At 47.9% G+C, this 72,089-nt stretch overlaps 1 protein-coding gene across 1 annotated transcript; it reads right to left on the bottom strand.

Annotated features, from left to right (window-relative positions):
• Positions 1 to 1,912: 1,912 nt before the first annotated feature.
• Positions 1,913 to 37,722, bottom strand: LOC119393087 (cholinesterase 1). The gene is made up of 7 exons (XM_049415851.1): positions 37,675 to 37,722; positions 36,750 to 36,997; positions 34,260 to 34,488; positions 23,814 to 24,053; positions 18,620 to 18,672; positions 13,410 to 13,934; positions 1,913 to 2,268 (listed from the first exon to the last, which is right to left on the bottom strand). Exons 1-7 carry the CDS (start codon positions 37,720 to 37,722, stop codon positions 2,130 to 2,132), a joined length of 1,482 nt encoding a protein of 493 aa, XP_049271808.1. The 3' UTR covers positions 1,913 to 2,129.
• Between the last annotated feature and the right edge of the window lie 34,367 nt (positions 37,723 to 72,089).

Genomic DNA, 72,089 nt, shown 5'->3' on the forward strand with positions numbered 1-72,089 from the left:
CGCCTGCCTCACCTGGCTGTCACGTATCTCGGGAGCGCTTGCAATGTGTGATGGAGTTGGGAGAGAGAGGACTCGGGAGAGACCGTGGTGGCACTGCAAACAAAACTTTATCTAACACCACGGCAAACAACACTAACACGCACTCAAAATTTACAACAAAAATTCAACAAGTGCAAATGCTGAGTTAGTGCGCAATCACTAACACTACAAAACATTCAAGTTATGTCTAGCTCCTCTCTACTCGAGCGCGTGGCCACTATGGCCTCTCAGTTAGTCGCGCTACACATGGAACGTTCTTACTCCGTTCGAGGAGTCCGCAGACTCAATCCAAGTCCAAAGTCGACGCCCAGTCCTGTCGTCGCAGCTCCTGCCGACGTCTCCGGGCCGCCGTCGTTGATCAGACGCCTCGCTGATCGTCTTCCTCGCCGATGCCTCGTTCTCTGTCGAGTACACCGGTCTCTCCCATTTAGGCCTACTCTCGGCCTCTCCTCAGTGCCACGGGATCCCACTGCCGACGTGGCTCTCCGGTGATTGTCGGTGGGTCGCCGTCGTCTTTCCGAGCTGTGGTAGTGCCGCAGGTGCCACTAGAACTGCGTGATGAGGCTGCCGCAAGCCCGGGACGCCTCGCTCGGTAGACTCCCGAGGTCGACGGCTACCCTCCCGGGGCATGCACAACGCCTGCCTCCACAACTCAGCCCTGCTGTTCCAGTCGCGGACGCGACGCTGGCCTGCACCACCTTGCTCCTCGACGACTCCACCGAACAATGCCTGCTTGTTCCTCTGGGGTTTCGCACCTCAGTTCGGGTCGCGTGGCACGCGCCTTTCGCCGGCCAATGGCTTGCGTCGACGTGGCGGGGGTGCACACCATCGGGTACTTTTCCATTCCCCGCACACCATCGACGCCTTGCACTGTCCGGCACGCGCCCCGCGCCCCTTTACTCATGACACTGGCTGTAACATCGCGTTCCCCGCATACGCGCTCGCCCCGAGAAAAATTGCGGCCAGTCTACCGAGGTGGCACGACGCGCTTTGCGTTTCCCTCTAGTGCGGCCGTGGTGTTCAATCACATTTTAACATGCCGCAGGATGGCGACCAAGTTCTGCGTCTAATATGCGACGCTTTTCTGGCTATGACACCTGGTCCTCTGATTACGCTTTCACCGTTAATTACCATAACTACCACAAGGGTTTGTTTAATCATTTAACATGGACGTTAGTCGTCGGGATAGAGATGTACCACCAATCATCAATGTGGGTGCATCCACGTTAAACGGTGCTATAGCTGCCAGACATCAATATACATTGTGCAAACTCTTTTATATCAATGTACAGTAAACATTCAGTTACTTCTATAAGGGCACGTTTTACTTTCGTGTTATTCCGATTCCTATGACGGAGGGATCAACCATGTTTATTCATAATGACGGTATTTATTCACCATTGTTAGAATTATAAGACATCCACTGCGTGTTGCTCTCTGCCGACCTTTAGATCCCGTCAAGCTGTCTTTGATAGCTTTTTGCTAGGGGAAGCCCAACTCATGTGTTGGAAATTATATGCATTCTGATTCTGATATTTTGATGCTTGCAAAGCCTTCGGCCATCTTGACGACGTGACCGATAATGTAATCGACGTTGGCCAACCTTGTGTGACACATTCGCTCAAAATGAGAACTTCGTGAGACATCCAGCTCTTAAAAAAACGAAAAAAAAAGAAACGCGAGAACAAGCATTTTTGACGTTCTTGAACGTTTATCTTCACATAACCAGCTTCGCGTAAAAAGAAACCACGCTTGCGCTCCTTAGACAGCCTAGGTAGCAGCTGTCACTGGACGCACACGTACAGCAGTGCCTTGCCATGTACCAGTTATACTATACGACGGGCGCTGATAGTTCATAACAAAGGAAGAAAGTCCGCTAGCATATACCTATAGAATACAAATAAAGAGACCCCTGTAAGCGTGAGTGAGTGCAAGAGCTTACTTTGCGCATGCAGTTGTCACATAGTAATGAATAGTTTAAAACTGAAATGAACGTCGTGTTTGCGTGGTGACTACAGCCATGCGTCACATGTGCGACGTTATGTGCTTGAAACACCGTCTGTCATCAGAGACACAGCACGAGCGCGTGATTAGTCGGCGTGAGCCTTTCCGGGGTAGCACTTGAAGCGCGCTTTGCACTTTCCGCTCGAACGCCTGGTGATGGTCTGGTTGACGGCGAAGTAGCGCATGATCGGCTCCGACCTTGTGTACGCCGGCCAATCTGCGGAGCTGCGTCCATGGAGACCACACTGTTGACACAACCGAGCCGATAAAAGCGAAAGGCAGACGCTACACAAGCCTAAATGCATAGTATTATACTACAACAACCTATAGAGAAATGCACAAAATATCACAAATAATAATAATAATAATAATAATAATAATAATAATAATAATAATAATAATAATAATAATAATAATAATAATAATAATAATAATAATAATAATTATCCTGGCTACGCCCACAGCATGGCAAAGTCCGACCTCTCCCATGTTTCTCTAACTTGTGCACGCTGAAGCCCTGTTATCTCCTCAAGTTTCTTAATCTTATCTGTCCGCCTAACTTTCTGCCTCCCGCTGACGCGCTTGCCTTCTCTTGGAACCCACTCTGTTACTCTTGATGAGCGGCGGTTATCTTGCCTCCTCACTACATTTATTCTTCTTGATTTAGTCTAAGATGTCCTTAACACGGTCTGTTCCCTGAGCCACTCTGCTCTCTTCTTGTCCCTTACACTCTAAGACAAAAAGGAGTCCGTCGACTCTTCTTTGCTACACGTGACTCGCCCATGTAGAACTCTCTTTAAATAGGCACGCTGACTCCTCTTTTGGAGAGTCGTCCGTCCCACGACTCTCCTAAAGAGAGCCAACGTGATTCTCCAAAGAGAGTTATGCATGGGAGAGTCACATGTGCAGCAAAGAAGAGTCAACGGACACCTTTTTGTAGAGTGTAAGGTTACGCCTGTTATTTTCCTTTCCATTGCTCGCTGCGTCGTCCTCAATTTCAGTTGAACCCTTTTCGTAAGCCTGCAGGTTTCTGCTGCGTATGTAAGTACCGGTAAGATGCAGCGGTTATATACCTTCCTCTTGAAGGATAACCACCATTCATGATTTGGGAATGCCTGCCAAATGCGCTGCACCACATTCTTGTTCTTCCAGTTACTGCGGTCTCATGGTTCGGATCTGCGGTTACTACCTGATCTAAGTGTATAGGCACGGATAAACAACAAACAAACTTGAAGCGAAGACGTCATCTTTTTCTTTTTCCAGCATCCCTTTCGAGAGGACCTTTCAAGCGAGGCCGGCAAGCTAACAGCAAAGTTGAGGAAATTATGATAACTTGTAATGTATGCACGTTTCATATCTTTGTTGAGAAGGAGTCCTTGTGTTATTAGACTCTGCTGAAGCGCAGCCTCTGTTTAAAGGCAGAATCTGCTTAAACTCAGATAAAAAGGCGACGAGGAGACCTACTAAAATTTTGGCGATGGCACCTGGCGAGTGTTCAGTGTGCAGGGTATATCCTTTTTCATACGATACAGATTTTTTTATAAAACTGCAGTGACGTGCAGGAATTTTCGTCGCCACACAGGAATTCTACGTCGGGGCTGAAATTACAGATTTTTTTTTTATAAAACTGCAATGACGTTCAGGCATTTTCGTCGCCGCTCAGGAACTCTACGTCGGGGCTGAAATGCTTTCCCGCACCTATACTGTTATAATCGAATGAATAATTACAAAATGCTTAATAACCTTTCTATTTTAAACTTGAGGCAGTTGTTTAATTGGGGAAGTTGTAGGCCATCACAACTTATGGTATAATCATTTGTCATAAATCACAAGAATTGCATGTAATTTGCTGAGCTATTCATAATGGAATTCAATAGAAATATCGCAATCGAGCTTCTCGGGCGCAGGAAAGGCGGGCACTCTGCAATTTTAGACCTGAACAACCCGCAACGAGGAAGCGACGGTACTAAATGCGAAGCATTTCTTAGCGAACTTCTGCGACTTTGAGCGTATCTATCTATCTATCTATCTATCTATCTATCTATCTATCTATCTATCTATCTATCTATCTATCTATCTATCTATCTATCTATCTATCTATCTATCTATCTATCTATCTATCTATCTATCTATCTATCTATCTATCTAGCCGCCTACGACTTTGTGCTCTCCTGGCTGTTTCGTTAATCGGATGTATACCAAAATTGGTGTGTCATAACACGGCCTTATTACGAACATAAATGACAGGTCATATCATGAAAATCATGACACGCATGTCATGAACAGCATGATTTACATTCCACGGCCTTTGGGCTCCCCGGCCATTCCGTTAATCGGATATATACCAAAATTGGTGTGTCATAGCATGGCCTTATTACGAACATAAATGACAGGTCATATCATGAAAATCATGACACGCATGTCATGAACAGCACGATTTACATTCCATGGCCTTTGGGCTCCCTGGCCGTTCCGTTAATCGGATGAATACCAAAATTGGTGTGTCATAACATGGTCTTATCACGAACATAAATGACAGGTCATATCATGAAAATCATGACACGCATGTCATGAACAGCATGATTTACATTCCACGGCCTTTGGGCTCTTGCGGCCGTTCCGTTAATTTCATATTGTAGTGTGCACGTACTTCACAGGAGTACGGCCACTAGCGTGGGTTCGGACTTAGCGAGCCACAGGGCCGCGTTTGCCGTCGCCTCGCGTGAACTAGCGCGCCGCTGCACACGTACGTTCGAGCGCAAAGGCGCCGAGCGCAACGCGGCAAGTACACAGTACTGCTCTCGAGATCCGCAACAGTTTATTGCCTGCGGCAACACCACAAAACGCCGTACAACGCCCGCTCCCAAAGGCGGCGGGAGAAGCAAACAGGCTTCACCACGCCACGGGCGAAAATACAACACAAACGGTGCCGCTAACACGTCTCCGCGGGCAACGGGCTCACGGCGACACGCCGCTGAGAGAAAACGGGTCTCTCGCGACTATGCTGCGTACTCTTACGATCTGTGACCACAGGGCCCGATCGCTCGAGTGAGGGCAAACTCCGCTCGCGTTGGCTTCGATAAGTACGGTTTCGGCGTAGTACGACCACGCGCGAATGCACCGCACCGCTCTTCAGCCTAGCGTTCGGAAAAGGACAACGTAAGGTAAGCGCTCGCCGCTGGCGCAAGGCACCGTTAGCGAGTTCCGTCCGAGCGAGCCCAAAGAGGAGCCGACGGACGGGAGAGAAAATGCGTGCTTACCCCACGAGGTCCAGAGAGGGTCTCTCTTCCCCCCCGCTGCACGAACGTCTCGCGAGACGCGAAACACGAGCGCAGCGCCCCCCGTCGAGGTCCGGCGCCGGGAGAGAGGAGGTTAACGTCACTCCCCGCTCGCCCAGCGCCGTAAGACGGCGGAGGAGAGGAACGGCATGATCGGACGTGGGGATGGCAGAAATAGGCGAAAACCAGCGCAATGGCGACGGGCAAGCCTCAATCCCCACAATATATACCAAAATTGGTACGGCGTGAAAAGAGTTCATGACGAACATAATGACAGGTCCTAACATGCAAATCATGACGCGCATGTCATGTGCAGCATGATTTACATGACATGGTCTCGGGGCGCTCGCGGCCGTTTAAATGAAGGGATACATACGAAAACTGGTATGACGAGACATTTCTGTTTGACAAACATAACTGACACGTGGTAACATGAAAATCATGATATGCATGTCATGTATGACATGATTTACATGCCACGCTCATGGCGCACTCGCGGCCGTTTCGCTAGATTGATACACACCAAAAGTGGTATTGTGCGATGTGACTTTATGAAGAACACGAATAACAGCTGGTAGCACGAAAACCATGACATCCATGACATGTATGTCATTATTTACATGCCACGCTCATGGTGCATTCGCGTCCGTTTCGCTTGCGTGATATACACCAAAATTGGTGTTACGCGACACGACTGTATGACGAACGTAAGTGAGACGTGGTAACATGAAAATCATGACATGCAAGTCATGTACGGCCTGATTTACATGCCACGCTCATGATGCGCTAGCGGCAGTTTCAGTAGATTGATATACACGAAAATTGGTATTGCGCGATGTGACTGTATGAAGAACATGAATGACAGTTGGTAAGATGAAAACCATGACATGTATGTCATGATTTATTTGCCACGCTCATGACGCATTTGCGGCCGCTTCGCTAGCTCGATTTACACCAAAATTGCTATTGCGCGAAGCGACTGTACGACGACGGTAAATGAGACGTGGTAACATGAAAATCATGCCATGCATGACATGCACGACATGATTTACATGTCATGCTCATGACGCACTCGTGCCGTTTCGCTTGCTTGACACACCAAAATTGGTATTGCGCGACGCGACTGCACGACGAACGTAAATGAGAGGTGGTAACATGGAAATCATGACATGCAGGTTATGTATGTCATGATTTACATGCCGCGCTCATTGTGCATTCCCGGCCGTTTCGCTAGCTTGGTACACGCCACAATTGGTATTGCGCGACGCCACTGTATGACGAACGTAAATGAAAGGTGGTAACATGATAATCATGACATGCATGAAATGTACGACATGATTAACATGCCATGCTCATGGCGCACTCGTGGCCGTTTCGCTAGATTGATATGCACCAAAATTGGTATTGCGCGATGTGACTGTATGAAGAACATGAATAACAGGTGGTAACATGAAAACTATGACATGCAGGCAATGTATGTCATGATTTACATGCCATGCTCATGGTGCATTCGCGGCCGTTTCGATAGCTTGATATACACCAAAACTGGTATTGCGCGATGTGACTGTATGATGAACATTAGTGACAGGTGGAAACATGAAAAACCATAATATTCATGTCATGTATGGCATGACTTACATGCTCTGCTCATGGTGCACTCGCGGCCATTTCGCTCATTTGATATACACCAAAATTGGTATTGCGCTATGTCTGTATGACGAACATAAATGAGAGGTCTTAACATGCGAATCATGTTATGCATGTCATGTACGGTATGATTTACATGCCACTGTCATGGTGCGCTTCCGGCCGTTTTGTTAAAGTGATATATACCAAAATTGGTATGGCATGACACGAGTGCGTGATGAACATGCATTTATATACCAGAATATGCGTTTCATTGGCATAGTGTAGACTAGATTGTGCATGCATGCGTGCATGGCAAACATGCGATATATGGTGGACTAGATGCCATGGCATGAATGATTTCATTTGGCTCAAAGACAAACAAGGCGATGTATGCAGCTCTTTGCTGGCTGCTTCGCATTACATCGATTCCCACAGTGCGTGGGATCTGCCGAATTTTTTTGAGTAAGGGAGTGTCGAAGCAGGACTTAGTCTGCTGTTCTGGACACCGCCAAATTTCACATAAACAACTGCGCTCAAGTTCACAATTGAAAATGTAATTAGGAAGTATTTGTTAATGAGTCATTTCAACGTAACTTTAGCTGCGGCAAAGCGTTTCCACGCCGACGTAGGGTTTTTGTGAGCGTAGATGACAGATGCCCGAGTTTCATAGCATTTTCGTAAAAAAAATCTGTATTGTCTAAGACAGAACACTAGGTACATCTTAGAACAAACAGTGGTAGCAGACATCCTGGTATGTATCAGGAAGAAAAAAATTGGGGAGGGGCGAAGCATGCAGCGTGCGCAGGTGTTTCCCACAGCAAGATTGCTGCTAACGGGCAATGAGAGACACCAGAAAGATTAGACACAGGGACCCGCAGTCCGCTTTTAGTTAATGTGCACGCTGCGAATCGTTATTGTTCAACTACGAACAAGAGAAATCTCCCAGCGGCACTACATTGCAGGTCAAGATCTAGCGTCTATATATACGGGGTGGCCGGTGAACGCTTGTGCAGCGCGAGCCGCTGGTTTTAGGGCCGAAGCACCTTAGGGTCTCGTCGTGTGGGCGTGCATCGTGCATCGTCGTCTGCTGTCGCGGCGTGCATCGTCGTCGCTGTTGGGACGGTCCATTTGCTTGAGCGCAAGAGAGAGCGCCACCACCTCAGCGCTTGCCGTGTGGCGAGAGAGAGCGAACGGCGAGCGTTGACCATGGAAACGCTCTTTCTGTGCTGAACGCTGAAATACCAGCTCGCAAGAAATGAGAACGCGCCCTCGCCCGCGAGAGACAACGCCGACACAGGCAGCGTCTGCTAGCGAGTTTCTTGGTTAAAAAAAAATTCACAGCATATTCACGGAGTGAATGATGATGAGTGGGCGAAGCTGCGGAGGTTCATCCGTAAACCGTGAATCTTCCGTGAATTCTGCCTAGTACATCATCACCGACGTGAGTTCGGGCGCGTTTATACTAAAGGTTCGATGAGTTATGACGACTTGCAGCTCACTTTAATTTTACATGTACGCTGTGAATTTTCATTGTTTAGAAAACCATTGCTTTAGAAAACATCTGGCGTCTTTCGTTAAGCAGCTGGCGTCTTTTCGTTTTGCTTTAGAAACATCTGGCGTTCTTTCGTTTTGCTTTTAGAAAACATCTGGCGTCTTTCGTTGGTTTATTTCATCAATCAACGGCGTTTTGAACAAAATTTTTATTGTTTAATCACGCACAGGACAAATCTCACCAGGCACTACCTTGGAGGTAAACAATGGCTGCTAATGGGAATGAGAGACAGAAGAAGTCGGCTTTTAGCTAACACTTACACTTCTACTTCTACTAACGTTTCCTACTGGAACATGCCAATGGCTGCTAATGGGGAAAGAGAGACAGAAGAATTCGGCTTTTAGTTAACGCGCACGCTGCGAATTTTTTATTGTTCAACAACGCACAGGAAAAATCTCCCACCGGCACCACCTTGGAGGTCAAGATCTGGTACTAGCGTTACGACTGGTTACGCACTACTACGACTACGAGGGACGAACGGGTGCCGCCTTGAGCTTCGCCCCTAAAACAAATTGGCCGCGTATCTGCGTGCTCCGCTGCAAATGCCGTCTAAAGACGATAGAGGAGGCGCTGCGTCTACGCTGCGTTAAAGTCACCGGAATGGTAAAAGTACCGCGACCGTCCTGCCTGCCGCCATATTTCGTCCAGCGCGGCCGAAGCTGCGGCGGCGCGGTGTTGATTTCACGCGGAGTAACGCATGTTTTACGCATTGCGTGCGCTTTTGCAGCCCCCAATGAAGCATACCGTTGTTCTCTAACTGATTAGGAAAGAAACAGCAGCAGTTTTCACTTGCCTACACGCGTACGCACGCGTACTAACGCGATAAAGAAATGCGAACTGCGCGGTATTTACGCGCTCGGCTGTCGGCATTTATTAAGTGCGAAGCATTTCTTAGCGAATTTCTGCGAGTTTGAACGTAGAATCTATCTATCTATCTATCTATCTATCTATCTATCTATCTATCTATCTATCTATCTATCTATCTATCTATCTATCTATCTATCTATCTATCTATCTATCTATCTATCTATCTATCCACCCGCCCACGACTATGTGCTCTCCTGGCGGTTTCGTTAATGGGATTTATACCAAATTTATTGGTATGGCATAACATGACTGTATGACGAATATAAATTATGGGTGGTAACATGAAAATAATTACATGTACGCCATGATTTACATGCCACGCTCATGGTGCGCTCACGGCCGCTTCGCTAGCTTGATACACACCAAAATTGATATGACGCAACAAAAGTGTATGACGAACACAAGTTACTGGTGATAACGTGCAAATCATGGCAGGCATGCCATGTAAAACATGACTTACAACAAGGTCTCGGGGCGCTCGCGGTTGTTTAATGAAATACATATGTACAAAAATCGATATGACAAGATATTTCGGTATGAGGAATGTTAGTGACAGGTGGTAGCATGAGAATCGTGACTTGCATGTCATGTACAGCACCACTTGCCACGCTCATGGTGCGCTCGCGACCGGTTCGCTAGCTTGATATACACCAAAATTGGTATAGCGCGAGCTGACTGTATGACGAACATGAATGACAGGTGGTAACGTGAAAATCATGACATGCATGACATGTACAGCATGGTTTACATTACACTGTCTTTGTGCGCTTCCGGCCGTTTTGTTAACTGGATGTATACCGAATTTGGTATGGCATGACATGAGTGCGTGACGAACATAAATTACAGGTCTGCATCCAGGCATGCATGACAACCGTGCGATATATAGTGAACTAGATGTCATGACAGGCCCGTAGCCAGGAATATTTTTCGGGGGGGAGGTCTACTTGGTGAAAACCTTGACTAGAAAAACGCCCATTTTATTATTTATTTTTGGTAAAACGCCTACTTCACCAAAATTGGGGGGGGCTAGCCCCCCCCCCCCCCCTTAACCCCCTTAACTACGGGCCTGTTTCATGACATGAATGAATTCTTCTGCCTCAAAGACGAACAAGGCGATATATACAGCTCTTTGCTGGCTGCTTCGCATTAGACTGATTCCTAAAATGCGTGGGATCTGCCGGATTGACACAAAGGGCACAATTATAGTCACGTGACGCGCTACCAATCTTGGTGCATATCAAGCCAGCGAACCGGCCGCGAGAGCATCATGAGCATGGCATGTAAATCATGCCTTACATGACATGCGTGCCATTATTTTCACGTCACCACCTGGTATTTATGTTCGCCATTTATGTTCGTAATTTATTTATGTGGTATTTATGTTCGTTAGTCACGCCACGCAATACCGATTTTGGTGCATATTAAGCCAGCGAACCGACCGCGAGTGCACCATGAGCATGGCACGTAAATCATGCTTTCCATGACATGCGCGCCATTATTTTATGGTACCACCTGTTATTTACGTTCGTCATACAGTGACGTCACGCAATACCAATCTGTAGCAGTCAGTTTTCATGGCGCACTGACCGTTATATGTGAGCCCAAGGGCGTCAATTTTACGCCAAACAAAAGAGCTGCCCGGCAATGTTATTGTGCATGAACCTTCTGCGGCAACCACGCGAAACAAGCTGCACTAGTGCACCGGAGACGCAAACATTCCCCGAAACAATATTTGCGAATACTGAATGAAGCGCTTGACTCACAAAGGTGGCTATGAGTCGTGGGAACAAATTATTCCCGCCGTATTCTGTGCAGCCACACAGCCCGTCGCTTGGCATCCTTTTTCCCGCTGGGAATAGCAAAGAGGACTTTGCCCGTTTCCCGCCGGTTGCTGCACCCAAAAGCGCAGCACCCAGGCCTTCTGCGATGCCTCGACAGGCTTGCGATGAAGTGTCAAAACGACACGGAATGTCGTAATGTTCTTGCACGCTTTTTTGGCGCTATAAAAACGATCGCCCTCCAAAGCGCCGTGGGCCGTCGGCCGGGAGACACTAACGAGGCGAGCGAGCTGGACCATTTATGCGACGAAGCCGCCGAAAGGGCGCGGCGGCGAAGAGAAAATGAACGCAGTACTTTTCCCGTTCCAGTGACTTTACGCTGCGTGAGATATGGACGCCATCTGGCAATACATCGGGAAAGATGAGCTTGTGCAGAGGGTTTCCTTCCTCCGTGGCAGAGGGCGTTCGTCGGCGCGCATAGCATGACATTTTCAGCGCAGCCGCAGCTTAAGAAACTAGGGTCTTTATAATTACGCATTTATGTATTTTCTATTAAAGGAACACACCACCTAATACTTACCTAGTGATGTTGCGCCTCAGATATGCGTAATATTTACTCTTTTATTGACAACGTTCACAAGTATGAACAGCCGTACCAGTTCAAGATGGGTGGGCGGTAAGCAAGTGGTTCAACTTTGGCCGGGTGGCTGAATCGGGTGACAGACAGACAGACCAAAATTTCTGCGTTTAAGTTCCCCAAGATACCGTCTTTAAAAAAAAAACGGACTGCTCGCGCTGCACTACAGTTCACCGGCCACCCCGTATATATAGGCACTGGATCTTGACCTGCGATGTAGTGCCGGTGGGAGCGGGAGATTTCTCTTGTGCGTATTTGAACAATAAAGATTCGCAGCGTGCACGTTAACTAAAAGCGGACTGCGGGTCTCTATGTCTAATCTTTCTTCTGTCTCTCATTGCCCATTAGCAGTGATTTTGCTGTGGGAAACACCGGCGCACACAGCATGTTTCGCCCCTCCACAGGTTTCACGTTAGTGGAGCTGAAATAACCTTCCCTATATGCTTCGCCCCTCCCCAAAATCTTTTTCATGTTATAATTAATTTTTAATAGCTCTTAGACTGCTCCACCAGGTCGTATACGGTCAAGATGGCATCCTCCTCCTCGCCCTCCTAGCGCAGTGCGCTTTCTTTACTTTTGTCAGACGTCTTCGTCCCAGTTTACAGTGGCGTGCCGAAGCGTGATCCCGCACACCGCGGCGGTGGCGCGCCCAGGTGCCCCGTTAATTAGTTTAGTCTGGAAAAGCTAAAACTTTTTTCAATCAAGAAACTCGCTAGCAGACGCTGCCTGCGTCGGCGTTGTCTCTCGCGGGCGAGGGCGCATTCTCGTTCCTCGCGAGCTGGTAGTTCAGCGTTCATCGCAGAAAGAGCGTTTCCATAGTCAACGCGCGCCGTTCGATCTCTCTCTCTCGCCACACGGCGAGCGCTGAGGCGGTGGCGGCCTCTCTTGCGCTCAAGCAAATGGGCAGGACATGACGATGCAGGCAAGGAAATGGTCACAACGATGCGCGCCGACAAGCCGAGACCCTAAGGTGCTTCGCCCTTAAAGATGGATCTGGGCAGGTAACGCAACGAGGACACACGACTGATAGCCAGTGCATTGGCATAGATGCCTCGAGATAGTAAACGCGGACGGCGAAGAGTCAGGCGCCGCGATGAAATTAAGAAATTTGGAGGCATAAAAAAAGGGGGAGGGGCGGGTCATTGGGAGGGGCAGCTTCGTCTTGCAGTGGACACACTGCTGCTCTTGACTGATGATGATGATGGTGATATCATGCACCGTGCGCTAGGTGAGACATCCTTACGAGCGCAAGGAAACCAGATAGCAACCTGGCGTCTTACAACACTGATGTGATGAGGCACACTACAGGCGGTGGTGTAGAGCGATGGTGCAGTAAGTAAGACCGACGAGAAAACGTCGGCGTTGATCAGCGCCCAGTGAAGATAACGTTAGCTATGGCAGGGCCCGTAAATAATAAAATCATTGAAGGACCCTGGCCTGACGTGTACCGTCCGTTCTGCTCAGACTAGGGTATAGGCGCCCAGCGCATGAGCAGAAGCGTATAACTGCCAGCAGTTGAATGCTCCTACCCTCCATGGCCGATAGGCTTATATATAGCTCGTCGATAATGGGACGGCGTGGGAATGCGCGTTGAGCGATAAAATTTTAGCATGGAGCGCGCCTACCCTGCGCTGATGAAGGAAACTACGGCGGCGCTGAAGGCTTGCGCGCCCCGAGGACCACCGGCGTCATGAAAGGCAGCGTGGAAGTCGTCACTGTGCGTCGTCGGCGCCTCCGCCAGCGTGCCGTTCTCGTGGTCGACGAGTGCGAACTCGTACACGTGAACCAAGGCCGCGTCCGACAGGTACTCGGCGAACGCAAGCGCCGGACACACGTACAGCGCATCGTCCAGCAAGGCGCCGTAGTGGCAGAACACGCGGCGCGGATTGTTCAACGAGTCGAGGTCCGTGTGCAGGCTCTCGGCTTCCAAGATCTCCTCGCCGAAGGTGAACGTGAACAGGGCAGAGGCGGTGCTGCGGTGCTGGTCCGGCGTGAAATGCGCCCACGAGCCATTCGTCGAGGCATCCAGGAAGCGAGCGAGGAAGTGCTGTCCTTCACCCCGCGTAAAACCCACCAGCACCGACAGCGGTGCGCCAGAAACCTGAAGGGGCCGCCTATTGGACGCCAGTATCTGCAGGCAGTGGTAGGCGCTTTACATTACGTGCGCGGGCATGTAAGAGCACGAACATAGATGAGTGATGTACACCGTAAAGGTCAGCGTTATGCGACGCTTCATTCACCCCGTCAGTGGAAGTCTTGTCCTTAGGGACACCTGGGGAAGAGGCTGTCGAGTTACTCCCTTTAAAGGGGTACTGATACAACAATTTTGGTCTCGCGTTTTTAAATGCGAAGCATTTCTTAGCGAACTTCTGCGACTTTGAGCGTATCTATCTATCTATCTATCTATCTATCTATCTATCTATCTATCTATCTATCTATCTATCTATCTATCTATCTATCTATCTATCTATCTATCTATCTATCTATCTATCTATCTAGCCGCCTACGACTTTGTGCTCTCCTGGCTGTTTCGTTAATCGGATGTATACCAAAATTGGTGTGTCATAACACGGCCTTATTACGAACATAAATGACAGGTCATATCATGAAAATCATGACACGTATGTCATGAACAGCATGATTTACATTCCACGGCCTTTGGGCTCCCTGGCCGTTCCGTTAATCGGATATATACCAAAATTGGTGTGTCATAACATGGCCTTATTACGAACATAAATGACAGGTCATATCATGAAAATCATGACACGCATGTCATGAACAGCACGATTTACATTCAACGGCCTTTGGGCTCCCTGGCCGTTCCGTTAATCGGATGAATACCAAAATTTGTGTGTCATAACATGGTCTTATCACGAACATAAATGACAGGTCATATCATGAAAATCATGACACGCATGTCATGAACAGCATGATTTACATTCCACGGCCTTTGGGCTCTTGCGGCCGTTCCGTTAATTTCATATATACCAAAATTGGTACGGCGTGAAAAGAGTTCATGACGAACATAATGACAGGTCCTAACATGCAAATCATAACGCGCATGTCATGTGCAGCATGATTTACATGACATGGTCTCGGGGCGCTCGCGGCCGTTTAAATGAAGGGATACATACGAAAACTGGTATGACGAGACATTTCTGTTTGACAAACATAACTGACACGTGGTAACATGAAAATCATGATATGCATGTCATGTATGACATGATTTACATGCCACGCTCAATGCGCACTCGCGGCCGTTTCGCTAGATTGATACACACCAAAATTGGTATTGTGCGATGTGACTTTATGAAGAACATGAATAACAGCTGGTAGCACGAAAACCATGACATCCATGACATGTATGCCATGATTTACATGCCACGCTCATGGTGCATTCGCGTCCGTTTCGCTTGCGTGATATACACCAAAATTGGTGTTACGCGACCCGACTGTATGACGAACATAAGTGAGACGTGGTAACATGAAAATCATGACATGCAAGTCATGTACGGCCTGATTTACATGCCAAGCTCATGATGCGCTAGCGGCAGTTTCAGTAGATTGATATACAGGAAAATTGGTATTGCGCGATGTGACTGTATGAAGAACATGAATGACAGTTGGTAAGATGAAAACCATGACATGTATGTCATGATTTATTTGCCACGCTCATGATGCATTCACGGCCGCTTCGCTAGCTCGATGTACACCAAAATTGCTATTGCGCGAAGCGACTGTACGACGACGGTAAATGAGACGTGGTAACATGAAAATCATGCCATGCATGACATGCACGACATGATTTACATGTCATGCTCATGACGCACTCGTGCCGTTTCGCTTGCTTGACACACCAAAATTGGTATTGCGCGACGCGACTGCACGACGAAAGTAAATGAGAGGTGCTAACATGGAAATCATGACATGCAGGTTATGTATGTCATGATTTACATGCCGCGCTCATTGTGCATTCCCGGCCGTTTCGCTAGCTTGGTACACGCCAAAATTGGTATTGCGCGACGCCACTGTATGACGAACGTAAATGAAAGGTGGTAACATGATAATCATGACATGCATGAAATGTACGACATGATTAACATGCCATGCTCATGGCGCACTCGTGGCCGTTTCGCTAGATTGATATGCACCAAAATTGGTATTGCGCGACGTGACTGTATGAAGAACATGAATAAAAGGTGGTAACATGAAAACTATGACATGCAGGCAATGTATGTCATGATTTACATGCCATGCTCATGGTGCATTCGCGGCCGTTTCGATAGCATGATATACACCAAAACTGGTATTGCGCGATGTGACTGTATGATGAACATTAGTGACAGGTGGTAACATGAAAAACCATAATATTCATGTCATGTATGGCATGACTTACATGCTCTGCTCATGGTGCACTCGCGGCCATTTCGCTCATTTGATATACACCAAAGTTGGTATTGCGCTATGTCTGTATGACGAACATAAATGAGAGGTCTTAACATGCGAATCATGTTATGCATGTCATGTACGGTATGATTTACATGCCACTGTCATGGTGCGCTTCCGGCCGTTTTGTTAAAGTGATATATACCAAAATTGGTATGGCATGACACGAGTGCGTGATGAACATGCATTTATATACCAGAATATGCGTTTCATTGGCATGGTGTAGACTAGATTGTGCATGCATGCGTGCATGGCAAACATGCGATATATGGTGGACTAGATGCCATGGCATGAATGATTTCATTTGGCTCAAAGACAAACAAGGCGATGTATGCAGCTCTTTGCTGGCTGCTTCGCATTACATCGATTCCCACAGTGCGTGGGATCTGCCGAATTTTTTCTCTTTTTTCTTTGTTTTTTCTGCAATGTGTCGCTCAGGGAGTGTTAATCATAACACGGCAAATCATTTGCTGCAGCGCGCGACAAATAGTTAATTACAGGCTCCTCATTACCGACCATGTCTCAGTTTCCATTTGAGAGAGCTCCAAAAAACGACAAGCCGCCGGTGCAACGACCCCGTCAGCACACAAAACTTTGGCGCACTTCCGCACGGCCCGCATCAAGAAGTCCTTTCGAACAGGAAATGGGAAAGCAGTGTCGCCAAACACAAAAAAGTCACAGTTTCGCCGCAAGGGCGAAGCAATGAATGCGATAGCAAGGAACTAATGCTATACGAAGTGAGGCTCGCCAATGGATACTCTCAGTTTGAACAGCGCTTCTGTTGCAAAGGCGGCCGAAGCCGCGAAGGAAACTAGCGTGCTTCAAGTGTCGAGCTGTGACACTTGATAGTTCGCGCTCATCTTCTGTTTGTTCGTTTAGCGGCGTCCCTGAGCTCGAGTGACATTCGTACGCGCCGTAACATGAGCGCGGACATCACGGTGAAAGCGTGAAACATTCCTCTACCCCCTCGCCACGAGAAAACCGCGCGAGCAGACAGCGGAAGGGCAAGCTTCTCCCATGCGCAAATATAAGAAGAAGCGAGCGAGCTCGCCGACGACTTTTAAATGCGCCCGTCGGGCTCCTAGCGCCACCTCGCTGGTAATGAAGAAACGCTTATTATCGCCTGCTGTCTCCGAGTCCGTCCAGCGCTAAATGGTGTGTATATAACGCTCGCCGTTAGCTACGTGGAGGATCTGCGTTTCGTGGCGTAGTGGATAGCGCCGCTCGCTGCGGAGCAAGAGGTCCCTGGTTCGATTCCGCGCTTCGGAAGCATTTTTCTGAGTTATTTTTCAGTGGGGCCTTTATATATATATACATACTTATACATATACGGTGCATGACGGCGGCGACGGCGACGGCAAAATCCAGCCGAGACTGTCCATGTAATTGCTATCGCAATAAAAAATTTCAACGCGTGCGCCGCGGCCACGGACTCGTGAGCCGCCGCCGAAAAGTAGTCTGCTGGCGCGAGCGCGGCGAAAGAAAAATGGCGACTATGAGGACATCATAACTTGTTGCTCCGGCCCCAGCGTGTTGACGTCGGGGAAGTAGGGGGGTCACCATCGAGTCGCTTTCAAGGGTGTCAATGCCGTGAGGTGCGCCGTAGAGCGTTGTATCGCTCACGCGAACTTCAACATTCATATACAATATCTCCCAAGTCATATTCGCTGTTGATATATTGCAGATGATATACGCATGTTCACGGGAATCAATCCCACAGGCTATTTCGCCCGCGAAATTTTTGTGTCAGTACCCCTTTAAGGCTGGGACTCGAAGGTTGTGGGTTGGGATCCCACCGACGGAAAGGGTGATTTGTTTTCCACTTTAGCTCATCTCAATTTACGTCCGAATTACTACTATACTGTTAAAGACAACAATTATTGTCCCGTATGCTATCCATGGCCGAATTATCTGTTGGATTCATTTGGTTGTGTCTAACAAAGAAACCAGCGCCTCGAAAAAAATTCCCCTTCTCTCGTCCATTTAAGGCGTGCACTCTATGGCACCCTTCAAGTGCACCACACCAGCGAATATGGCGCGGTAGTGGAAAATGTGCGCGCAGTGTTTCAGACGCGTACGCATAGTAAGTGCAGCCCGTCCTTGTGCTCCTTTATCTCGATAATGTTTCAACCTTTTTCATCCAGATCAATCCAGGCTGGGCTACGTGTAACGCCAGGCGCCGGTGTCCCACTGTACGCCTTCTCAAGCTTTGTTAGCTCCTTGTTTACTAAATGTTAGGTGTGTCCACAGAGAAATATACGTGACAATATTTCCAACAATGTAAACTGGTGTGCCCACTTAAACAACATGATGTCAGTGCCGAGCAAATCTTTCGGAATTGATGATGTCATCAACGAAACGTATCTTGCCACGTGAAACAACAGCATACAAGATACTAATAAGTGCGCCGCCACCATACGGGTTCCCCACCAGGCTCACCTCCTGAACGCATTCAAAGCTAATTCAGGGTTGCGTGATGGGTGTTATTCACTCAGAAATTTCCTGTGACATGAGTACATATTTTTCAGAAAGTAGACACTGCTACGCAGTCTTTTCCGTCGCCATTGCATTTCCAGCGTATCATTATTATAAAACCACCTACCGTCTTGTACTCACTCGTGCACGATACATTGTCTCCGTCGTCAGGATACCTTTCTCAAGCAATAGAGCGCCACAAACGGGCACGCAAGGGCTCACGGGAAAAGTGGTGATAAGTTCGGATGTGTGTATTATTTACGCTGTAAGAATAGTCAAGAAGCCTCGACGTGTTCTTTTCGTGCTCTCACGACGCCAACGGCCAGCGGGCGACCGAAGAGCCGGCTCGTTCGACGCGCACACACTTTTCCCATAGTGCTCCGCGCGCCCGCGGGATGCTTTTGGAGTAGTTGAAAAAGGCCTGCTGATGTACGTCCTTAGGTCGACAAAAAAACTGGAACTCACTCAGACTCGCTCAAGAAATACATTTTGCTCTGAGCGCTCACTCAGACTCAGCTTCACCAAAATTTTCCTCAACCAGACTCACTCGGACTCCAACTCACTAAACGTTTTTTCAACTGGACTCACTCGGACTCACACTCACCAACATATTATTCAACCGGACTTACTCAGACCCACGGCTTCATTTGAATCTGAGTGAGTCTGAGTTAGTCGAATCATGAATTCCTTGGCGTAAAATTAGGTTTATCGATCATGGTGTCAATGCTCTTTAACACCAGTATCTCACATAATCGGGAGTTCTACAATACGCCTTTTGCTCTTGTAGCGTAAAATACGCGTCATCAGTGGTTTCAGTCCAGTAAGGACATTTTTATGAAATACACGACTCGCACAAGATATTTTTATTCAGCACTTCTCACGAAAGAGTTTGCAGGGGAAGCCCATGGCACCTCTTCCCCTAAGTGACGCGTCCGATCGATAAGTACTGAGGTGGCGTATGAACACTAGTGTGCTGAGATTTGTGCGCATAGACTTGAGTATAAACGTAGGCCGATATCAGGCTGATAGTAATGCTGAAGATGAGCAAATGGGAGCATAGTTCGGCAAGAAACGGTGAAGCTCACTCAGACTCACTCAAGAAATATATTTGGCGCTCTGGGCTCACTCGGACTCAGACTGACCAGTATTTTTTACAACCGGACTCACTCGGGCTCAGACTCACGAAAATTTTCTTCGACCGGACTCACGCGGACTCAGACAAACCAAAATATTACTCACCCGGACTCACTCACACTCAGGCGCACGGCCCGATCTAAGTCTGAGTGAGTCGACTCATGAGTGAGTTTGCCGAGTTATGTGTACCTCATCTATAAGTAATTATGATTACTGGGGTTTCGTGTCCTAAAACCACGTTATGATTATGAGAGACGCCGTACAGAAAAGAATATCGACCACACATGCCAAAGCATGTATCTGTTTCTAAGGTAGCAAATCCTTGGGCTGGGAAGTATTGCGTCTAGTCCAGGGCTGGGCAAATATACTTTGAAATTGTATCGCGATACGATACAAGATACTCGAGCAAGAAGTATTTGACATGCAGATACAAGATACCACAACGCCGATTGTATCCGATACGAAACATTCCAATTGTATCTTAAGATACTTCGATACATTCGGATATTTGTTATTATATATCTGTATATACGGTAATGTAGCACTAAACGCCGATGCACGAAAATGTTCGCTTGAAAGTTTATTAATTGCGACCAATTTTGTGTCATTTGAATGAAATGTCTGTTAGTATCTCCAAAGTTTTGTATTTCTTGCGGAAGGTATATTACTTTTGTACCGCAACAACTTATTGCTTTAGCTGCTTACCACGACAGCTCTTTATACACTTTGGTGATAACGGTTTTTGCTTGCAGCTTTTGTAATTGGGTGGAGTCGGTGCTCTGCTTACGGACGAGATAGCGGGCTACCGTCTTCCATAAGAAGCCTCCGCACTATCGTGCAAATACCGTTCTTAAAGGGGGCCTGCAACACTTTTCGAGCATGCTCAGAAAGCGCTGCCGATCGGTAGTCGAGGCTCCCGAGAACACGCGAGCCAAATATTATAGCGATGCGCACGGCCTGGAATTTACAATAAATTCTCAAAGTCAGCTGAAAATCGCTCCCTCTTCTCTCGACAAATGATGTATTAGTCCGCAAAATATGACGCGATTGTCGGCAGTTCCACCATTGGCTGATGTTATAATCACGATAACACCCTCATTATTACTTTCGTTGTTAATTTTGAGTTCAATAAGTAGATAATATGTATGTTTATATTCTGTTATCGCGTTAAAAACACCGAACAAACATTAATATTAGCACTTCCGGTCTCACCGACAGCTCGTCTGCTCGTAGTTGCGTGGTTCCGTTTTCTTCGCCATGCGCAGTGCCGAAAACGTGAATATTTCTGTGCTTTTGACCATCGCCGGTTGCTGTTAAGAGTGGCAGCCGTTCGAGTGTTGCCTCGTCAGCTGGGAACTGCATCGTCGGCACGTTCTCACGACCGACCGAGGCAGCCGTGCAGCATGTCTCCGATAACAATGCTGGCGTCCGGTAATGGCGGCGCTTCGGGGTCGTCGGGGTCGCTACGAGGCGGTGTATCGGAGTATGGGCCGAAACCGATCTCAGCTGTCATTCATTCCAAACGAGCGCGCAGATTTGCTTCCATGGTTGGCAAAGCGATGAAAACACTACGGCGTTCGAGGTGCACACCCAACATTACCAAACCGACGCGCAGTTTTCAAGCACGCGCGATACGGCTCCGCTCGACGAGAACGACGCAAGCCGACCGGAAGTGGCGGCACAGACCACGTGGTTGCGCCCAGACGTCAGAGAGAAAAAAATGAAGAAAAAATTTCCGCCGGCGCTCTTGGGCGGAGCCTCGCTCGTCTGCGCTCCCTCCCTCGACTCGCTGCCTAGCTCTCCGCGCGCTCGCTGCGTTGAGTTGAGGGAGAAAGCTGCGGAACGTGATCTCTATAATTTGGTAACACCACTTAGACTTGACGGATTCGAAAAATTTTTGCGGCATATGACTCGTGAAGAGTCATACGTCAATAATGAGCCTATTCCAATATAACTAAGAAAGGTGTTGCAGGGCCCCTTTAAGTTCTACCTTGCCCGTAAACTTATCACGGTTTTTGCAATACCCGATCACCGGACAGGTGTACATCAGCGAGAACGCTGGTAGTGACATTCTTTGCAACGCATCTTATTTACTTAGAGGACATATAAAACTGCAATTACTTTTATATTCTACTTATTGGCTGACGTACTCAGTGATGCGCGATCTTCTAAAAAATTTTCTTTTATGAGAATACATCTGCAGCCCAGAAAACGTGTCAGACGTGTTCTATAGTTGCACGAAGTGCCGCGGGACACCGCCGCTATTCACACTGTATTGCCACTTAAGCTCCGATTACCTGTTCATTAGTAGTAAAAGCTTTTAGAGAAGACTAGGAAAGAAAAACAAATATAACTAAGTAAAATACAAAAGCGGTTCTGCATCTACCACAGCGAATAAGTATAGGACCACGATACAGGCGGCACTCCCAAGAGCTAAAAATAATTGCTGAGTTTAACGTCCCACAGAACCACGATATGATAATGATAGACGCCATAGTTGAGGGCTCCAGAAATTTCGACCACGTTGTGTTATAAAACTTAAATATAAGCACACGGGCATCGGACTGCGGCCACCGCGACATACGGGTTAGCAGTCAAGCACCATAACCACTAGAACCCCGCGGCGGGTAACACCTAATAGCCATGACAATTAGGCATTTAAGGTGAGACCACAGAAAATTCAGTGCACATGTAAAATAGCGTAAACCGACTCGTTGAGACGCTCATTAGAAAAACAGAGCATTTTGTATAACAGTGTTTCTCCAATCGCTTTGCTAACATCTCTGACATGGCTCCTAATAATTTACGTTATTATCATGAAAACTCAATTTCGCTATTCTACTAAGCAGTAAGCAGAACTTTTGTTACTCTATACTCCAAGCACGCCCAGATAATTATAGATTTGTCCTCAACGTCGCCTTCACCTAACAGTAAAGTTAAACAGAATATAAGTCTGTAAACAGTAGCCGAAATTATGCAGACAGCTAAAAGCAAGAATAAAGCAGAGAGCTTACCTTGACAGCACGTTAGAGAAATATTGCCGCAAGCAGACCCGAAAAACGCAATACAGGGACATAGGTAACGTATGGGATGGAAAATGACAGTTTAGAAAGAACTTGTGCTAACAATCAGGTTATGATATTGAGAACTCATGCAATAAAAGAAAAAGAGACGCACGTCAAGATAGCTTCCGTTAAGTGAATGCTTGTTCTGTTAGATCCAGCATCGATACCGGTGGTGCTATAGCTGTTAGCATCTTATTTGCAGATAAGTCAATCTAATTGCATGTAAGTCAAACTTGCATCGACGAAGTCCTTCAAATCGCCGATGTGTGAAAGCCACGAGACGCAAAGCAACCCCTTTTCTTGCATTCTTCAGACTTCGTAACGGCGCACAACTCAAGAGAAACTACGATAACGACACTATACAGCGGCATCAGAACTTGTGCAAAAGACACCGCACGCATTGGAGTACGCGGCTCAGGATAGTAGCTAAGAGCCAAGTGCCATAGCACTGACACAACTAAAGAGAAGAAAAGGAAACCGTGAAAACAAAATGCCGTCTAGGCGTGGACGTTCGCGCGCTTGTCGAGACGACGCGAGCGCCACCACGTGGCTCTGCTTCCTCAGTAGGGACGCTCCCAGCTCATCACCTGCCCTCGCTGGAAAACTCTGGCGGAAAGAAATGCTAATGTAATTGTCTTTAGTTTTAACCTGGTGGCCTAGTGGGTGCAGTATCAGCTTGAGAAGCGGAGTTCAACCAACGTTTATTGTTTCGCACCGCGGTGTTGCGATCGCAGTATCTTGTATTATAAGATATACGATACTTTCTTGAATGTATCGGAAATAGAGATACTGATACATGTCTTGCGAGACGTATCGCGATACAGATACAAGATGCCCAAAGAGTATTTAAGATCGATAGTATATCGAAGATACATGTATCTTCGATACTGCCCAGCGCCGTCTACCTACCTTGGGGTCTACGGGCACCAGAGGATCGCCGTACGTGGGCAGGAACGGGCTCAGCGTCTGCGCGAAGTAATCGTCCACGGGCAGTGCCACCAGTGCCGATGCGAGCGCCGCCTGTAGGCAGGCCAGGGCGCGATGCTCGTCTTCCGCCGCCTCGTCGGGCGACGCGCACAGCTTGGCAACCGTGAGCCGCACATTCTCGGCGTCTGCGCACTCCCCCAGGCAAGACAGCGGCGAGCCGCCCTGCAGAACATAGAGTTAATATACCGACTCTAGAGGAAATGCTGGGCGGCGAGACCGCTAACCACAAGAACGCTGACATCTTGGAACGTTGTCATTATTGCCATCACATATCAATCCTAAAGAAGCATTGTCACAATTAAAAACGCGCGCATATTGTTTTGTGTTTATTTTAAATACTTTTACGAAAGAATACGACGGCTATTTATGCAATTTACTGTGCGCGGAAAGGAGCGTTTGGAGGCTGGTTTACTAGATGGCGCCACCATATCAACACTCAAGAGTGCGCTTGCGGCCGATTGCGCCGATGTGGGCGTCGTGTTAAAAACTTCGTTTACGTCGTATATCTCGTAGTTGTCATAGTGTCCCGTTGTGTGTGTTTTCTGTTGCCACGTACCACTCGACCTCATGTGACAGCCCTTTTTTCTTTCAAGCTCAAAACTTCAGTGCAAGCCAGGACGGACGGCAAAGAAGAAATGAGACAAGCACTGAAAGTTATGTACCAACCAGGCGCAACCGCAGTTCTTTTTCAGTCTTTTTAACGGTGATAAAATTTCGTGTGCCGTGTCTTTAGTTTTGATTGAAGCTTTCGGGTGACGTCTCACTCACATTAGCCGCTGCATGCTGCAATCGACATTATTCTGCTTTATGGCTCTCTGCGCTGAAATACGGCAGCAATGATCTGAACAAGAACGTGGATACAGGTGTCTCGTCATTGCATGTCGAAGCACCGTGCGACCACGGCCTACGCATTTTGCTTCGAGCTGCGAATCTGTCGAGTGACCCTTGTGCCAGCGAACGGAGTCACTTTATTCGTTATGCCTTATTGGTAAGGCGTGCCTAGTAAAAACCATACCCGAAGAGGTGGAAATGTTAACTGTTATCAATCGGGCCAGCTGTACAGACAACGCTACGCTAACGCACGGCTTCACGCATCAAAACACAGCTGATGTTCCCTGAACAGCGCGTCGCTGGCTTAGGTTGGTAGATTAAAACTGATTACTACCGTCAAATATAGCGAGCGTCTCAGGATCTGGCAACGTTCATTTTGTTCCATCATGGCGGAACCCATGCGGTTATAGGTCATGGACCCTATGGCGAGCTTTTCCTCTAAAGTCAGTATATTAACTCTATGCTGCAGAAGGTCGCTACTGGAACATAACTCATACTATGACGCACTTTTTCATCCACACTCTTAAAAAAAATGGAGTGACCCTCGCTCCTTTAAGGGAGAAACGGCGATGTCCCCAATGTTCCTCTTCAAATGGAGGAACTTTCCTCTCTTTTCAATGGAGAAACCGTCAAAATCAAGACGGCTGACGCCAAGCCAGTGAAGCGAGCAATAGATTTAGGCCTAGCGAGTGCATCGATTCTCGATTGATAAAGAGTATGCGGCACTGGCAATCGCAAAAAACGGTCCCGCTGAGCTTAATATCGAACGATATGACAATAACATCAAACGTTATCCACGCGTTTGTGCCTCCAAAATGTACATTCTGTAGCATCAAAACAATCCCGGCGCAGCAGAGCATAGTTTCGATAGATAGATGTTCAACTTCATATAAGTAGGTGGAGCTGTGAGAGCGCCGCCGCCGTGAAGTAGGTGGTAGCTCGCGCCATCTAGAGGGATTAAACAATACTAAAAAAAGTTGTTTCTGACTGAGGCGGCGTACGTTGATACTGCACACGACATTTCGGGGAGGTAGGCACATTCATGGAATTCTCAAGTACACCGGAAAGTTGATACAGCATTTATTAATACGCACACGTGCACTAGGCATACACATAGTACGCACATTCAATTCAATACATACAGAATTCATTCGCATGTATAAAACCTATAACATGAACAATTCACTACAGACGCATACGTACAGACGTTTACACATACCCTTCTATGAAGCGCTGGCCCTTATATAGTCACTGAATTACAGTGGACCATGGTGGCACAAAGATGCGTCATTTTTCTTCAAATCTTTACGATTTCATGGCTTCGTCACAATATATGCCGACATTATTAAATAGTAGCTATGGCTTAGCCAAGCGCACCAGTTAATCTAAAGCCGCATAATAATGAACAATATATTTACAGAGTTGATTAAGTTAGTGCGAAAACGACCATATTGAGAACCGTTCATACCATTCCGACGACATTTTGAAGTAGCGCCATCTTCCGACAGCGGCCACAGATGAAATTTCTCTCTCTGATTTCTTTATTTTCAATAGTTACTGCGTGAGGGCGCAACATCGGCAACATGCATGTGTTTCCCCGTTGCAAAGGGGCAGGCCACCACTAGATCATCATCATCATCATCAGTTCAGACGGTTCAGATTCTGTCGCCTTCGTCGCGTCGACTTCGTTGAGTGATTTGGCGTTGACATCTGTTCACATTCTATTTATGCGTTGACTACAAGTATGACGATAGGCCATGGATTCGTTCAGCTGCTAGCCCTTCAGTGACAATGCTTCTGATGCGGTACGGCCGTCTCATTTGTGTATACGTACGTTACAACGCGGGTCGTACAAAGAAACAAGACAAGATGGCCTCGCACCGGACGATGGTTTTTCGAGAGCGATGTCAGTGGCTCTTGGCGTCGCGGCAGCTCGATTACTTGAGTAGAGAAACTGACGCTACACCGCGCGAATTATGGAAAAGAACGCTACCCACACTACGTGTTCTGTAATATTCGCAATGCCCATAGACTGTCGCGCCGCCAAGCGGAATTCAGGAGCGTCCTCTCGAGGAGGGTTAGTAGACGACAAAATGGCAGCACTACGCAGTCGCTCCCTTGTTCGGCTGTGTTAGCCTCAGTGTTAACGCGTTGGCAAGAAAGGAACACTACGACTTTGCATGTTCCCTGCATCAGTGAACAAACTGGGCCCTCCGTGACACGATAAATCTGATTCGTTCTTGCGAGACGCGAAGTTTTCGTGTAAATACGTGACAACTCACGCTTTCAATGCTCGCCCACACCGTACACATACTATCAGTTTCGCGAGGCTTTCTGTAGCCACGTAGGTTACTTAAATGTTATCGTCTGACATATTCAGTTGAAGCTCACCCTATTTTACTTGCATATAGCATTGGACAGTGTTTCTTGTAGTGCATGAGTCCCATAACACTACGCGGGAGGTCGCGCGGGCTCGCGATGTGCTCTTGTATAACTAAGCGATCTCAAGTGGGCGATACATTAAAACATTAAAATAGGGCCTCTATGCTTTGTCAGCAAAGCGCTGTTACGAATCGTGCGAGCGACGTTTCAATCATTCGAGGACGCGTCTGCTCGACGCCTTTCGTGGACCGAACGGAGCGAACGCTTTCCACGCCGTCCCGTCCTTCGCCAGTGTGTCGGGTTTCATAGCCACCGCTGCGCCGCTTGTTTTTGTACGTTTGTATAGGTGGCAGCACACTGCAAGCGATTTGCTTGTTGACCGGTCTGTGAACAAGATGCTGATGTTCTCCGCACCCAGACCGCCCAGACGTCTCTCTAATTGTAAACGTGGTGACGCGGAGTGGTCGAAGTCGTTCGGCGGAGGAAATTCTTCAGGTTGCTTTCAGCAGGATGTTGAAAGAAACCATCTTGACGACGAGGATTTTTCACTGGACGTAGAAGACTGTGAAAACACCGAGAGCGACAGCGACGATGAACGATCAGCTGCGAACTCACGAGGAGCGAGTTGCACTTCACGTCCCCTCGTGCGTTAATGTTCTTTCACGCTCGTAAGTCACTTTGATTGTATTTAATGTATAATATCATTCAGCGAGATCAAAATAAAAGCATAGTTCCTCTTGTGCACTGCATGTATCACAATTATTGTGGATATTATGGAGCGCCGCATGCCGCCAACACGCTCGAACTCGACCAGCGAAGCGAAATGGTTAGAGCGATGGAACGTGCAGTCACGGCCACAATCCACGTCTCTCGGCTAACTTCTTCGACGTTGCGAAAAGCATATGTGTGCATTCTTTTCGATATTAATGTTTTGATAGTGCTGATCGAACCTGCAACATGCGAGTGAACTGAATTGCACGCGGCTAGAGTCTCGGCATGGCTGTGACACAAGCGCTGCTGAATGGGATGTTAAGTCGAAGACGTAACTCCGCGTTCCGGACTGCGCAAGTAATGACGACGGCGTATTATGTTCGCAAACCATCACCAAGTTAAACGTGCGGTCCCGTGCAGCAGCGATGGCGCTACTCGCTGGCGGCCTACTACTGCGGCAAATCCGTCAGGCAGACTCGGTACGTACTACCTCGGAGTGCCATTCAACTCATACATCAATTCTAGTTCATGCAGTTTTATGTAGCACGCACAGGATTTCGCAAAGCATCGTTATGCACGGTAACGGAGCTGAAATATAACCTTTCACACCGCAGCAAATAATTAGGTGGCGAGTACTTAGCACTTTCCATGGTTTGGGAAAGTATTTTAGTCTCATATCCATTTCAGCACAGCTCATGACTTCATCCGGTGAAAGTGGAAGGCACCGTACGTCCGCACGCCCTATCTGTTCCTATGCTAACAAACGGGTTTACCCTCCTCCTGGCGCCATCTTGAAAAGCACGGCGCGCCACCTATAGTTCGTGGGCATTGCGAATTTCACTACGCTGTACCACGGCCGGTCTAGAGGCGCGCGCTCGCTCCTTCCCTTACGGCCTGTGCAGCTGCCGGGAGTACAATGGAACTTTTTCTATACAGTCACGACGGCGCGCTCCGCGTGAGGGCGTCGCGAGCCAACCGCCCAAAGCGCGGTTCGCCGCATGCGCTTCGTGTTGTAAACCAGCTGTGCCCGGCCAATTCCTCGTGCTAATTACTTCTATCGGTTGTAGCAAGCGGTGAAGGAAGTACAGGTGCGTGTGGGGACAGTCTACCTTTCTCGGCACTCGGCAATAGAAGACGCACACGCCGCGCTACTAGTAACAACAATATTTTTTAAGACCCGAGCACCTTATATTCGATGGAGGCGAAAATGCCTGAGGCCTGTGTGCTTAGATTGCTGTGGCTGGAAAATGAATTTTCAGGCTAAATTAAGCGCATCCAGGATTCTTCTGTCGCCACTGGCGTTGGAAACTTTACAGACGAGACGTACACTGCCCTGCTTTTCACCACAAAGTCCACAGTGGAGACAGTCCGATTTCTTCTGAGAAAAGGAGTAAACTATATATATATACCTGCTCACGAAGAAATTTAACAGTGATCCTATAGAGGCATTGTTTGGAAAATTGAGGGCAATGTGCGGGGGCAATGACGTGCTAGACGCAAGAGCCGCCACAGCTGCTTTGACCCACATTGTCAAGGAAAAGGCGCTACCTTCAAAAGACATGGGCGTTCGCGACGAAAACATTGAAGAAGCGGCGGTGTCTATTCCGGAAGTTGTTATTGAGGAACTTGAAGCTCTGCGAGAACCTCCTCGCAAACCACCGAACTCTGTTGCCTAGCTATTCAGGCTTGTGTATGTAGGTGGTTACATTGCCAAACTCATCACTGATGTCGGTTGCGAAACATGAGCCATGCTAGTGACGACAAACAAAACGAGCAGTCCTTTGTATCATCATCTCCGTCAGCAAGAAGCCTATGATCTACACTACCCAAAGCCGGAGTTACTATCAATGCTGGACACAATTGTGACGTTCTTCGAGAAAGCAGTCAAATATCTTCCTCGAACGAAAATCCTCGAGACTCTGCAATTGACTGTTGAGCCATACCTTGAAGATTCGCCACTTCTGGACTGTCCGGAAGGTGTGGACAAGAGTCACGCGAGAGTGCTGGCTCATATTATTTCTGAAAAGTTTCTCCGGATTCTTCTTATTGAACTACACAAAAAAGTTAACAGATCAGAATGACAGGCCTTCCGGTTTTATTCACAAGCCCTCGCGGAAGCATATCAGGCTGTGACAGACTTGACTCCTTTAAACTGTGATCGTCACTACAGTGTTTTACCAGCAGTGACTTTTTTTTCAGTTCTCCATGCGCATATTGTAGTACCAAGGAAAACATTCTTTTTCCCATTGAAAGGATTCTCTGAAAGTTTCTTTTATGTTTCCTCTTCGTCTGCAGCGTGGCCGTCCCCACTGTGCAGTGACTTTCACTTTTTTGAAGTATTTGTTTCAATATTAAAGCACGAATTAAGATGCCTCCAACAAAAAATGTGCAATTTTGTTATTTTCAAGTACAGCGACGGCCGGCACGTACATTTGAAATAAACATTTCCCAAACCATGATTAAACCGTTTCCTCAACCAAATGCAATGTTCATCCTCCTACTTATTCTCGAAGTTACAGAAACCTAAAAAAACAAGGCTGTGTTATAACCGCGTCGATGCTTTGCCGAGCAACAGAAGCGGGCTTATGAGCGGCCTGCGCCACCACTTCTGTAAAGCGTAATTTACCAGAGTCATCACATATACTTGCTACCATGTTTCTATCGCATTGGTACCATGAATACCATATAGAGTAACTTCAGAAAGCGCCATGCTAAGTCGGAAGCCGAGCACTCCCTGCGCGCGCTAGCCTCTGCAACGGCCGGGAGTGACAGTTGGCTCGGAGCGCCCCCACAAAATTGCGGCCATAGGTAGCAACAGCCCCCCGTGCGCAGGCCGTAAAGGAAGGAGCGAGCGCGCGCCTCCAGACCGGCCGTGGCTGTACCTACATGCTGATCTGCTACTGTTACGTTACGGTATTCCCCTGGCGTGTGAAATTGTGGTCATTGTGCGACAACTGTGTAGTTGTCGTTGTGGCGGTGGTTAGTCTTGCGTTGGATTTGGAATACTCTTTTCACAAAGGTGAGTGAGAGTGTTAGTGATTACCTACTGTGCACAGCTGTCATTAGAAGCGCATTTTGTGTTGAGGTTCGCACGCCGAAGCAAAATCCTGAGAACGAGAGATACATACTGCACGCGTGCATAAGTCCATCCTAATTCTCAGTGATGGCATGCGTATTCGAAAACTCATCTGATTGAGAATTTTGGCTTAACTGACAGAAGTCATTGACTTATTTTTCAGATATGTGCAATTATGATGCAGGTCAACGTTGAAATGCGGCCACGGCGGTCACATTTCAATGGGGGCGAAAGGCAAAGAACACCCATGTGCTTATGTTCGAGTGCACGTTAAAGAACAGTTGATCGAAATTAATCCGTAGTCCCACACTACGGCGTGCTTCATAATCATACGGTGGTTTCGACACGTCAAACTCCAGCAAATATGTTATCATACTTTCACGCATGCACTGTCCAGTGGTATCACGTTTGGTAAAATGTTGTAAAAATTAACCTTCATGCTTCTTTATATTGCTTGTTGTATTGATAAGTGCTGTGTAAAACTAGAAACGCGTGCTCTAGCCAAGTGTGTTAACGCCGAAAAAAAATTGAATTATTGGTGTACAGTCTAAGGTGTTCATTAAAACAAGACTGTTTTGTGAAGCGGGACTTACTGTATTTATGACATGCAGATCGTGCGAAAACGTAACAAACAACACGAGACACACGGAAGTATGCGGCGCATCGCGCACACGCCGAGCCTATAAAAAAAAGAAAAAAATTCGGCAGATCCCACGTACCGGGGGAGTCGATGTGATGCGAAGCATGCGGTAGGAAGGTGACTGTGGTGTAATTTTTTTTACTGAGCGAAACGTTGCAAAAAGAAGCTAGAGATTTGTATAAATTTTATCCGCACACATATATGTTGAAGAGCCGCATATGTGTTATATAACCAGTTGTTTACAGTTGGGTAACGCTGAAAACGGCAACGTGGGTATTATACCAACACCAGAAGCCGTAAGTTGGTATGCAGTGCTTATACTTGTCCCTTGTGATAGAGAACGCACGCACGTTTCACGAACCCGTGTGCATGTGTGAAAGACGTTCCTGGCAGTTCTTGAACAAGGTCATCATTCTCGTGATCAGTGAGCACCAGCAGCTGGTCATGACTTGTTATCGGATCAGGTCGTGATCGCGGTGACGAGGGGTCAATGTGTAGTGAAGCATGAGGTATAGTACAGCCGTTGGAAATCGTGGATGTCTCGGTCATTTCGTCGACAAATTGTCTATAGATAGAGCCAGCGACATGTTGGAATCTGAAGTCACCCTTCGCGTTGGTGAGGTATGGGCTGTCGAGGCTGGTAGGCCTGGATAGTGCTACGTAGACCTACAACAGTGGATGGCGCTTGTCGTATTCGTAGACTACCTGGGCGTATGTGGCCTATGTAGCCTAGTCTACAAAGCGGCCGTCAATCAATCTGACATCATCCTCGGTCAGCATGAGGCCATCGCCCAGCCTCGTAAGAAATGAAGAGGACACTTCGTCGTTCTGGCGGACTAAGTGCACTTTACGGTGCGATGATGTGAATATCATACGTAACTTTCGTTAATGTATTCCTCCGGAGTCGAGCAATGCTTGAATATAGCTCGCTGAATCATAGGGATACAAATGTAATGTTTATTAGACTGCTATAAAAGCGGAGCTATTACACTGGAACCACAGACGTTAATCTCATATGACGTCTGTATCGTAGGAGTATACGCATCGTAGGAGTATCATGTATAGTGTTTATTGCTTTCTTGTAAAATTAGATGGCAAGCACCACAACCACAACTGACGCTGCACTGCCATTACGCCTGCAGAGGCTGTTTTTCCAAACCAGTTTATAGACCAGGCGTGGCTCTGTGGTAGAATACCTGATTGCCACGCAGAATGCTTGGGTTCGATTCCTGCTGGGATCCTAATTTTCATTCTTTCCATTCGTCGGGTCAACGTTGCCGATGTCGGTGTTTCTTAACGCTCTCGCATTTAATGTCTGTTCTCGCCGTTCCTGGGTAGATATAAAGTGTCAATCACCTGTGGCGCATACCCATGCACCACGGCCGGTGGTAAACAGGTATGTGCCACACGTGTCCGGTGTAAAGGGTTTGACGACGTACGCGACAGGATTTTCACTTTATTCATGTCATGACCCGACAGTCGTATTCGTGAAATCATGTTACCCTCCCATGCAAATTTTGGTCGGCACCAAGTTAAGGAGGCGATCATGAGAGCCCCCAGACGTAGGCGGCTAGATAGATAGATAGATAGATAGATAGATAGATAGATAGATACGTAGATAGAAACGCTCAAAGTGCCAGAGGTTCGCTAAGAAATGCTTCGCATTTAAAAAAAACGCCACACACGTTACTCAACACATAGAACAAAAACAATGAACGTCACTCGTGTGTTGCTCGCATCAATCCTAGGTACAAGTAATTGCACGCGACTGGCCGAGATCGGTAGCACTGGATAGTCTGGTCTGAGGCTGCCGAGTGAGCGCGAAAGGGCGGTCGCTCTCCGCAGCACGGAATCACGATGTAACTCGGCGTGCGCATGCGCGCGCAAGTCACGTGGTTGAGAGAAAAGTTCCTTCCTTGGCGCTTGCCGCAAGAGGGCGCGACGAGTAAATCGTCTGCAAGGGAGAAAGTCGCTGCTCCGAAGGAGGAACGGAGCCCGTAGCCCGTTGCTCCATTCTCGCTCCCTTTTTTTTTAGAGTGCAGCGGCCGTGCCATGACGTATCATCAAAGAGACAGGACGGGATGCAACAAATATGCTGCCAAATGATCACCATAGCACAAATTCTCAGCACAGAAGTGCTTTTTTTTTTGTCTGCAAGGCTCCTGTATAAGCTTCCTTTTTACGGAAAATACGTCATCGCCCAACACACGGCGGCACCCCTCCACGTGCTCTTCAGGCCGACAGGGTGGCCGGTTCTAATCAGTTTGCCCCACTGGAGGCACATGATGTTGAAGACCTCAATGCTCTTTGTGGGAGAGAGTGCGCATCGCATTATCTCAGAAGCGGTCATGCCTCGGATCACGTGACGTTTACGCACGCTGCAAGGTCGATGCAAATAGGTCGCGAACAGGGCTGCAGGGCTAAAACTGAAAAAATTACCAAATTTCACGCACAGACGTTCTTTTCCTCGCGGCATATTTGAGGTGTCCACCGAGAAGCGAAGCCCGGCTAGAGAAGGCGACGCAAGGCGATTACGCGTTGTGCTCTCGAAAGCGAAGCCCAAGGGTGCCGTCGTCTCTTCCCTTAGTCCCTGCGCTGTTTGCGCAGTTCAACACTTTGGCCCAAGGGTCCTCCAAGTTTTTGGTTGGTACCCGGATCCCTTCTTTTCACATCCCGACCAGACGGGCTTCAGTGGTACTCTCTCATGAGCTGCAGAAGCATCCCTTACCTGAAGCACTGCCCTTGAGATCAGTGCACTGCCACTCAACGGTGAGACGATGTGCAGTCCGGCGCTGATGGCGCCAGCGTCGACGCCCCAGAGGACCAGGCTTCGTGGGTCCCCACCGAAGGCAGCGGCATTTCGCTTCAGCCACTGCAGGACAAGGTGCTGGTCCCAGAGACCCTGGTTGCCAGGGAGGCCAGACACGTTGCCGAACAGGAAGCCGAACACACCCAGTCTGTCATTGCAATAGACAATTGGATCACGTAAGAGAGAAGCGCAAAACAATGACATGAGAAATTCGGTGAAACCCTGCGCACGCCTGTGCCGACTACCATTGGCGCTGTATTCGAAAAATACTTCTTAATGACAACAACTGCTCCATTGGGTACGTCTTAGTGGGCAATGGAGACCGCCTTGGTTCTTTTTCGAGCTCGTTTCCAAAGCGGCAGCTGCCGCGGCTCACGCGCATGCAAGGCTGTAATATACTATGTGCCGAAACCACGACATTATTATGAGGCACGCTGTGGTGGGGGACTTGGGATTAATTTCGGCTACTGCATTTCACTCCCATCGAAATGCAGCTGCCGTAAGCGGGAATCGAACCCATGATCTCGTCCTTAGCAGCACAACACCTCAGCCTGCTAAGCAGTCACGTCGTGTCGCATGCAAGGCCAATATAAGCGCTCAGTGCAAACATGCAGCTTAATTCTGTTTACAGTGAGCCGCGACGGGAAATGTACCGCCATCAGCTGAATAAAACACTTTTAGTACTCACGGTACGGTATTTAAACTGTGATGTATTAAGTGAACATGTTCAGCTGCTGTAACATTACAAATGGTTGACTCAGAAAGCCAGCGCACAATCTCGAAATGTACAGCGGTTGTCTATTTGTTGTAGCTTCGGTCCACAAACGCACTTCCCTTTCAAATGAGCACGGCCATTGCGTTTCTTCGCGTTAATAGTTCGTAATACTGTGTACGACAAAAATGCTTCAGGGTGACAAGAGCGCGAAATCATTGCTTGGTGCGGCTAACTGCCATAATCCGCTCTTGACGCCTGTGCTCCTCGCCCTGCTTGCATTGGAAACAGTAGAACTTAGAATAAAAGAGAGCTGAGCTAGTTGGTAAGTATTCATTCTAAAAATGTAGAACAGTAGAACTTGACGGGCAGTTTTCGGCTCTTCGTCATTTTGAAACTTTTGTGACAGTTGACAATGCAGTAGGACTGCGTGCCTGCTTTCCAGTACGACGAAGGACTGGCACCCATAACGTGAAAAATGCGAGAAAAAAGCCCCGGGGAGCACGTTCTCCGCGCACGCAATGGGAAAACCAAGCAAGCGCGACCCGTCCGAGCTACCGGAGATTCCCCCTCTCCCCGCTGAGGCGGCGGACGGCGCTGCGCAAATTTGAGTGTGGGAGGCCTATACGCTGGCCGCATGTGGCCCAGCCCGGACATTGCTATCTTCGTCCCATGTGACAGCGAAAGCTGTTATGAGAGCACCACAACAGCCGATATTGGTGGCGTAGTTGTCCGCCGCCGTTGCCGCCGGTGACCGTAACCACTATCGCGCAAAATAAGAAAAAAAAAACATCCAGGATTCGACGGGACTTGAATTCGGCCCATCTGCCTGACAGCCGAGTATTCTACCACAGAGCCACGCCGGGGCTTGAAACTTCTTCGCAATGAGATCCTGTACAGGCGTCATCTCGTGTAAGAAATCACGTTAACATATGTAATAAAGCTTGGCAGAAGAGTAAAATGACACCCAGGCGTCACACAATGCGAATTGCGTAAAGAGTGGGTCGTTTAATGCTTCCAACCCAACACAAAGGCCTCAGCCATATTTATGCATCGTCATGAGCCCCAGCACCAACAAAGTTCACATACTGACTTGCTAATGTCTAGCGGGTACCTCGCTTCTCCGCAGAATGACGAATAATGGCAGAGTGAGTGCTGCCCTACTTCACAAAAAGTATGATCATTTATGGCGTAGTGGGTACCTCGGAAGTGTACTTGTATCATTTGCACAAAGAAAGCTTACAGCGGGCTCTAGAAAGGCCGCTCTTTCAGTTTTCGCTCTGACTGTGCTGCGTGTTTGTTTTCGTTGTGAGTACTCATGAGCTACACAGACGTGACTGGTCTCAAGCATTTATTTTAAGGCACTCCATCCGGTGACCATTTGTTAAAACACAAACATGGAACGAAAAGGCCATATATTTCAGAATCGGCGTTCCTATTTCAGTCATTCTGGAGATCAGTATGGACATATTTCTCGAAACCTGGCTTCAAATGCCCTTCACAAATGACCCATATATGCATATATTAGATGTGGGAAAAGCCTTCTTCCAAATGACAATGTTAAATGACGTTTTTTTAAAACTTGTTGTTCCTCAATACTTTGTTCCTCAAAACTCCTTGTTCCTCCATTGCCCTTCAATACTTCGAAGCAGACGTTAAGGTTTTGTTAAGAATCTGCAGAACAGCGCGTACGGCACCTGTAGTTTGGCACGGCGACCACGCAGTCACAGCGCGTCGCCATCCGAGCTCCGTCGTATTGGCGCTGCCTGTTGGAGCCGTGCGTGAAATGGCCGCCGTGCAGGAGCACCACCACAGGCCGCAGTTTAGCCGGGCTCAGTCCCGGAGTCCACAAGTTGACGTGCAGGCAGTCCTCGGTCCATTCGGGACTCAGCCTGCCCGGCGGCCGCTCTGCGGAGCGCAGCCATTGTGGTGGGCAAGGTGGCGCCTGCGCACCGAAAACCAGTTCGCATTTAACTGTTGTTCAATGCTAGAAAGCATTCGCAACTTTCACGGCCGATAGATGGCGTGGCTGTGAACCCAAAACTACAGTTACTGTATATGCTACCTTTAGGTACCTAAAGGTAGCATATACCGTAACTTTACCCAAAACAGTATCGAGCAGCCATGACCAAGGTCCCTAGATTTTTGCAGGGAAAAATCTAGGGACTTTAGCCATGACAGGTTGCATTCGAGCGAGCGTGCACCGGCTGGATGTAGAGTTGCGGCAGAGACGGTAGCTTTTTGAGTGGGAACCGAAGCTAGCGACACATAAGTGAACTGTAAACGTAAAACACACTGAGTTAAGAAATGCCGCACGAACAATGAGAACAGAAATCGCACTATTCTTTATACAGGCACACAGAGGGGTAGAAGGCTAGAAATTCTAACGCAGACGAATGACGAAGCGATTAGAGTTTACCAGTCGCTTTTATCGAAACGCATCTTCGAATCTTGATGCACGCATCTGTTATTAACACCGCCTGCATGGAAAGGTTGCAATATAACACCTACGAAGAACTATGTGGTCGAGACAACGTGTTACATCTATTAAAATTCGCTGGTTGTAACGTTCGTCCATGGGGCGCTAATGTTCTGCGGAAGCACTTGTGGCAAACTGCTCACGCTCGGGCGTTCACAACCCCCTGTAGGCATGCGGAAGTCTTCAATCATAGGAGTTGCGAAACTCACCATAGACCCCGCAGGGCCCTATGCACGGTGTAGGAAGGAGAGGCGACTCAACGCAGCCAGCGAGCGTGACCAAATTTTGTTCAGGTTCACGTATGCGCTTGTAGATGGCGCTTGTAGATGCCGTAGAAAAGTGCTTACAGGAGAGGGAAATACCAGACAGTTGGCGAAAAAGTAGAATGAACTTAATCTATAAAGGCAAGGGAGAAAAAGATAACATTCGCTCGTATAGACCCCTAACAATTACATCGGTGCTATACAGGTTGGCGATGCAGGCAGTAAAATTAAAAATAGAAGCGTGGGTAGAACAAAATGATATTTTGGGAGAACTTCAGAATGGATTTCGAATCGACAGGCGGTTAGACGATAATCTGTTTGTTCTTACCCAGTGTATAGAAATATCGAAAATAGAAAACAGGCCCTTATACGTAGCTTATCTAGATATTACCGGGGCGTATGACAACGTTAATCAGGAAATTTTGTGGGATATACTGAAAGAAGTGGGCATAGGTGACGACTGTATACAGCTTTTGAGGGAAATATACCGAGGAAATACAGTTTGTATAGAATGGGAAGGAATAAGTAGCAAGGACAGCGTTGAAATTAGCAAGGGGCTGAGACAGGGATGTCCTTTGTCCCCGCTGTTATTCATGCTGTACATGGTGAGGATGGAAAAAGCGCTAGAAGGTAGCAACATTGGATTTAATTTGTCACACAAACAGGTCGGCACGATGGTTGAGCAGAAGCTTCCAGGTCTATTTTATGCTGATGATATTGTCTTATTTGCGGACAGTCAAGATGATATACAGCGACTGGCAGATATATGCGGAAGGGAATGCGAGGCTTTAGGACTAGGATTTAGTGCAACAAAATGTGGATTGATGGTATTCAATGATCACGAAGACCATGCGGTCTTTATACAGGGCCAAAAAATACCGAGGGTAAGCGAGTACAAGTACCTCGGAGTATGGGTAAATGAGGGGGATAGATATATGGAGGTACAAGAGAAAGCATCGGTAGCAAAGGGAAAGAGGAATGCTGCCATCATGAAGCACAGAGCTTTATGGGGGTACAATAGGTACGAGGTGCTTCGAGGGCTGTGGAAGGGTGTGATGGTCCCAGGGCTTACATTTGGGAACTCAGTGGTGTGCATGAAGTCAGAGGTACAATCGGGAATGGATGTAAATCAAAGGACGGTGGGCCGCCTCGCGTTGGGCGCTCACGGGAAGACGACAAATGAGGCTGTAAAGGGTGATATGGGATGGACAGGCTTTGAGGTGCGGGAAGCTCAGAGCAAAATGAGATTCGAAGAGAGGCTGAGGAAAATGAAGAAGAGTAGATGGGCAGAGAAGGTTTTCAGGTATTTGTATAGAAAAAGCGTTGACACGCAGTGGAGAAAAAGAACTAGGAGGCTCACCAGTAAATATACGGCTAGCAGTGCGGGCGATATGGCAACAAGGAGCATTAAGCGGAAGGTCACAGAGGCGGAGAGGACTTATTGGATGGCAGTGATGGAAAAGAAGCCGGCTCTGAGTAACTACCGAAAGGGAAAAAACGAAATAAGGAGGGAAAGGTTTTATGATAATTCAAGGGGAAGCGCTTTACTGTTTGAAGCAAGGTCGGGCTGCCTTAGAACGCGTAGTTATAAAGCGAGATTCAGTAACGAAGAAGAACAATGTACATGCTGCGGAGGAACTAAGGAAACGATGGAACATGTACTGATTGAATGTGGCGATATTCACCCAGGTATACGTGTGGGCACGAGTCTACATGAAGCCTTGGGTTTTAGGGACAACAATGGAAAGCTGAACACGTCCGCGATAGAAATAAGTAAGAGGCGGTTAGAGTATTGGTGGCAGAAAAGTAGAGATAAAGAACAAAAATAAATAATGGGGGGAAAAATAGGGTCATTCTGCCTTAAGAGGCAGAGAGATAGACCGTGAATTTATAGTTTTTTGGTATAATAACATAGATTTAATCAATGTAAATAAGGTATTAGGCCAGCATAAAACAACGAAGTTTTTTTTTTTTTTTTTCTTCGAGCCTGGTGGCAGACATGTCACCGCCCCGTTACAAAGGGGACGCTCATAGCATCCATCCATCCATCCATTGACGGGCTTTTATACCTCCGCTTCTCTCTTTTGTCGAATTGTGCCCTGCCAACGCCGGCTTTCCGCTGTCGCTTCGCTGGCTCGGACAGACGAATTAGCCCTTCGGCGACGCTGGCGTTCGCGGGCAAGCAAGCGTTGACGTTCTAAACGTGCAGCGCGCTCGGCTTATGTACACTCTAAAAACTGAAACTCCTGCAGTGAGAGTTACAGAGCTGTGTTACTCCCGCAGATCTCATTACACTCTCTCAGGGAGGCGCTTTACTCTCTTTTGCCAGGAGGAGTGAAAAGGCCTTTCACTCCTCCTGGCCAAAGAGGGTAAAGTGCCTGTTTCACTCCCGCATCTCACGAGAGAGTAAAAGGTTCTTTTACTCTCTTGTCATATAAGAGCTTGTTTCAGAGCTTGTTTTAGTCTTGCAGCTCTCCAAATATATGGAGCTGTAAAGAAAAGTTCGTGCAGTCTAATATCTTTGGCAGTAGCTCAATCGATGAAGTGACGGCGATACATTCCTCTTCAACTTATCGCGACGAAAACCGCTGACATGCACAAAGAATCTAAGATCATAAATGTACGCGATTATACTCACACGTACGCACACTCTGAGTCAGGTCCTAGTTATAAACTGACTAGAGGAGGCACGCTGCAGCGTACGCAATAAAATGCTGTGGACAGAAAGCCCTAGGAAAAAAAAGAAAAAAAAAGGGGGGGGGGGACTCTTACGTTTCGCCTTTAAAACGCGACAGCGATATTCGTACACGCGCACGCACGCACGCACAAACACAAACACACACACACACACACACACGCACACACACGCACACACACGCACACACACGCACACACACACACACACACACACAAACACACACACACATACACTATCGCCTTCTCAATCGATAGCTTGCCTTCGCTTCTCGATGGAGACGTGTACACATGTGCCGCAAGAAAAGCCAAAGTGCACACGGCCTCTCCCTCTCTTTGCATCTACCTCGAATTTTCGCTCACGACCAAGTTCCAACGCTGCCCTTTCGCTCAGAACCAATGACGCCGACGCCGCCGACACCGGAACTTCCGCGCAATGAGCTCTTTGACGCTATCGCGTCAAAAAAAAGATATATAAAAAACACACAGACACGCACACCAGAAGAGGAGAAGCGTGCGTGCTACAGTCGAAGTCTCGCCGTCGCCAGTCGCTGCCTTCGCCATTTTCTTCCGTTGCCCGGTCATCGAAGTTTCCAAATCGCTCAGCTGTGTCGGCTGTGCGTGCCCGTGTCCTGTGTGTGCGCGACTGTGACCTCAACGCTGGACGTGAACGGCATTTAGCGACGGCAGTGCAACATCCCGTACTGTGAGCGTGTTCGTGTTGGTTTCATGATGGTCTGGAGACTCAAGCGAGCTTGCACCTTCGTATATGCGTATTCGGCCAGCACCTGGTTAGGCACAGTCGGAAATGCGAACGGCAGTGTGTTTCTGTGTTCTCAGTTTTGCGTCGCTCACGTGTGTAGTGCCGCACCGTGTGTCGCGTGGAAAGTACAATAAAAAAGTCACAGTTTCGCCGCCACGGCGAAGCAATGAATGCGATAGCAATAAATTGTAATGTAACGCGAAGAACGGAAAGCAGCTCGAAATTTGCCAGCGCGTCGCTCGAGCCCAAAGGACGCACGAAAAGAACGCACACAGGACGAGCGCGAACTAATGCGTCACAGCTCGACACTTGAAGCGCTCTGCTCAAACATAAAGCAGGACGCACAAAACGAACGAACAGGTACACACAAGACGAGCGCGAACTAATTGTCACAGTTGTTACTTATTTCTGTTTGAACAGCGCGCTCCTTTCGCAAACGCGACCGCTGCAGCGAGCGAAGCGAAGCACCCCACCGGCTCCCCTTCTTTCCTCGAGATAAGCGCACGAAAGCGACCACGCCCTGTAGAGCGAAGAGCAATGGCGTTCGCAGGAGCGGGGCGACGATCTTTAAAGCGCGCCACACGCGCACACGTCGCGCCATCTATGTGGCCACTAAGAAAACATGCTGAATTACATGGTGTGTATAAATAGCTCGCCGTTAGCAGGCTGAAAGACGGTGCTGTCGTGGCCTAACGTCTAACGCGGCGGGCTGCAAAGCGAGAGGTCGCCCGTTCGATTCCGCGCGTCGAACAGAATTTCTGAATTATTTTTCTTTGTGGCTTTTCTATATATTGTTACAATCGTAGTTTGGGTATGTGCACCTGTGTGTAGTGGGTCTGGGCATGAGAGAGGTGAAGAGGAAGAAGACGTGCCTGGCGATAGCGACAACCTCGGTGCGAACTCAAGGCCGCTGAGGCTACCGCTGCGTCGCATCTCAATAAACCCCGTTCGTACGCGTAACAGAGTGGTGGAGGTGCGGGGTACACCACATCGACGTACCACGGAGCCACAACCGCTTGAACTTCGCCGGAGCCGTCGCCTTGCCGGTCTCTCACCGACGACTTTCACCATGCTCCGGAACGAGGCACAAGACTCAGTGTCAGCTGCAACTGCGCATAGGTCAACACCGGATGCAGCGATTCGTCACTACATGGAACCGCGCCCGTTCGCTGGAAGAGGAGGAGAAGATGTGGACGAGTGGCTCAAGCATTATGACAGGGTGAGCCGATACAACCACTGGAACTCCATCTCCAAGCTCGAGTATGTAGCGTTGTTTCTGACGGAAACCGCTCTGGTATGGTACGAGAATCACGAGGAGTCTTTAACAACGTGGGAGCTCTTTGTAGAAGAAATGAAACAATGCTTCGGTGACTCTGATTCCAAGAAGAAAGGCGCTGAGAGGACGCTTGCGCAAAGAGCTCAGACTCCTGGGGAGACTTGCACCACATACATAGAGGAAGTCCTCAAGCTGTGCAAGATTATAAACCCGCGGATGTCGGAAGAAGACAAGGTCGGACATCTTCTCAAAGGTATCGCAGAAGATGTTTACAACTTCCTAATAGGTAGAGAAGATCTTACCTCTGTCTCGAATGTTCTGCGCCACTGCCGTACCTTTGAGACGCTGAAGACACGTCGCATTGCGCCGAAATTTGGGCGACTGGCAAATGTCACAACTGTCGCCAGCGTCGATGTAAGTCCGACCGCCGACCTTGCTTCAACTATTCGCCAAATCGTGCGTGAAGAACTGCGGCGACACGACGTCACCTACTCTCCGCACTACTCGACGCCAGTAGCACCATGTGCTCCTTTGCCACCATCAGTGTGCGTTGCGGACCCCACTGAACCAGGAAGAATGTGGCCGCATCCAGACACATTCGCATTTGAACAGCAACATGCGCAACGCTTTCGTCCCGGCCGCGGCACACAGCGACAGACAGCTACAGTCCAGGCTGCTGAGCATCCGCATCCGGTGAGACGACCCTTCACGGCGGAGCGTTCTCAACAGCATTTCTTTGCACGACCTCTGCCCGTGTGCTACAGCTGCGGCGTCGAGGGCCACATTGCGAGGTACTGCCATCGCCGCCAGCCGCCGAGGTACGACCGCTCGACGACATCTGACCGACCTCGTGCATCAAGTGCCTACATGTTCACAGGAAGCTCGGCCAACCAAAGACCAGGGATGTTGCGAAACCCCTCTCCGGCCTCCGATCGCAGCTTAACACCACCGCCTGCTCCTCGTGTAAGTCGTTCGCCGTCTCCTCGGCGCCGATACCCGTCGCCCCCTCCGGAAAACTAGTCGACGCGGCCGTTGGAGGTGAGGTCGCTGGACATTCTACGATTTCGACAGAAATACCTCCGTCAGTTTGTATGTTCAAGAATAAGGTGTGTGTGTGGATAGACAACGTTTCAACTATGGCCTTAGTGGACACAGGAGCAACCATTTCCGTTATGAGTTTCGCGTTCAAGCGCCTCCTTGGTCGAAAAGTGATGTTCTGCTGGGACCGTACCGATACGTTTCGCGGAGTGAGTGGCGACCTCCTACATCCTGTTGGTGTGTGCAGTGTGGAAGTGAGCTTGGGTGGTCATGTATATAACGCAGAGTTCGCAGTTCTGCCTCACGCCACGCATGACGTAATACTGGGCCTGGATTTCCTGAAGCTGTGCGGTGCTAATGTTGATTGCCGAACGGGAGAAATTACCGTAGATTCGGGCATTCCGTCTGCGTTTATGGAACACCTGCCTTGTCACGAAAGTGCCCTTTACGTATGCATAGATACCGTTGTTCCGCCGTTGTCAGCAAAGTGTGTCCCAGTCACATGTTCCCCCACAACCGACAAGACATTTGACGCTACCGTGGAACCGATTCACCTGAGTTGCATGAAGAAAAATGTTCTGATACCTTATTGTACGTTGTCAGTTGTTCAAGGGCGCACTAGCTTATGGACCATCAACTGTTCCGATGAACCCACGACACTGCCGAAGGGTCTGAAGCTTGCGGCGATTCGCGAACAGCAAGTATTTTCTCTTGCCAACCTTGCAGAGAGCCGCGATTCCGCGGATGAGTCCGATTCTGATACTGCGCACGCCATAGACTCCTCAATTATGGCTATGATCAACAAAGAGCTCAGCACTAACCAGCGCCGTGACCTGGCGAGTATTCTCACGAAACACTCCGGAGTTTTTCGACTTTGCCCAGAAGGAGGATCCACCATCATTTCCTCCTTCTCGCATACAGCACCGCATTGACACGGGATGTAATCGCCCTATCCGTCAGAAGCCGTACCGTGTGTCACCTTCGGAGCGCAAGGTTATACATGAACAAGTTCAAGACATGCTAAAGAAAAATGTTATCCAGCCGTCGTGCAGTCCGTGGGCAGCCCCAGTAATCCTGGTTAAGAAGAAAGACGGCTCATGGCGATTTTTGCGTTGATTACCGTCGCCTCAACGCTATCACCAAAAAGGATGTATATCCTCTTCCACGGATCGATGACGCTATAGATTGCCTTTCATCGGCTTCTTACTTTTCATCTGTCGATTTGCGGTCCGGCTATTGGCAGATACCAATGCACAAGGAAGATAAGGAAAAAACGGCATTTGTAACACCGGACGGACTTTTCGAATTTAATGTAATGCCGTTCGGACTGTGTAATGCGCCAGCCACGTTCGAGCGCTTCATGGACAACATCTTGCGCGGTTTGAAATGGGAAATCTGCATGTGTTATTTAGACGATGTAGTGATCTTTGGGCGCACGTTCCGTGAGCACAACACACGACTCGACCTTGTACTCGATTGTCTAAGCAAAGCACGTTTGGTGTTAAACTCAAAGAAATGCCATTTCGGAGAGCGCCAAACACTCGTTCTAGGCCACTTGGTAGACAAAGAAGGCATCCGACCTGATCCAGCGAAGACGGCTGCAGTGGAAGCCTTCAACCAGCCACGCTCAGTCAAAGAACTACGGAGTTTTCTGGGACTATGTTCGTACTTCCGTCGCTTTATTCCTGCATTCGCTAACATCGTGCACCCTCTGACGTGCCTGCTTCAAAAAGGCGCACGGTTCGAATGGACCCCGGAATGTGCGTCCGCTTTTTTGTGAACTCAAGTTCCGATTGACGTCCCATCCGATTCTCCGACACTTCGACCCTATGGCTCCCACAGAAGTGCACTCGGACGCTAGCGGCGTTGGTGTCGGTGCTGTTTTGGTTCAACGCGTCGATACCAAAGAACATGTCGTGGCGTATGCGAGTCGCTCCCTAAGCAAGTCTGAGCGTAACTACACCGTTACGGAACAGGAGTGTCTTGCTGTGGTCTTCGCAGTGCAACGCTTCCGGTCATACCTATACGGACGCCCCTTCACCGTCGTGACCGACCATCATTCTCTGTGCTGGCTGGTAAATCTGCGCGATCCATCCGGTCGACTTGCACGTTGGAGACTTCGTCTACAGGAGTACGACTTCACGGTTTCATATAAAAGTGGTCGCCGGCACGCTGATGCAGACTGCCTTTCGCGGCTGCCGCTTCCCACGACGGTCTGTGACGCGGACAACTTCGACGGGTACATCGCATCGTTGGAGCCAGGCTTTCCTGACAAGGACACATTTAGGACTGAGCAGCAGAAGGACAGTACTTTACAGCAACTTCTTGCTAACGGACGAAAATCATCGGCCACTCGTTTCTGCATGCGCGACGGGCTACTATACAAGAAGAACTATTCTGCTACAGGTTCGCGATATCTTCTGGTAGTCCCGAAGAGTCTCCGCGTTTACATTTTGAGAGCCATGCATGATGATCCAACATCCGGTCATTTAGGAGCAACGAGGACTCTCTACCGCCTTCAAGAAAGGTTTTACTGGCCCAAGATGCATCAGACCACGCAACAATACGTGTCTAGCTGCAACGAATGTCAACGTCGCAAGCGTCCTACAAGTACTCCTCCTGGTCGATTACACCCTTTGCCGCCACCAAGAACTCCATTTGAGCAAGTTGGCATTGACCTTCTTGGTCCCTTTCCGCGCTCCTCCAACGGAAATCGTTGGATCGTCGTGTGCACCGATCATCTGACACGATACTGCGAGACCACCGCTACACCATCGGCTACTGCGCGTGACGTGTGCCTCTTCATGCTACACTTTGTCATTCTCCGGCACGGCCCTCCCAAAGTCGTTATTAGTGATCGTGGACGCCAGTTCACGGCAGACGTGGTCGAAGAGATGCTTCGTCTATGTGCTTCAAGTTTTCGGCACTCTACGCCCTATCATCCTCAAACGAACGGTCTTACTGAACGCACAAACAGAACTCTCACGAACATGCTGTCCATGTACGTCGCATCAGATCACAAAAACTGGGACGATGTTCTGCCTTTCATTACATATGCATTCAACACCGCACAGCACGAAACTACCGGCTACAGTCCCTTCTTTCTTCTTTATGCTAGACCACCACGCTACACACTCGACACGATTTTGCCATTTTTACACCACGATGATCTCTGCATTTCCAAGACTATGTGCCGTGCTGAAGAGGCCCGACGTCTCGCTCATTTGCGCACTCTTGCTTCGCAAGAACGCTCGAAGTTACGGTTCGACCGCCGACGCCGACACGTGACATATGAACCCGGTGACTTCGTGTGGCTTTGGACACCAGTGAGAAAACGTGGATTATGTGAAAAACTGCTGGCACACTACGTTGGACCCTATGTTGTTCTCGACCGCATAAGCGAAGTGACTTACCGCGTTGCTCGCCTCCACGCCAATGGCCGACGTGCTGCAAAGACTGAACTCACGCATATTGCCCGTTTAAAGCCGTTCATTCCTAGAGAGACTGTTTGACTCGCCCGGTGGGCTTCGTCTGCGCGCGGAGAGATGTTACAATCGTAGTTTGGGTATGTGCACCTGTGTGTAGTGGGTCTGGGCATGAGAGAGGTGAAGAGGAAGAAGACGTGCCTGGCGATAGCGACAACCTCGGTGCGAACTCAAGGCCGCTGAGGCTACCGCTGCGTCACATCTCAATAAACCCCGTTCGTACGCGTAACAATATATACATACTTATACATATACGGTGAATGACGGCGACGGGGACGGACATTTTCCAGCCGAGACTGTCCAAATAATTGCTATCGCAATAAAAGCAGAATGGAAAAGCATTACGAGCACATACGTGTGATGCCTGATGCGCGTTTAAAAGCTTTTGTGAAGGCACACGCTTCGCACGGCCTGTCTATCAAGGGCGCGTACGCCTCAATGAAGACAATTTGTGGTATATAATTTCTTTGCTTGCCATAAAGCCTGAATGCGGCAGCGTGCTTTCAGAAAATATAAACAAGCGAGACGCCGCGGTTATCACTCCGTCATGTGTACATTAAGGCTAGCTTTTGTTTTCATTTGATTCAGTTGTAGTTGTCAGCCTCGGTTGTACGATGGTTGCGGCGCTCGGCTGCCGACCCGAAAGTCGCGGCTTCGATCTCGGCCGCGGCGGTAGCATTTCGGTGGAGACGAAACGCTAGACGCCTGTGTACTCTGCGATGTCAGTGCACGAAAAACAGATGGGCGAAACTTCCGGAGCCCTTCGTTGCGCCCTTCACTTTTTTAGAAAAGCGCCTATTTTCATAATTCATTTTCGGTAAAACAACCCCTCCATCGGAATTTCGCTCCGCCCCTTCCCCTGTGTCTACGGACCTGGCGTACGATATTCCAAAACTCCCTACTAGTAAGTGGGAATACTTTTCGATAACAATTTTGCATTGCGCACTTTGTTCGTCTCTAAGACAAAAAAAAAGAAACAGCATACCATAGGGCATAGGCGTGCGCACAGGGGGGGCAGGGGGGGCGATCGCCCCCTCTAATCATTTAGGAGGGGGCGCAAAATCTGCCCCGTACATTGACCCTTCTAGTCACCTAAGAGGGGGGGGGGCGCAAAATCTGCCTGATACATTCACTTAGCAGGGTGGGGGGGGGCGCTGCGATGAACCTTTGCTCCCCCTAATGGGGGACCCTGCGCACGCCTATGCCACAGGGTAATTACGTCATTAGGTTGGACTAGAGCAAATAAATTATTCTGCAGAGATATGATTATGGCCATATTATGAGAACGTTGTCTGCTAAGTGACAGCGTTTATGGTGAAGCGCGTGCATTTTACGATATTGTCACTTAATTAGTGACAATTTTGTGACATAATTAGTGACATCTTGAACTTTCCTGGATTTCATGTGAATATTATCATCCAGTTGAAGTTGTGTGAGCTGTGCCAGGCTTACTGAGTCACATAAGTGCAAGTCAGCTCAATGCAATACTGATGGCAGAGGGACAATCATTAAAAAATGTGACTCTCATAAGACTATTATGAAGCTTTGAAGCAAGGCTAAGCAGCCATTGAACATTATCACAGTTACAAAAAAAAACTAATGTTCAGCAAGAACAGAACACCTTTCGTCATTTCTTATGGTTTACTTCTGTAAGTCATATGTAAGCTCCCTACCTTCATGCTTCTTGATGAATGTAAATATTGTGTTTAGTGCAGCACCAGAAGCAGTAGACAATGGCACGCAGGTCACCAGATGACTCTATCGCAAATTCTCAAAGGATGTGCTGTTGTGCACCTACTCCGTGCTGTATCATGCTTTGTTTTGAGCTCTTTCATTAGCAATGTACACGGCAAACAACTTAATTTATCAGAAACTCAAATGCTGTGTTTTTGACGAAATGGTAGGTGTGGAGTGAACTTGAAACCGCAAGTATTTGCTTTCTGGTCTCGCACAGGCAGTGAAATTTGTGGTTGGCTGTAGTTGTAGGTTATATTGGCTGTAGGTTATGAATGTCTGTGCAGTTGGCAACACTACACTACTGAACTTGATGTGTATATTTCTAAATGCTGCAAGACTTAAAATGAATGAAGGAAGGAAAGAAAGAAATAGACGGAAAGACGGGCAGGTTAGCCAGTTCTTAAACTGGATAGCCATGCTGTGCAAAGGAAGAGGGTGCGAGGAATAAAGGATAATACAAAAGAAACTTTACAGAAAAAAAAAACAAAACAGGAAAGAAGAGTATGATGCCTCGTAAAGTCTGTCTCTAAGCTGACTTTTGTGTAAGAAGCACAGCAGCACTTTCAATGCTAACATCAAACGGGAGCAGCAATGAAACAGCCCTGGAATCTGTTTTTCCTGAGATAAAAAAAACGCTTTATCTACACTGCCAGTTTTGTATTATATACTGTATAAGTTCTTGGTGTTCGAGTGCATTAGGATAAGAAATTTAGAGTTAAAAGATTGTTTTATGCATGGACGTCTAACTGAATTTATGCCGGTTATCTGAATTAGGCATTGGTGTGCTTTACAGCTGTTTAGTGCAGCATGAAATAGTGAGTCACTGCAAAAACCTGTAGAATTTTATTTCTTTCCAGATGGTGCTCAAGATGGCACATGCAACGCTATGCAGCTGTGGACACCAGCAGCTTGATAAGAACTCTTGAAGCTCATCTGGATGCTTCACAGAACCTGGGTTGGTAGCAGCAATCTCGTTAGGAGAGTGTGGTCAAATTGAATCCATTTCTGAATTGTGCAGTGCATACCTGTGTGTAATGAAGCAAGTCATTGATACATTGGAAACAATGAGAGTATCACTATATTGAGTCCAATTTCATGGTAGCTCTTATCTCAGTCATCCGATACAGTATGCAGAATCTGCACCTGCACTCTGTCACACCTATAACACTATATTGAATTTAGAGTGGAGTGCCTCAATAATAGACACCTGTAGCATGATATTAACTCTATTGTGAGGGTTTCATAGTGTACTTGGTGAAATGGTCAGTACTTATATAACGGCAGTGCTAAGACAAGGACAAGAAAGTGCACATCACGAGCGCTTACTCACAGCTGAAAGCTTTATTGCTTCAGCAGAAAATATATACCTAAACTTGAACCTCGCCTATTACCCGCCAACTAGCTCGCCTTCCCGTTTTGCTTCAAACGGTCAGTATTGTGATGCATTACCTTAACAATGAAGTGGCATATACATCGATATACATTGAAGCTCACCAGCGCATTGTTATGGTGTTTAACTTTATTTTTGTGTTCGGTAGTTGCAAAACCGTTCACAAATTCGCGACACAAGTATTAGTCCTGTTGTCACCATAAGTCGGTAAAAAACGTGGAGCTCACTCAGACTCACTCACCAAACATATCTTGCCCATAGTACTCACTCGGACTCAGACTTGCCAAACTTTTCCTCATCCGGGCTCACTCGAACTCAGACTTACTATAATTTTTCTCTACCGGACTCCTTCGGACCAGACTCACGAGTCGACTCATGAGTCCGCTAGCCTAAAAATAGCTTTTTCTACCATAGTGTCAGTGCTCTTTAACACCAATATCTCGCATAATCGGTGCTCTGCTTAGCACCTTTTGATCTCGTACCTTCAAACACGAGTTATCAGAGTTTGAAATTCAAAAGGACCTTTTTATTGAAAGAGATGACTCACGCAAGATATTTTTATCAGTAACCTCCTACGAAAAAGTTTGCGGGAGGGGGGGGAGGGAGGTCAAGGCATCTCCTTCCCCTCTACCTCCGCAAATCACGCCTCTGATCAATAAGTATAAAGCTGATGTGGAGCTCACTCCAACTCACTCATGCAATATATTTTGCTAAGGCTCACCCGGACTCAGATTCGCCAAAATTTCCCTCAATCGGACTCATTCAGGCTCAGACTCGCCATAATTTTCTCAACCGAACTCACCCAAACTCAGACTCACAAAAACTTTACTCAGCAGGACTCACTCAGGCTCGCGTCTTGATATGAGTCTGAGGGAGTCGACTCATGAGTGAGTTTGCCGACTTATGGTTGTGACTGCTTGAAATGAGGCTTTAGCCCTGAACTATGAAATTTAGGTGTAAGTTTTAATTCAAAGTGGCAGATATTTTTGGCTATCATGCTTGTTCAAAACCTTGCCTTAAGAAAGTCAATTTGTAAGGTAATGCACTGCCTCCATGCTCTGATTTCTATATTGAGATCACAAGGTTGAACCAGCTTGTTGCAAGTTTCTTAGACTTTCCAAATAAGTAAATGTGCTGAACAGAGGTGAACTGTACACAGGATGGGCTGCATGCGCCTCGGGATTTGAGTTATCACTGTTGGGAAAATATTTACATTCATATCTACTTGACAGTTATATTAACTGCTTGTCTAGTTTGTGTTGGCTAGGGGAGATTTAAGGTAATAGCAAGCAGTAAGCAGCATAGAAAATTTTCAATGTGCACGCATTTCATAGTTGGCAGAAGCAGGATGGTGCAGTGCTTACAGGGAAGTGCTATGTGCACCGCTGGTTTACTCCAAAGTGCTTTGAGAAAGACAACGTCTAGATGCTGCTTTGGCAAAAGGAGAGTTTTATATTTAAATGTAAAATAAAAAATCGAGGCTGGCCACTGTGGCATGCCTCATAAATACTATATCTCTCTATTTTGTCCCGTCTAGCCTAGTATGTTAAATAATTTATTTAGGAGAATTTGTAGTAAGTTTTGAGGATAAATGAACTATTTTTGTAATAGCAGTTGCCTCCACAAAACAACAAGCAACACTGTACACTAGCTATTGTACCTTGCTCTTTCGCTACGTGTATAAAAACATGGCAGCAAAACATGGACGAGCAAATGAGCCTCGTCTTTCTGTATTATAATGCTGCGTCTTTCCAGATATTAGAAGAATGAAAGTGTGCTGCACACTCATCGCATTTGGCACCTTCTTAATTTTGTATTTTTGTGTTTTTTCGGAAAAGTCTGCAGTAAGAGAAGTCAAGTTGGTATTTTGTATGGATGCAGAAAGCTTAATAGACTTCTTTGCTTGATATCTTTTTCAGGAAGACTGAACACTTTTGGCAAAGCAGCAACAGTTCTGGCTCACCTGTTTGTCTAGAAGACGGTCCCTTCTGTGAACACTCCTGTGCCTTACAGTATACTATACTGATGATCTTGTACATCTCTCAGTATTTAGGATTGTCAGCACTTGGACTGCTGCACTGTGTCATGCACGGTGCTGAGTCCAAATTTCCAATAACAGTGTGCATTTGAAAATTTTACATGGCTTGAAAAGATGCTGAATGTAAACTCATTTAATTTACAAGCATGGTTCTTGACTGTGTTACAGCCATTATGTATTCCCTTTTCAATTTTTATTCAACCTCATGGCATGTCCAGTCCTTGGCTCGAATGTGCCAAGCCACCACCAGTATTGATGGGCAATTTTTAATTCAAAGCATGTTATTGCCCGAGGTAACTTTCCTGTCACGGTATTCAGATTCATTTTCAATGTGGTACTTCTTCATGAGCCATAAATTGAGCTATTGAAGGTGATGAGGAACCAATTTTCCGGTCGCATTTCATGGCACTAGCTGGCATGTAAACATTGTAACCATTGGTCTACTACTTATGCATAATAATACGGGTGAATAGGGTTGTGAAATAATGCCATGTTCCCAAGCTTAACATTATAAATTTACATTATTTCTTAAAAATATGTGAATAAAGGCGACTGTTTACAAACCTTGGCAGGTGGATCTATGGTCGACACCACAGGTCTTTATACAAAAAATTGAACAGCACAATCACGTGTAACATGTTTTAATGCCTGAGGGCAAACTAATGCAATATATAAGAAAAATGGTACACCAACATGCCTAAGTGTTGGAAGCCTTTATTACTTATCGAGTTGCCTTCGTGTGTGAGCAGACACCAAGTTCTCTGTGCATCAGGGGCATAGGCAAAAATTTTTTTCGGGGGGGGGGGGGGGCATCTATTGTCATTTTGTGCTTTGTATGCCATAGCAAAAAAAAAATTTCGAGGGGGGGGGGCGAGGGGGGCTATGTGTGCCCCCCTGGCTACGCCACTGCTGTGCATGCCATCTCTTTGGGTTGTACTTGCATACTGTTATTGCGAAATGTATGTGTCGTGCTTTGTGATGAATTTTTGAACTATGCTTTCATAATATTTTACTGCTGTGAATTAGTGCTCAAGTTGCATTGTGTATGTTGTTTCATCTGTTCAATAATGAGCATAGGTTCTGTGGTAGATGAAAATGCATAATTTGCATTGACATTGTGGATGTTATTGTTTTGATTCCAATAAAGTACTACAACCAGCATTTATTGTATCATTTGATGTTTAATCATGTGTAATACATTCAACCAAAAAAGCCCTTGTACATGTAAAAGAAATTATTCAGGCTTTGACATATAGGTCGTGGTTCTCAGCCATGGATAATTTGGGGACCCCTTGTGGACTGGTGGAAGTAATGAGGGACCCCTTGCATTGAGAGGTAAGGGGGTGGGGGAGGGCTTATAAATTAGCACAACATGCAGCGTGAAATAGGTGCCTTGTGTTTCTCCGTGGCTAAGAATGATCAAACTAAAGTGCCACGCCAATTCAATCTGAGCAGCTTGTCACTAAGTTGTGCGATCTGCCGCCACATTTCAGCTGTTTCTTTCTACGCTTTCTTTTCAAATATGAAAGCCTGAAAAAGCACATGTGGTAGAAAATTGTAGTAAAAGCTTTACAGCCATCTCATGGAAAGCATAAGTCAGCTCCGCCGCAATGCATAACTGTTATGCGGTGAAACAAAACACAGAAGGGGCCGCTGTCATTGGACATATTGTTTCTTCAAAAAGGCGTATTTTGTTTTTTGTTCGAAGATGCGTTTCGCGGACCCCCAGAAATGACTTCGCTGACCCCCCCCCCCACCTTTAGAACCACTGTATGCTACAGATAATGCTTGCGTTCTACCAGATGGGTTGAACCGATGATTCTTGCAAAACAGCGTGCGAATAAGCGACATGCAGTAAACGGAAACAGATCAACTGTGATCGAACATTGATGGGTTGGTCATTTATCAATGGTCGCATAATTTGTACAGTAGATTTGCACATCAACTACAGGTACACGAGGTAGTAGGAGTGCACATGGCACCCACTTTTTTCAGTTTTTATTTATCTGCTGCACTCATGTTCGTGCTATGTGTAATCCTGACTCACTAAAAAGTCAAGTTGTGTCCTGCCGTGACAAAAATATCCTACCAAATAAAATGAAATCTTATTTTCTGAAGAACAGCTGTTTCACTGAGGCATACAATAATGCCATCTTTTTTTTAATAGGTACGGCACAATCTCTTCAGGAGTAGTGCCAACTACACGCGTACGTTCGCAATACAAAAGTGCAACAGTATTAGGCAGTTTTAGAATAGCGTACGCTAAGTTAGCGTTAGCGTTTGCGGCCCGCTATTTCCGTCACTTAACGGGAGCCCGCAAGCGGTTAGCGTACGACGCATGCGCAGTTGCGCGAAAAGCCAACGCAAAGCGTTGCGTACGCTATTCTAAAACTACTGTTCTAAAACTATTCTAAAATTAATGGACATCGTGCTTAACCTTGGTGGACGCCTTCGACATGCAGTTTAACGGCGGCGTGATACGGAAGAGTAGCGGTTATTTAGTAAAATTGTAGCTAGTCTCCGAGTATGAAAGCAATTAAATACTGACTATGACTAATTCAGAAGCACTGTATGTCGTGCCTCAGCGCGCGTAAGTGCTCATCACGCAAATAATCGCCTAACTGCTGAGAGGTGCCGCTGACCCTGCGTGGCTGCAGCTCGCAACAGCACCTACACGCGCAATAAATGCACATGGTTGTATAGGTACACGTTAAATGCCCTTGGAACTCTGACATCAACGTATGTAACAAAAACACGCGACAGATGATGGTCTTCGACCAGCTGAGAACGCACTGCAGACACTTGCAGCTCGCGGCAAAAATAACCAAAACTGCTCCAACAGCACACGCTCGTCGAGTACACATACGTGAGTTTCGCTACCTAAATGTACTTGACACGCCGGTATCAGCAAAGTTTTGGGCGAGCGAGACATCCACGATGTATGATGAACACACAGAAAACACACGTTTATCTTTTCTCTTGCGGCACGACAAACGACGATCGGAAGTCGGAGCTGAAGGTGCTAACGGTGCCCTTCGTGAGTTCATGGCGCCGCGCTAACTATTTACTAACCTAATCCACGCGCAAACACACGCCGGTGATGCAAAAAAAGAAGTAGCAAGCTCCGTCCTCTCGTTGCAAACCACTTTGTAAATATATAAGGCAGTGAAAAGTCAACTAAGCATGCGGTGGCTCTGTGGCGTAGTGGTTAGAGTGTCTGCCTTCGGATCTTGTGGTCATGAGTTGGATTCCTGTGTCGTGTGCGATTTGTATGTGTTGTCATATGTGCGTGTTTACATTGATGTCCATTTTTGAATTATCCCTAGAGGCAATTATTACAAGAATTATTCCGTGAAACGCTTTTTTTCGCAGCCGCTTTAGGGTCGCCTATTGACATGACGCCACACGTAAGCGCTGCAGGCCGTACCTAGCCAGGAAAAATATAAACTAAAATTCTGCAAAAGCCGCGTCAAGGCTATTGTGTTGCTTTCTCTGGGAGCCGCCTACGGAGTCGCATAAAATATATGCGTTTTGGTTGCGAGCGCTCTACGTGTTTTGGTTGCGTGAATGTGTGCGCGTATGAATGTGGCATTTTCTGTGCTCGATTAATTTTATTTCAAAGGTGTTTCAATGTGGTAGCTTTTCTCCCTCGGAGGAGAGCTTTCACTCTATCGCAGACGGAGTACTGCACTCCATGAGGATGCGTTGAATCACTCACTGTCTAGAGGGAGTTGTTTCACCCCGGAAAAGGGAGTGCCCAGCGGGACAAGCCAAAACTGCCGCAAAGGGCGTCGGGGCACTCCCTTTGTTCTAAGAGTGTATATCAAACGTGCGACCTGCCTGACGACAACGCGAGACATGAGACGACGACGGGGCAGTCCCTTAAACTGCTACTGAGTTAAAAGAGCCTGTACGCACTCTCCACCGTCCACAAATATTACCAAATGCTCATTTTAACTGTGCTACTGCTTTTACGTTGTACCACCACTGCAAAGGCTCTCTATGTTCCCAAGTAAGCTTGTTATCTCTTCGCTGGTTGATACTTCAGTGCGGGCTCCGAGGGATTAGGGAGAGACTGGTTTTCCCATAAGGTCACCATTCACTTTCCTGTCTTGGTCAGTGGCAACAAGTTTCCATGTCACTATGTGGCTTGTGTCATCAGCGTATTGCGGTCTTGAAACGCGACGCATTTCAGAGAACACGACATTACGAAGCTCGTCAATGTATAGTCTGTGAAAGCTCCAAGTTGCGGACGGAAGCACAACACGGGCTAGACTGTCAAACAGGTCATCAAAAATTGATACAGCTGCCACTGCTACCGAGGTGGAAACAGGTGAGAAAATGTCTCGATCAGTTACGTCACCCTCGTTCTCAAGCGCACCCACAGAATCAAAGTCTGAAACCGCGTCACTGCACTCCGGGCTCTGCCTTCATTGTTTCTTGAAAGGCGCGGTGTAGCCGTGCCTTTCATCTGGTGTCTTTCGTTGTTTTCTCTCTTTCGACAGATATCTTGGGCAGTCTGGAGTTATAGTAGGCACTGCATCTTTCGAGAGGAGCGCTTTCCGGTGCGTGGTAAACAGAGCCATTACCGTTGTAGACAGCTTCCGCAGGTTTTGGTCACCAGATGTGGCTTGAAGCGCCTTTCGCAGAAGTGGTCGGTAGACCGCAACGTCCGATCTCTGAGAGCTATGGCGTTCCTCTATACCCGAAGGTGCTCTTTTTTTCGGCGCGGAAAACAATGAGAATTTCTGAGCAGACGTACGCTGTCGTGCAAGGGCGAAAGCTTTTCCCCTTTCGCTTCCTGGGCCCACGCACCTCACATAAGTTCACAGGGTGAAGTAAAACTGTAACGGATTACAAATGCTTTAACAAAACACGAATAAAGTCGTTTCGACGTGAAACGTGGCGTCGCGGGCTGAGCGAAGTGGCGCCCACAGGCTCAATCGGCTCCCACGGCCCCGATGCGCCTAGCGCCATCTATTCCAGAAAAGGCGAATGTGAACAACTTTTAGACGCGGCAGCCCCGCTGTGCCTCCGAGCCAATGTGTCACCGCTCCTTCTTACACTGTGGCCCCATGTATCAAAATCCATATTCGCCATTGGCCGAAATCGCGAGGTCTGCTGCTATCTGTTGACCAAAAAATAAACTAATCAACGCTTGCGTCAATACCACCGCTGCGTGCGGCGTTGAAGCTTGCGAGGAGCGCACGCAGGGATGGTACCACGGTGATCTCGTGTTTTGCATTCCTACTCTCAGATGGCGCAACAATCTGCACGCCTCCGCAGCATCAGCCATGGGCATGTCCGGGTTTCGCAAATGGCATGAAAGAAGGACTATGTACAGTCCCGATTTTTATCGCACCTTGTATGTGGCTCTCAGCTCACCCGTCCATGGTCGTACGGGCGTGGGTCTCTGGAATCGCGCGGCGCCCAGAGGGGGCTCGGCGTACGGCACGCCGTAGAAAGCCAGCACGGTGCCGTTGTTGCCGTCGTCCACCCACACTCCGCGCAAGCTGCCGCTGCTCGTGACCACCGAGTGACTCAGTTCCAGCGACCGCCGTTGGTGCGCGTGCTCCAAGCCTCCTTTGCGGCCCAGGTAGAGGATCCAGAGCGCCAGCGTGGCAGCCGTCGTACAACACAACGCCATGCCTGCGCCATTCGTCATGTTACGCGTCAGGCACGAAAATCACGCTCTTAAAGGGACACTAAAGGCAAATATTAAGTCGACGTTGATTGTTGAAATAGCGGTTCAGAAACCTCGTAGTGCTACTTTTATGCCAAGGAAGAGGTTATTTTGAAATGAAATCACGTTTTAGTGGTCCGCATCGCGTTGGCGCACTTCAAATCACCCACCTGAAAGCGGTATTTCTCACGTCACTGTCGCCGGGTCCGACTTTGCCCGTCTTTACTGCGCGGCGGCGTGCACTGGCGGCGTTCACCATTCGGGCATCCGGCAACATCACATGCATGCGGCATCTTGTCGAACTTTCTGTCACAGCGACTTTCACGAGCGCGCAAAACACACGCGACAGTACGCGATACCAAAGCTACCACTGAGACGCGACCGCGATAGCGAAGCAGGGCGCCGGGCGAAGCGCAGTTCGCCGTAAACGGAACCTTTGAACCACGCGCACCGTTCCCCATGGCAACGCCAAAGAGGTTCTTTTTTCCATGAATCAAACAGAAACGAACAAGCAGCATTTTATTACGTCTCTCGATGCACGGAAGGTTCTTTTTTTTATTGCAGCTGGTTTGATTAAGAGTGATTAATTGTAGCCGGACTCTCTCACGTCATCGGGTATCATTGCCAAAATGTCTCGCTCGTGGCGCTCATCGTGTGATACATTTAGCTTAATTTCTCTGTAAGTAGGGCACTGTTGTTGATAATATTACCGTTTTAGACGTTGTGATACATTGTGCTTTCACTCTGACATAAATTGTTATTTGTCTTTAGTGTCCCTTTAAGGCTCATCCGCGGTTGCGACTAGCACCGGTCACACGACCATTTGTTACTGGCGACCAATGAGCGACTCAAGGTGACCGATGTTCACATCTGCGTGGCACCTATACCCGTCGCCACAATACACGCGCTGCCATTGCCCCGTAAATAAAGCTGACGTTCTGTTTGTGAGCATCTGATTAGTTCGGATGTTGCGACTGCAGTCGCGCGACTGAAAAAGTTGGCTTAGGTTTAACTCTTGTATACCTAATTATTACGAGCGAAATGTACGTTTGGCGGAAAACGTTTCCACGCAGTGCTTTATTTAAGTTAGGCTTTTTCATGCCCTTGCTATTGATCGTGTCGCTGAACGACGGAGGCGGATGCAGTAGCTTCGACCCTGGCACGCTTTCGCGCTTGGCAAGTTTCTCTATAACGCACTAGTCTGGACTACCTTTGCTCCGGTGTTTCAGCAGGCAAAATGGCTTTGCTTGAGGTTATGTAGCCTGTCGCTTATCTGTATCTACTGGATGATTGTATTCAGCCTGACGCTTGCGCTGAAGTACACGCACAGACGGCCCAGCCGACGCTATGTCTATGGCGAGACTGAGAGTGCCAAGCGTCGGCGAAGAAGCCGTTCAACCTTCACCTGGCCACGTACCGCAGCGGCGAGACTATGGTAGCCACCGTAGCGAGGCTCCAAGCGACCGCAGCTGCGACGCCTTGCAGCAGCGGATCACGTACCGTGACTTCACACCTGCCACACTTGCACTTCGTTGGCTCAAGTTCATTGACACGCGATGAATGACCTTGGGAGACAGCTTAGCAGAGCTTTCGCTCTAAAATCGAGCAGCGAACGTGTGAGTCAAAGCAATCGCGTTGCGACCTAGGTGGCCGTTTGTGACCATGCAGTCGCCTGGCGACTGACTTGGTCGCATGACCGGTGCTAGTCGCTGGCGTGAGCGAGCCTTTACAATGAAGTTGAAGGTCTGACGAAATCCTCCTTCGTCACATCCGTTCATCCTCATCTGGCCCCTCCCCGCTATTCTTCTAAGGCTGAATCTTTGAAGCGGGCGCCTGTCCCTCAGACCCTTACGTTCCAGGCATCAGCGGGACCCTCGCAAGTGTCATGCGTCTGTTGGGTGTTCAGGGAGCCCGCATGCCCTCGCGTAAACACACGAACGCACTTGTGAACGTGATGGACCGCCTACCACGTGAGAGGTTCCCTGGTGTAGTGCACAGTGCGACTACAAGTACTTCGTAGAAAAAGGGAATTTTGAATGAATAGTCAAGGAGCATCGGAACGATGTCGACAAGCATCATGTGACGTCCAGCGCCTTTGCAGACATGCTGTCTCCACAGGTCACCAGATAGGCTGGGACAGCGCATGCGTCATTTCAAGCGAAAGATATCTAAGCCAGCGCCTTTATCTTGTGTCACTCCATATCCAGACAGCGGCACGCACTTGGAATCGCAACGACGGAAATCTTAATCCGATATGCGCCCGCACATTACGTCATGTACTCAACTGCATATAACCTCATTGCATTCGTGTATCGCCCTTCATTGTGAACAAGTCTCCGGTGTGGGAGCCGAAACGTCAGTAAATATTTTGCACCTCAGTCGGCGTCCACCATTGTTTTAACGAAGAGACTTTAAAATGCAGCTGCATGCATGCGAGGCCTGCTTTGTCTGGTGAACAACATTAGTGATGACAACTTGTGTTTCGGAACTATTTCGCCTCCGTTCGAACAATGTGTAAATTGTTCTTTTTCTTTCTATGTTGATACCCAGGGGAAAACAGCGCGTAGAGACGAGTACGAACAGACACAAGAAAAGGCACAGACACAGGCGCTAACAACTGAAGTTTATTGCTCATACGCCACGAAAATAAATAGCAGGTATCAACAAAAAACCAATACGAAGAGAGGCACAGCAAAGGAAGCAAGGCTTGATAGGACATTCAAAGCAGTTAGCGAGTGGGACCGTGATTATCCAGCCCCCGATAGGAAGGCTAGCTCTTTATCTAAAAGGGCTATTGATGGGGCGCTTACGCAGCTGTCCTGTAATTTCACGATATTTCGGGCCTTCATGATTTCTCGGGTCACTTTATCGCTAGACCTGCGTAATACTTTTGTGTTGTTGAACTGGGGCGCGCATTCACAATCTCGGCAGTGGATGCCCAGTTGTCCTGAAATTCGCACGGTCACATTGTATTTATGTTCTAACAATCTTTTATTAGGGCATAGGCCGGTCTGGCCGACGTAAGTGCGTCCGCAAGACAAGGGAATAGAATAGACGACTCCCTCAGTACATGACACGAACTTGTCGCGGTGATTAGTGGTGCAACCAACCTTTGTCCGACCCATCTGATTCACTCGTTTGCAACGACCTGACAAGCGGTCAGGAGCTGAAAACAGAACGTGTATCCCGTTTCTGCTGCCTCTCTTTCTCAGGTTGTGGGAGATGCCATGTACGTAGGGAATGACCGCACACTTTTTATCTTTGTCTCTTGCGCGACTCTTATCTGTCCTTAACATTGTTTCTGCCACTGAGGATCGGATGGTTATCGGGTACCCAGCCTGTACAAGACGGCACTTCTGGTTCAAAAAGCTGTTTTTAGCTTGTGCTCGCACGATTTCTTGATAGCACTGGTGAAGCACGAATGTATGATGCTGCGCTAAATCAACTTCGAGTGGGCTGAATCGAAGGGAAGGATTGGTTTGTTAGCCCGAGGCTCAAAGGCCCTAGCACACATGATTGCTGCTAAAATATAAACCTAATTCTAAAAATCTGATGAAACCATTGGATGGCAGTTCGTGAGTGACAATCAAGGGGTTTAAAACACTTGAAAACTGAGAAAGAATACTTGGAGCCTCCAAATGAATGGCTTCCAGACGGCAATCGAGAATTACAAGGTAATCATCGACAAATCTGAACACTCGCTTCACAATGCTATCGGGGAAGAACTCGTTTAAAACTCTGTGGTGCATAGCCAGAAAAAGGTCACTGAGGATCGGTGCAATAGACGATCCTATACATGTACCATTCTTTTGAATAAAAAACGAACCATTCCATTCTGCGCAGGTCGATTTCAGGTAAAAGGAAAGCAGCTCTATGAATTCGGCAGTTGACATGCTGCTGGCGTTTTGGAATTTTACAGCTCCATGCTGGCCAATGCAGCCCTTGATACAACTGATCAAGTCTTCATGAGGTATGGCATAAAATAAGTCTTTTATGTCAATCGAGAAACCTACTAAGGGCTTGTCACAGTTATCCTTTAAAAACTTCACCACTGGTTCTGCATTCTTTACCAAGAAAGGGTCATCAATAGCTAGGAGCTTTAGCTGCTTTTGTAAAAAGAAAGCAACAGACTTCTGCCAAGTGCCTCTCTCAGAGACAATGACACGAAACGGAGAACCGACCTTATGGGTTTTGACAGAGAAAAACATTTCTAAACACAAGTGTTGTTTACGCCAGTAGCATGTCAACTGCCGACTTCAAAGAGCTGCTTTCCTTTTACCTGAAATCGACCTGCGCAGAATGAAATGGTTCGTTTTTTATTCAAAAGAATGGTACATGTATAGGATCGTCTATTGCACCGATCCTCAGTGACCTTTTTCTGGCTATGCGCCACAGAGTTTTAAACGAGTTCTTCCACGATAGCATTGTGAAGCGAGTGTTCAGATTTGTCGATGATTACCTTGTAATTCTCGATTGCCGTCTGGAAGCCATCCATTCGGAGGCTCCAAGTATTCTTTCTCAGTTTTCAAGTGTTTTAAACCCCTTGATTGTCATCCATGAACTGTCATCCAATGGTTTCATCAGATTTTTAGAATTAGGTTTATATTTTATATAGCAACAATCATGTGTGCTAGGGCTTTGAGCCTCGGGCAAACAAAACCAATCCTTCCCTTCGATTCAGCCCACTCGAAGTTGATTAAGCGCAACGTCTTACATTCGTGCTTCACCAGTGCTATCGAGAAATCGTGCGAGCACAAGCTTAAAAGCAGCTTTTTGAACCAGAAGTGCCGTCTTGTACAGGCTGGCTACCCGATTACCCTCCGATCCTCATTGGCAGAAACAATGTTAAGGACAGATAAGACTCACGCAAGAGACAAAGATAAAAAACATGGTTGATCCCTCCGTCATAGGAATCGGAATAACACGAAAGTAAAACGTGCCCTTATAGAAGTAACTGAATGTTTACTGTACATTGATATAAAAGAGTTTGCACAATGTATATTGATGTCTGGCAGCTATAGCACCGTTTAACGTGGATGCACCCACATTGATGATTGGTGGTACATCTCTATCCCGACGACTAACGTCCATGTTAAATGATTAAACAAACCCTTGTGGTAGTTATGGTGATTAACGGTGAAAGCGTAATCAGAGAACCAGGTGTGATAGCCAGAAAAGCGTCGCATATTAGACGCAGAACTTGGTCGCCATCCTGCGGCATGTTAAAATGTGATTGAACACCACGGCCGCACTAGAGGGAAACGCAAAGCGCGTCGTGCCACCTCGGTAGACTGGCCGCAATTTTTCTCGGGGCGAGCGCGTATGCGGGGAACGCGATGGTACAGCCAGGTGAGGCAGGCGCGTGTCGCAGAGCTATTTTTGGTTTGATTAGCGTGATGCTATGAGAGAGGCCGACGCTTTTACGACGCTTAGGTTAAGGTCGCCACCTCGCGGTGTGTTAACGCATTGATAATATTGCATTTCTATTGAAAACGCGCCGAATGGGACGAACGTGTAACGCGTTGCAGGTACTAATCGCGGAGGCCACAGTAATCATGAATTCCATTACTTTGCCGCTTCCAGAGGACACCACCACCCCGCCGACCGGGAGAGTGGTAGATATGAAAGGCGCGTTTGTAAAGACTCTGGAGTCTGTGACCGTGGCGCAGTGGATAGCGCGCCCTGCATCTGTTGTCGCGGACCGAGCGGTCATGGGTTCGAGGCCCGTTGGCGGAACTTTTTTTCTTTGCCCTCTGATCGTGTACATTTTTTCGACGTCATTTCCGTGACGGAAATACGTGACTAAATTCTTGGTGGAGCCCGGCATAAAACACTTTCGTGTTAAAAAGTGTGTGGTCATTCCCTACGTACATGGCATCTCCCACAACCTGAGAAAGAGAGGCAGCAGAAACGGGATACACGTTCTGTTTTCAGCTCCTGAGCGCTTGTCAGGTCGTTGCAAACGAGTGAATCAGATGAGTCGGACGAAGGTTGGCTGCACCACTAATCACCGCGACAAGTTCGTGTCATGTACTGAGGGAGTCGTCTATTCTATTCCCTTGTCTTGCGGACGCACTTACGTCGGCCAGACCGGCCTATGCCTTAATAAAAGATTGTTAGAACATAAATACAATGTGACCGTGCGAATTTCAGGACAACTGGGCATTTACTGCCGAGATTGTGAATACGCGCCCCAATTCAACAACACAAAAGTATTAGGCAGGTCTAGCGATAAAGTGACCCGAGAAATCATGGAGGCCCGAAATATCGTGAAATTACAGGACAGCTGCGTAAGCGCCCCATCAATAGCCCTTTTAGATAAAGAGCTAGCCTTCCTATCGGGGGCTGGATAATCACGGTCCCACTGGCTAACTGCTTTGAGTGTCCTATCAAGCCTTGCTTCTTTTGCTGTGCCTCTCTTCGTATTGGTTTTTTGTTGATACATGCTATTTATTTTCGTGGCGTATGAGCAATAAACTTCAGTTGTTAGCGCCTGTGTCTGTGCCTTTTCTTGTGTCTGTTCGTACTCGTCTCTACGCGCTGTTTTCGCCTCGGTATGAACAACCAACTAGCTCGAAACGTGTTATTCCAGTTCCTTTCTATGTTACTGATAAAGATTGAGGAAGATCTCAGCCGCGGTCAGTTGCCTAGCTGCCAGACAAGACGCGGAGACTGCTGCTTTCTAGGGTTGATTAGAGTGGGCTGAAGATAGTGCTGTACTCAACTGCATTCCACACTGGTCCAGAGGCGCGAGGCACATAATTAGCGCCAGCTTTAACGTGCAGGTCACGCGTTTGTTAAACGCAGGTTATCCTCGTCTTGCAGGAGCCACTGTCGCTGAACATTTAAAAGATTGGGGCAGCTACGCACTAGACGCTGGTCCCCACTTCCCTTTTCTTTGAAAGACACTAACTTCCCTGAAACCTGGGGAGGTCACCGGTGTTTCCGATAGGCACACGTCAATAGCAATGAGAGGACAGCGTCCTCGCAGAAAGTGTCCAGCGCCCATCACAGACAGCGTCCATCGCAGAAAGAGGGCTTCTCCTGAGCCAACGCGCCGTCTTATTTGCCACTCGGAGAAGCGCACGTGACGTTGTCTCTCGCGGGCGAGCACGTGTTCTCGAGAGCTTTTCGTGGGTGAATGCGCCGTCTTATTTGCCACTTGCTTTACCGTGACGGGCGACGACAGGAGACGCCGACAGCCGGAGCGCATAAGCTGCTTCGCACCTAAAAGTCAATTCGTCAACTCCGAACGCCAAAAGGTATCACAGCGCCGACAGACATGGACGAGAGAGACAACGGGACCATATCCATGTCTGGACATCGAAACGCGTCCATTACCTGGACGCAACGTCCATGTCTGCCAGAACTAATGATACTTCTTGATACACTTAACCGAATAGCGCAAAATGCCACTTTACAGAAAGTTTGCACGTTTGCAGAAAGCAACAGTAACAAGAAGCGAGTTACTCCACTCCTTATCCCACAGGCCAAAGAAAGCGGGAAGTAGCTGAGGTGTTCTTGCGGCTGCCAGTAAGCTAGGCAAAGTACGTGCGACCAGGCAGAGAAAGAATGAGCAGGCAAAAGTCCCACTGACATTTCTTTCGTAAAGCACGGGACTGCCGTGCTGGTATGGTATTCAAGGTTCCTTTCAGCGGCGGCCACTTCTACTAAGGCAGAGGGGCCGCCATGTTAATCAAGGAATGATAGAGCATAAGTGATTAACATTTAATCTATAACTTGTTACTGAGCTAGTTGATGTCTGTGCTCGATAAAGATGTTATTTCTTGTGCAATGCTTGGAAAAATGAAGAAAGGAGAAAGAAAAGACAAAGGAGCGCCAACCACCAAATGTTTCTTGAAGGCTAAAGGTGGAAAACGAATGAACTAACAAGCATGCGCAGCGGTGTGTAAGCGTGACGTCAAACATGTCATCACGGCAGTAGCGTCGCCGAAGATTGTTTTTCTTTTTTTTTTTGAGGGGGGGGGGGCAACGTTTATAGATACTTTTTCAGTTCCGTAACTCCTCCGCCGAAGGCGGCCGCCACTTTTACCCAGGCAGTGAGAGGGCGCCACAGTCGTGAATAGCGCTGTCGCGCGCGCGGGCACACGTGTTCTTTCCCGTAGTTGTTTCGCCGCGTGCGGGGCTGTCATGGAATGTTTTTCCTGGGTGTGTTGGCTGTGCATGCGCGAGGTTACTCTCGACGACTTCGGTGAATTCAGACAACCGAGCATTCCTTGCCACAGGAAGTCAAGCAGTTTTCAAGCTTTGCGATGCCAACTTGTTTCGTGCCCGGCTGTGCCAGCGGGTAGAAAAGCGGCACCTTTTTGCGCCGCCGCCCGATCCGCAGCATCTTGAAAGCTGGGTGCGAGCTATTTCTCACGCCGATAAACCGCGGAGAAAAACATGCAAGACCATATACCATAGCGACCAAGTTTAGCCACTTGTACCTTGCTTAGTGCATTTGAAAGCATCTGTGCAAAAAAAAAAAAAAGCGTCGTGAAGTCCTCGTCCAGAAACATGCGATGAAAGAGAAAGTGTGCCAACAGCTTATCTCCATGCCATTCCGTGACCTCTTAGGTGCTTCTGACGAGCGTGGGTACTGTGCACCATTACCAGAAGCACCGGCCTTTTGTTACCTGGCAGGCTACGTGGCTTTCAAATTGAAGAAAACAACGTGTTGCGAGGTCTGCATATACGATGCCCTTGGTAGGCGGGATTCCCTGCCGCTTGAGTCCATGCTGGTCACTGTGCGCGAATGTGTCAGTGGTAGCCTTTCAGAGAAACTGCTTGCACGTTAGCACGTACGGTAGAGCGTGCTATCAAGCATGCTAGCAAGGACACATTTTTTGGTGACCTGTTTTGGGGTGTGCTGAATGCTCTTATAACGAGAGGCACAAACACTGTTGGCTTCACTTTTATTTACTCCCATGCACTTCTTTGCGCAAGCCAAATGCTTGGAAAACAGCATTACCATTAGGGCATAGAGAGAGCGCAAGAAAGCAAGCTTTAACAATTAGCTGGCAGCAAACCTGCCAACACAAGCGTAGCCAGGAAGGGGGTGGGGTCAAACTTCCTCGTCCGATATTTTTCGATTTTGCATGTGTATATATCCACGCACTCATACAAACACACGCACGCACACAAAAAATGTGATTGACCCCCCCCCCCCCCCCAGGTCCGTAGCCTGGAATTTTTTTTCGGGGGTGGGGGGTACTTGCGGAAAACCTTGACTATTTGAGAACAACACCTATTTTCATTATTTATTTTTGGTAAAAACACATACTTCAAAATTTTTGAGGCGGGGGGCCCTAGACCCCCCCCCCCCTGGCTACGGGCCTGCCCTCCCCCCCCTCCCCGAATATAATGCCTGGTTATGCTACTGCCTGCCAACAATGCTGTGCAGTATCTACGCTTGTAAAAAATTTCCACGTTCATTTTGCATACCAAGGATCTCGGTTTGCTTTCACAATGTTATATTTTTTGCGATGCCACCATGTTCCAATTAATTGACCAAAATGCATGTTGCTTGTCGTTTTGAAACAATAGAAATGCGCATAATCATTTCGTACAATGCAAGGCTCTCGAAAACGTCACATAACGCGAAGTTGCAAAATTATTACGCACAGAACATCGTGTGCTCTTGGCTAGACCACATTTTTTCGTGTTAATGAACGCACTAGAATTACTGAAATGATGTGTGTCCGTCAGTTCTCGCGAAATCCGGGACACGCTTGCCAACCGCGAAAAATTCTCGGCGAATAATTCGAGTATGTTGCTAGAGCAATGTTTGATTCGTACTACAAAATGTTGTAAATTTCCCCGTGTTTGAGAGATGTTATGTACGTTTGAAATTCGTATTTTTGGAGCATGCTCAATAGCCAAACTAGTGTAGTCTTAACGAAACGGACATGGAAAGGCGCAGAGCGAAGCGAGCACGTTGTCATTGCCCAAAACTGACGCCTGCGAAGCGTGTCTGTACAGGTCTTTTCAAGTTTGTGAGCAATATAACGCGCACAAATTGAAGTAAATGTCCAAATAATGTTAAGTAAGAAGAGTAAAGACCAAGTACAGTGTTCGCGCAATTCTCATTCGGCCGTGTGCAATAGCTCATGCGAAGAAGCCCTTCGTGCTAGCAGACGACCCTCGCTCTCCTAGCGCAAAGCGCGACTGCAGCGCTGTGGTGGCGGGTGCGGCGACAGGCCGCCTCCTCCCTACGCGCGCCGCGAGGAGATACGGAACTGAAAAAGTATCTATAAACGTTGGGGGGGGGGGGGGGGTTCAGCCGTATAATTATGTGTGTGTGCGTGCGGGTGTAGAGAAGACAACCAAGTTCTCCTGAGCTTCGTTATGACGCGCATTTCAAGCTGCAGCCAGACCCCTCCCCCCCCCTTTTTTTCTGTGCATTTTCCGTGTTGGCGTATACTGTTTGATGTTCGTGCGTGCGTGTGCATATGCGCGTGTATATATACTCATGCAAAATTGAAAAATTTCGGGAAGGTTTGAAGCACCCCTCCCCATCTGGCTACGGCTACTCCAGTGCATCGCGGAAGCTGTCCATTGAAAAAGCACAATTCAGATCTGTATAGCACAACTTATGTGTCACTGACACAGGGGAGCCCCTTCCTTCTAGAGTGAAACGCTTCTAATAGTTTCCTCGCCATTTACCCCCGTATTCAGAAACGCTCCTTGACTTGAACTTGACTTGCCACCGCATTCAACGCGTTTCGAACGCGCTGCCTTTAGGCTGTGCCAAGGCAGCACAAACGCATTTCGAACGCGCTGCCCAAGGCGGTGGCAAGTCAAGTTGAAGTCGTGGAGCGTTTCTGAATACGGGGGTTAGTCTCTGCTTTTGCCAACCATCTTTACTTGCGCCGAACGCGGCAAGCATGAGCATGATTTAACGTGCGCCGCAAGATGCACACCCTCCCTTTTACCAATACAATGGGCATGCTCCCACAGGCGATAATTAATACACCGTCCACTTTGTCCAATGTAGAACTTGCCACATCTCTGGGAAATTTCTTATGCGACACCTTCGGCACAGCGCCTGAAAGGTTTCAGGCTGTTCTTTTGGCACCGTCGCTGCTTAGCACGAGAGGATCGCTGGAACAGCTGTGCCTGTTTATTCGGAGCAGAAAACAGAACAAGAATTCCATACGTATAGTAGCCACCTTCTTCAGGCTATGGCTAACCTTGTGCACATACGGCACCGCCTGTGGTGTTACATGCTTCCGTTCTCTCAGGCGCTTCATCCTGAGTGCTTTTCTTCAGTTTTCATAGCAAATATTTGGCAAGCCATGTTACTGCAGCGACGTCAAATAACTTACATTGATATTATTAACCTTGTTTGCGCTCTCCCAAAACAAAATCTCCTTATTTTGCCCGCAACGCAGAGGTCCCCGCTAAGCTTACAAGCCGATCAAACGTGTGCAACGAACCGGCGGCTGAGTAAGGGCCAGAAATGACCAACGGACGCTGGTCAGCCAAGTTTACTTGGAGAATGAAAGAACATAACGATATTAACACTGAATATAGATGGAAACAATGTGGTGAGAACGACAAAAAGCTGAAAATGGTATGGGAATAGCCCGTATACTAAATTTGCCTATTTGCGTCAACAGCACGACCCCATCTGTATTGACAATTTCCCGCCTACTGTGCGCGGTCGTTTTATTTCATCTTTCTTTCATTTATACTCTTAGCGCCATGACCGCTTTTTGTGCAAAACAACCATCTTAGCGTGAGGCTCAAGACAATAGTTGAGCAAGCGTACTCACATCCGTACTCCAGTACTTGAATGAGAAATGCTTCCTCTGGCTCTTCTTCGAAGTCTTCCTTTTCCGCCGTGCATACTAAGCTCGAATCATGATGTTCGTCTTGGTTCTCGTATGCAGAAGGTGGCTGGCGTGGGCTGGACGCACTTGAATTAGAACGCGACCCCATTTCACTTGATTCGCAAGTACTACTGACGATGATAATGGCGATAAACTATTGGGCACACCCATTAATGGGAATTAAGCAGGAAGCGCAGGCGTCAGCCCAGTTCCGCTGGAGTATTGCGTTGCGAAACAGCGCCGTAAGAGAATTGAATAAAGAATTCAAGCGAAACAGGAGCGAGATGGAAAAATAAAAATGGCGAAGCTTGCACTAAGTCGCGCAAGGCTTGAAACAGCGAAACTGGACGATTCTGAAGATTTCTAGGTCTTAGCTATGTGATGCAGGTTATTTCTAGGCTGCTTCTAGGTCGTTGCTAGGCTTTAGCTAGGTGATGCTAGGTTGTTTTAACACGAAAGTGTTTTATGCCGGGGTCCACCAAGTACATCCGTCACGGATATGACGTTGATAAAATGGACGCCAACGGGTGAGAAAGAAAAAAACCAAGAAAAATATACCGCGCTGGGAATCGAACCCACGACGTTGCGGCCGCGACGGCAAGCGCCCGACGCGCTACCGAGTAAGCTAACTCGGGAGATGCTAAACACGGCGCAAACGCGCCTTATATCTTTCACACATTCTCTTTCGCGGCGGGCGGAGCGGGGTGGTGCCGCCGTCTGTGAGGTGTGAAACGAAGTAATGCTTCACGATCGACACTTACTAGCGCTTCCTCCGAGATTGCACGCGATATCGGAGGTAATGGTTAAAGCGTCTCGATACCAGAGAGGTAGACTGGCCGCGCTGGCGTCGCCGAGGCACGCTTGACGCAGTTACGTCCTTTCCCTTTGGCTTCGTGTTAGCGTGCGTCGGCTCATCGGAGTAGTGCAGCGTTCACGTACACCAACGGGATTTCTCCGCGGCCGACTGCTTCAATTGCGACAGCACCGACTAACAAAACTGCTGCAATATGCGTTGCAGAAAGGACGCGATTTCGACGGGCGAATGCCGTGCCTTGGTGGAGCGAGAGCCGCGCCTGCGAGACAGAAGCCAGCGGGACGCACGCGTTTGTGGCTCAGGCTACGAACCTCTACGTCCCGTGTTGCTGAAGCGCAGTGTGTGTTATGTATGCATGAGAACAGGCGTCGGCTACCCATTACTAGAAAGCGCACACCGTGCCGTTTCTCTCCTTAATTGACGACGCTTTGAAGAAGCGCATACCGGGTACCAGTGTTGATTATGACCTTCCCAATGGACAACGAATATCCTGACGACGTCCGAAGAAGAGCCTAACGTCCGCGTCCCAGAACGGCGGTTTACGGGGCGTGCAGCGGACGTCGCGTTTTGGATGTCCAAAAAAGGTCTTCCGACAGACGTCCAAGAATGTATAGCACGTGGACGTTTTCAATAATCCAGGCGTGGATATCAAGAGGACGTCGACAGGAGATGGCCGTGCGGACATTTCAAAGCTGTTTGGATGCAAACCGCTACACGCTAGTTCATCTGACAATGCGTGAAACTGATTTTGCAACATATATGGAAACCACCGCTAATTTTTATCTTTCGGAAAATATGTGATTGAGGAAATAATTCATGGATAATTGTGCGAGCATGTATGCATTGCAATAGTGGCATTTCTCGCGATTATTTACGTGCTTAGGAGAAAGGTGAATGGGTGACGCACATACGTAAACGTGACTGCAGTTTCTTCCCACGAAACACAAAACCTCTAAAAAACGTCTTAGTTTACGAGAAGACCAAAAATATATGCATTTTTTAAATATAGCATTAATTCGCCCCTCAAATGTGCTTGCATACTCTTTATTAGCATTTTCAACAGCTACGGCATACCTAGAGTCTATTTTGCCAAAGAAGTTCATAACGCCTAGTTCGAGACATTTTTCAGACATTTTGTCTGAAAGTACGAGTGCACAACGACTATCTCAATGATTCTTCGAATGTTTTCTCGAGAAGGGCCAATATACAAAAACGGCACGTCAAAAGAGCGGTTACCGTCGGTTTTACTCAAACAAATGACGCAGACAACCATACCCCCAAAATAATTTGTTTCACAACGATGCCTCTAACAGCACGCTCGCACAGCAGCGCTGCTGTGCGAGCGTGCGAGCGTGCTGTTAGAGTCGCGCGACTGACAACAGTAGTAAAACCGGCAAAACGCAGGCACGCATGTGCACGCAGCGCACCCGGCGCACCATGCGGCGCACCCGCACCGTGCAATCAGCTTCGGCGGCACTCATGTTGAAACGTGTCCTTCGCGATCGTGCTGTGCACCGGCGACTGCGGAGACGCCGTTGGC

The sequence above is a fragment of the Rhipicephalus sanguineus genome, chromosome 5 (genome assembly GCF_013339695.2).
Source record: "Rhipicephalus sanguineus isolate Rsan-2018 chromosome 5, BIME_Rsan_1.4, whole genome shotgun sequence".
Classification (NCBI taxonomy): domain Eukaryota; kingdom Metazoa; phylum Arthropoda; class Arachnida; order Ixodida; family Ixodidae; genus Rhipicephalus; species Rhipicephalus sanguineus.

Bases quoted from the DNA above. Each gene is read 5' to 3' on its own strand.
- LOC119393087 (XM_049415851.1), bottom strand. From the start codon at position 37,722: ATGATTGAAGACTTCCGCATGCCTACAGGGGGTTGTGAACGCCCGAGC. The intron at 24,054-34,259 runs GTAAGGGATGCT...TATGTTCTGCAG, and splicing joins TCTCAAGGGCAGTGCTTCAG to GGCGGCTCGCCGCTGTCTTG. The intron at 18,673-23,813 runs GTAGGTAGACGG...GAATGCGTTCAG, and splicing joins TGGTGCCCGTAGACCCCAAG to GAGGTGAGCCTGGTGGGGAA.